Raw genomic sequence first — 71,057 nt, 5'->3', positions numbered from 1 at the left:
TCACAGCCAAATGAGCAAGAACACGGGTTTGAGCTACGAAACATTTTTTTTCTGGAGGTGGAAGAAGAGGCTGGGAGCTGGAATGAGTGGAGGGGATGCCTGTGGGCCCCACAAGCTTGCACCCTGCCACCAGGGGGGTAGGTGGCGGTGGGGGGGGGGGGCTTGTGGCCCACTGGTCAAGCCCCCTGACCAGATCTCAGGCCCAGAAATTTTCAAAAATTCTAGAAAAAATCATACTAAATTTTCAGGACCATCGGAGAACTTTTATTTTCGAGGTATTTTTCTCCGGGACGCTAGAACAGAAAACAGGAAAAACTAAACTAATTCTATCATTTTTCTTCTAAGCAACAGAAAATGAAGACTCAAAACAGAGGTATGTGACTCTGATTCATCCATTTCATGGTCATCGGAAGAAATTCGTCAATGGGGTTGATCAGGCCTTATGACGAAACCTTCTCGAATCGCAAGAGAGAATGGAGAATTTTCGAATAGCCACTAAGTCACCTCAATGGGGATATGAATCTCCCCAACAAGAAAATCATACTTCATCTTGACACGAGGAATAGGGCATTCAAAGCTCCCAATAAGAATTGATGAAGTCTTTTCAATAGCATTGATGCAATGTACTGGATATCGTTTCTTCGGAAAGTGCACTATGTGCTCGTTACCGTTGACATGGAAAGTGACATTGCCTTTGTTGCAATCTATAACAGCCCCCGCAGTATTTAAAAAGGGTCTTCCGAGGATGATAGCCATGGCATCGTCCTCGGGAATATCCAAGACAACAAAGTCTATTAAGATAGTGGTATTAGCAACCACAACAGGCACATCCTCGCAAATGCCGATAGGGAAAGCAGTTGATTTGTCGGCCATTTGCAGAGAAATTTCAGTGGGTGTCAACTTATCCAATTCAAGTCTACGATAAAGAGAAAGCGGCATAACACTAACACCGGCTCCAAGGTCACATAAGGCAGTTCTTACGTAGTTTCCTTTAATGGAGCAATGTATAGTGGGCACTCCGGGATCACCAAGTTTCTTAGGAGTTCCACCTTTGAAAGTGTAATTGGCAAGCATGGTGGAGATCTCAAGATCTGGTATCTTCCGTTTATTAGTCACGATATCTTTCATGTACTTGGCATACGGAGACATCTTGAGCATATCAGTTAACCGCATCTGCAGAAAGACGGGTCTTATCATCTCAACAAAGCGCTCAAAATCCTCATCATCCTTTTTTTGGATGGCTTAGGAGGAAAGGGCAAAGGTCTCTGAACCCATGGCTCTCTTTCTTTACCATGCTTCCTAGTAGTAAAGTCATTCTTGTCGTATCTCTTAGGTTGTGGATTATCAGGATTAACCGTAGGTTCAATCCCCACATCCTCATCATGGCTAGCTTGAGCATTATTATGAACATCACTGTCGACATTGTCACCAGGTTCATGTTCATCACCTGATTGTGTTTCTGCATCAGACGCAGAAATATCATTAGGTTCTTCAGGTGTGATAGTATTTGGTGAACTGGCGTGCAGGTCTCTATCATCCTTCTTCTTCTCCTTAGGATGACTGGGTGTATCAGCATTGATTCCTTGAGAATCTTGATCAATTCTCTTTGGATGACCTTCAGGATACAAAGGTTCCTGAGTCATTTTGCCTCCTCTAGTAATGGCTCTAACAGAGTTGTCATTTAATTCATTGAGCAGGTCATTCTAAGCTTTAAGTACTTGTTCTACCTGAGTAGTAATCATAGAGGAATGTTTACTCAGAAGCTTTAGAGCATTGACATTTCTGTCTACACAAGCACTTAAATGGCTAAGCATACGAGTATTTTGTTCCAAATGTGTGCTAACATAATCATTGAAACTCTGTTGTTTGGCAACAAAGTTGTCAAATTCATCAAAGCATAGGCTAGCAGGTTTACCAAAAGGAATATCACTCTCGTCAAACCTACGCAGAGAATTCACTTCTACTACCTGTATCGGGTTATCGAGACCGTGGATCTCTTCGATAGGTGGTAGATTTTTGACATCTTCAGATCTAATGCCTTTCTCTTGCATAGATTTCTTGGCTTCTTGCATATCTTCGGGACTGAGGAATAGAATACCTCTTTTCTTAGGAGTTGGCTTAGGAGGTGGTTCGGGAATAGTCCAAACATTATCGTTGATCAAGAGGTTATTCAGCAGGGTCTCATCTTGTTCTACAATTCGTTCCCTAAAAACACAACCGGCACAACTATCTAGGTAGTCTCTAGAGGCATCGTTAAGACCGTTATAGAGGATATCAAGTATCTCGTTCTTCTTGAGAGGGTGATCAGGCAAAGCATTCTGTAGCTGGACGAGCCTCCCCCAAGCTTGTGGAAGACTCTCTTCTTGGAGTTGAGCAAAGTTGTATATTTCCTGCAAGGCAGCTTGCTTCTTATGGACAGGGAAATATTTCTCACAGAAGTAATAGACCATCCCCTGGGGACTACGCACAGATCCAGGAGCAAGAGAGGTGAACCAGGCTTTAGCATCATCCTTTAGAGAGAAAGGAAATAGCTTAAGGATATAGTAGTGGCGGATCTTCTCCTCATTAGTGAAAAGGTTGGCTATTTCGGATAGTTTGGCAAGATGGGCTATGACCGTCTCAGACTCATAACCGTGAAAAGGATCAGATTCGACTAGAGAGATTATCTCAGGGTCGACAGAGAATTCATAATCCTTATCGGTGACAAAGATAGGCGAAGTGGCAAACTTCGGATCATTTTTCATCCTAACTTCCCGAGATTTTTCCTTCCACTTGAGAATTAATTTCTCAGCGTCATAGGCATCCTTACACACAAGAAAATCCTCAGCTATCTCTCCCTCCATAACGTAACCCTCAGGTATATCAGACAATTCATATCTAGGAGAGCTAGATCTAGCAGGAGCAAAAGCAGGTTCTATCTCAATAGCATCGGCAATTTCAGAAGCATCACGAGCATTGGCAGTAACTCTAGCAATATGAGCATCAAGGAACACTCCTAGTGGAACATCAGGCAAAGGAGCATCTCTAGCAGTATCAAGCATAGCATCATCACGCAAAATAGCATCTCTAGCATCATCAGGCAAAGCTGTATCAAGCATAGCATCTCTAGCAGTATCAGGCATAGCATCTCTAGCAGTATCAGGCATAGTATCAAGCATACCATCTCTAGCAGTAGTATCAAGCATAGCATCTCTAGCAGTAGTATCACAAGCATCATCAAGCACAAGCGACATATCAAGATTTCTAGCAGGAGGTGAAGTCGCAAACTTACTCATAACTGAAGGTGAATCAAGTGCAGAGCTAGATGGCAATTCCTTACCTCCCCTCGTAGTTGAGGGAAAGACTTTGGTCTTTGGATCCTTCATATTCTTCATAGTGATCAGCAGATATAAATCCCAAGTGACTTAGAGAATATAGCAATACCTCCCCGGCAACGGCGCCAGAAAAATGCTGACGTCAGCTGTGCTTCCCCAGCAATAGTGCCAGAAAAGTGCTAATCCTGCAATCTCTAGTGTTAGCTAGACGAATGCTTATGACAACAAACCTTCTCCTGCAACGGCACCAGAAGAATGCTGCTAGCACTCCTCGACAATGAAACTGGAAGAATGTTGTTGATGGCCCACCAGCGCGAGGGTTCGCAGCAGTTTTCGAGGGTAGAGTATTCGACCCAATTTGTTGATAAGCCCGTCAGGAGGTGAGAGTATACTCTCAAGTATTAGCAGCTGAATTTGTCAGATTCAACCACACCTGAAAGATTAGTATCTGCAAGCACAGTAGTAACAGCAAAGTAGCGAGTAACGGCAGTGTAACGAGCAATAGCAGTGGCAAGGAACAGCAGTAGTGACAGCAGTAGCAAGTAGCAACAGTAGCAAGCGACAGTAGTAGCAACAGTAGCAGCAGAGCAAAACAAGTAACAGCAGTAGCAATAGTAGTAGCAGCAGCAGCACAGCAAGACAAGTAACAGCAGTAGCAACAGTAGTAGCAGCAGCAGCAGAGCAAGACAAGTAACATCAGTAGCAACAGTAGGACAAACTCGTAGGCAATGGGTCGGTGATTTGTTTGGATGATATTCATCATGCAACAGCTATAACATGGAGAGACCCGAAATGGGGCGTGGCCAAGTGGTAAGGCAGCGGGTTTTGGTCCCGTTACTCGGAGGTTCGAATTCTTCCGTCCCAGATTGTTTCTGTTGAAACAAACGGTGAAATCATATAGTACTCCGTATGAGACAAAAGTTTATTAAAGAGAATAATGATATCTTATGTGGCTAGCTCCCGTTCGTCAATGTGATGTAGGCATGCATTCCGTGTGTCGTCATACGTGCTTAGGGAAAAGAACTTGCATGACTTCTATTGTCCATCCCTCCCGTGGCAGCGGGGTCCAAAAGGAAACTACGGGATATTAAGGTTCTCCTTTTAATAAAGAACCAGACCAATGCATTAGCACTTGGTGAACACATGAACTCCTCAAACTATGGTCATCACCGGGAGTAGTTCCGGTTATTGTCACTCCGGGGTTGCCGGATCATAACACATAGTAGGTAACTACAACTTGCAAGATCGGATCTAAAACACACATATATTGGTGACAACATAAAAAATTCAGATCTGAAATCATGGCACTCGGGCCTTAGTGACAAGTATTAAGCATGGCAAAGTAGTAGCAACATCAAATCTCAGAACATAGTGGATACTAGGGATCAATCCCCATCAAAACTAACTCGATTACATGATAGATCTCATCCTACTCATCACCGCCCAGCGAACCTACGAATAGATTACTCATGAACAACGAAGAGCTTCGTGGAATTGGAGAGGGAAGAAGGTTGATGATGACGCTGGCGACGATTTCCCCTCTCCGAAGCCCAAGACGGACTCCAGATCTGCCCTCCTGACGAAGAACAGGAGGTGGTGGCGCCTCCGTATCGAAAACGCGACGAAAACGTCTCTTTTTATTTTTCAGGGACGAAAGGCAACTTACAGAGCTGGAGTTGGGGGCGGCAGGTGCCTGTGGGCCCCACAAGCCTGCCCACCGCCACCGGGGGGGTGGTGGCGGAGCAGGGGCTTGTGGCCCAATGGCCCACCCCCTGAGGTGGAACTTGGCACAGATATTTTTGATATTTTCCAAAACTGCTCCCCGTAAATTTTCAGGACGTTTGGAGAACTTTGATTTCTGCACAAAAATAACACCAAGGCAATTCTGCTGAAAACAGCGTCAGTCGAGGTTAGTTCCATTCAAATCATGCAAATTATAGTCCAAAACAAGGGAAAAAGAGTTTGGCAAAGTAGATACGTTGGAGACGTATCATGCAGCAAGTGGCCCAATCCCTTTTGTAGCAAGGGACAAGCCTGAACAAAGTCTTATAAGAGGAAAAACGCTTCCGAGGACACACGGGAATTTCTGTCATGCTAGTTTCATCATGTTCATATGATTCGCGTTCGTTACTTTGATAGTTTGATATGTGGGTGGACCGGCGCTTAGGTACTGCCCTTACTTGGACAAGCATCCCACTTATGATTAACCCCTCTCGCAAGCATCCGCAACTATGAAAGAAGAATTAAGACAACGTCTAACCATAGCATTAAACTAGTGGATCCAAATCAGCCCCTTACGAAGCAACGCATGGACTGGGGTTTAACCTTCTGTCACTCCAGCAACCCATCATCTACTTACTACTCCCCAATGCCTTCCTCTAGGCCCAAATATGGTGAAGTGTTATGTAGTCGACGTTCACATAACACCACTAGAGGAAAAACAACATACGACAAATCAAAATACCGAACGAATATCAAATTCACATGACTATTATTAGCATGACTTATCCCATGTCCTCAGGAACAAAAGTAACTAATCACAAAGCATAATCATAATCATGATCAGAGGTGTAATGAATAGCATCAAGGATCTGAACATAAACTCTTCCACCAAGTAATCCAACTAGCATCAACTACGAAGAGTAATCAACACTACTAGCAACCTTACAAGTACCAATCGGAGTCGCGAGACGAAGATTGGTTACAAGAGATGAACTAGGGTTTGGAGAGGAAATGGTGCTGATGAATATGTTGATGGAGATGTCTCCCCTCCGACGAGATGAGTGTTGGTGATGACGACGGCGAGGATTTCCCCCTCCGGGAGGGAAGTTTCCCCAGCAGGATCGTCCTGCCGGAGCTCTAGATTGGATCTGCTCAAGTTCCGCCTCCTGGCGGCGGAGAATCCACGAAAAAGCTCCACACTGATTTTTTTTTCCGGACGAAACCCTACATATAGCAAAAGAGGGGGGGGGGCAGTGGGCCGCCAGGATGCCCACAAGCCCTGTTGCCGCGGCCAGGGGGGTAGGCCGCGGCAACCAGGCTTGTGGCCCACTGGTTGCTCCCCTCTGGCACTTCTTTCGCCCAGTATTTTTTATAAAATCCAAAAAAATCCACGTTGATTTTCAGGGCATTTGGAGTTGCGCAGAATAGAGCACTCAGACTTGCTCCTTTTCCAGTCCAGAATTCCAGCTGTCGGTATTCTCCCTCTTCAAATAAACCTTGCAAAATAAGAGAGAAAAGGCATAAGTAAGGTTCCACAAAGTATAATAACAGTCCATAAAGCGATAAATATCAACATGAAAGCATGATGCAAAATGGACGTATCAACGCTCAACGACGGTATCGTGCTGGTCCTAGGCTAGACCGTACTAGAGACGCGAGCCTAGAACACCAACGAAGTCACGATGACACGTACTAATCAAGGGAAGAGCTACTCTGATTTTTTCTCTTTTTCTTTGTGCTTTTTATTTTTTTTTTTGTGCTTTTTTTTAGAAAACCACTATAATGGCGAGTATCTCAAAACTCTTTCCAAGGACCAAAAACAGGATAGGCATGAAAAAAAATTGACAATTTTTTTTAATTTCTGGAGCAATTCGGGGCTACGACGATCAAAAATTGCGACAAAAATCACTATGATGACGAGTGTCTCAAAACTCTCTAAAAAGCCTAAAAACGATAGGGATTTTTTTTCACCCCTTGAAATTTTGGCCTAAAAAGTGCTCTGGAAAGCGTGCCAGACTCTTTCTTTTTCTTTTTTCCCGAAACCTACTCAAGTAAGGAAACACGAAACCGAAAGCAAAAGGATCTCGAAATTAGCCTAAGGCGGAAAGGATTGTGGTGGACATATGGTGGTGGTATATGGCAGCAAGGATAATGGTGGCGTGGTGGTGGTATATGGCAGCAGCAATGATGGTAGCGTGGAGGTGGTATATGGCAGTGATGAAAGATGGTGCGGTGGCAGCGTGACAACCTGTGAACAGAACTCGAAACTCTAAAGAACTAGACACTAAGACCAGCAACTCGACACGACGATGTAACCGCAATTTCAACAAAGCAAACTACTGAAAAGACTATGCAAAGAATCAGATTGGTTCGTATATGATGATCTAACCCTAACTTTTTTATGACTTTTTCATGGACTATAGGTATGAATATAGATGCGATCTAACTACGAATACTGGTAAAATCACCGAGCAACCTGGAAATCTGATAGCACTTGATAGAGGCGAAGTTGTCCCTGTCTTTCGATGAGATCGTGGGCATCGTTTTGGTGGAGTAGACTTTGATGATCCGACTACGAACGTGTGAGGACGTCGCGCCTTAGAAATCGCTAAACCAACTCCGAGAGGTTATTTATCACACCGGAGCACAATCAACCTGACCACGAAGGTCTGTTTCCTGCACGCAAACGAAGAACAAGCAAGATACCAAGATTGCAATCAAGATATTGCAAATATAAGAGGAAAGTTTTATTGATGAAGGTGGGGTTCTGTGACACATTTGTCTGGTCGTAGAACACAAACGAAGAACGCGAAGTTGCAGCTATGGCGAACTTGTAATCTAAACAAAACCCCTAGTCTAAACGGTGCCCTAAGGACCGTATATATGAGGGAACAGAGAGGCAATTTCGTGACCCTTGGAGGAGGGGTCCGAAAACAGCCCTAAACTCGGTTTCCCCACACATACGGACTCTAAAAATAGTCTATATTATGGTATTTCGAAATTACATGGGGCTGACCCAAAAATAAGGTGGCGCAACACCTATAATAGCCTATGGACAAAATTTATAAAGTGGTGTCTTGAATATTTCGTCCAAAGCCTTCATGCTCTCCTTATGGTGGCTTTAGAGTGCGAAAATCACCAGTGAAAGCTCCATTGTTCTCTCCCGCGCGTGCACCTTCTTCTCCATGCTTGATCCCGCTCCAACGGATATCCTTCTTGTTCATGCTAGGTCCTTCATTCATGAGCACAACAAAGGTATCTAACTTAGGCAGCATCATATGTTCATGAACATTAGAAGTATTCCCAACAAACGAAAGTACCTGGTAATTCAATTGGCGTGCACGAGCTCTAGTAACTGGTCCAGTATGTATAGCAGATGGGGCTGTGGGTGTAACAATGGTGTTGATGTCCTAATCAGATGGGAACTCTGAGGAAGGGGTTTCCGGCTTAGCAGGAGGTGGGGTCCCCGCGCTTAATGCGGTGTTTGCCGATTGTCGTGACCAGGCGCAGTGAGCACCCCAGGCGACTCGGGCTGGCTGCTCCATCTCGAGCAATCCGTTAGGGTAAGCGATCTGCCCCTTCATTCTTTTTCTTCTGTATTTTTTTAGTGGGGTCGCGCGAGCGCACCCACTAGGTGTAGCCCCTGAGAGTCGGACCGGGTGGGAGGTAGCCGGGTCAAGTCTTACCCGCGGCAAACTTTTCCTTTGTTCTTTGAAGGTCCACCATGATCACCGGGTGATCACCTACAACACATTGTTGGGTCGGTACCAGGAGGCTGAAAGCCAGTCAGCCGATCTACTGGGCCGGCTGACCCTAACCTGCCAGCAAAAGGATCTCCTGCAGGAGGAATGTGCCCGGATGCGCTAGGACGCGGACCTTCTTCAGACAGGGAAGAAGGACCATGAGGCGGCCCACCGCGTCGAGCTGGAGCAGCGGGATGCGTCCCATCGTGTGGAGCTAGAACCGTAGGACGCGACCCATTGCGAGGCCTTGAAGGCCAAGGATGATCAGCTGGCGAAGGCAGCCGAGACGGCGTGGGCGGTGTAGGAGATGCACACCTGCCGAATCCAAGTCTCGTCGGCAGGAGCTGCAGGAGGAGACGCACGAGGTGGACCGGTTTCTGACCGGTAAGTTTTCTTTGTCTTGATTTTTTTCTTCTTGCGCCACATTGGGCTTGGCTTTCCTTGCCTTACATTGCGTGTTCGTTCTCCTTCCTCAGAACTCTTCCCACATAGCATGAGGAGGCGGAGGCGGCCGTGGAGGCCCACCATGAGGAGTAGCAAGCGTTGGGCGTCCATGTTGGGGCGTACGCCGCCTAGACGGTGGACGAGGGTGGAATGTCCGCCAAGGTTCGCTTGAACGAGGTGGTTCAGGCCATGGGAGCGGCTCATGAAGGCCGGGCTGGCGTTGATTCGCACCCTCTAGCCGATCGCAATGGAGCCGGCTTCCGTGAGTCGGCTGTTACGGTCGTTGGAGGCCGAGAGCACGCGAGTGAGCGCCTCGCGCGCCTCGGCGGCGCGAGCCGGCGCGTACATGGCACTCCGAGTCGCCAAGTCATGGTACTCGTACCTGGATGTGGGACTTCTTGCGTCCCAGCACGCCGGCACGGAAGTGGAGTTGGATGCGGTTGCTGACGAGCTGGCCGTGCGGGCAAGCGACCTTGTGTTGTTTGCCCCAAGGGATGAGTTTGTCCGTGAGCGGGCAGCCAATGGCGTGGTGATCTCGGAGGACGAGTACATGATGGCCCTGGACGACCCGGATGGCAGCGTCGGTGAGACGGACGACGAAGGCACCGACTCCAACGATGACGCCTATGTTGACCCCGCATCAGAAGAGGACACGGGTGTGAAGGCCGATGCGGGAGGCGCTGGAGATGGAGACGGGGCGTCTACGTCGCCTCCTGCGAGGCGCGCCGGAGCCAAGGATGGGCCCTCCACCTGACTGTCGTGGGAGATGCTGGAGTCAAGGATGGAGCCCCCATCGGCAAGGAATTTTTCTTGTTCCTGCATTAGTTAGTCTGTGGTTCCAACCCTGGGGGTGTGATGTAATGAACTTGTGGCAGTGGGCCTTTATGCTTTTGTGTATAAATGCATGCTTTGAATTTGCTCAAAAATATTGTGCATGCCGAGTCGTCCTTTGCCTTTTTCTCCCCTTTGGTTTCTTTCCACCCAAGACCTCACCCTCTTCGGCTTCAGCCCCACCAGCTGGACAGCCGGGAGCCGGTCTGTGACTCGGATGGGGCATCTGCTTCTGGGGTAGTCGACCGTGGGTTTTCTGAAGCCGCGGGGGTGCTTTAGCTAGGGCGAGTACAACACAAGCCGGCTAAGAGTAGCAAAAAGTTCGGTTAGCTCGAGCCGGTCGCTCCTTCTCAAGTGGCCTTCGTGTGTGGCGAGCTTCCCGTCCCAGAGTCCTGCTAGCCGGACAGCCGGGAGCCGGTATGTAGCCTGTGTTAGGGGTGCTTGGCCTACATCACTTGATTGGTTTAGGAGAGAGAGAGATAGAGATATATATATAGAGAGAGAGAGAGCTTGGGCCGGCCGACGAGCTCCCTGGTCGAGGGAGCCGGATCGGGGCACTCGCTCAAGAAACAAAGTGTTCTTTAACGGAATCAAAAAGATATGCCCCAAGCGTTCACTTAGGACACCTGTTGCATTCATTAGGCTCAAAAGGGTGGGGGATACATACGTACATTGGTGCTTTCTATACATACGTAAAGGTTTTCGGCAACGCTATGGTCTTGACTATGAAGACACCTGCAGTCCGGTGGTCAAGCCTACCATCATCTGGCTTCTTCTCTCTCTTGCAGTTACTCGAGGTTGGTCTCTTCGTCGGCTTTATGTGCAAAATGCTTTCCTTCATGGTTCCCTGGAGGAGGAGGTTTATATGCGACAACCGCCTGGTTTTTCTGATCCTGACCGTCCTGATCCTATATGTCGTCTCACCAAAGCACTCTATGGTCTGAAGCAAGCTCCTCGTGCCTGGCATGCCCATCTTGCAACAGCCCTTCGTGCTCATGGTTTTGCGTCGTCCACTGCTGACTCATCATTATTTCTTCTACAGAAGCCCGAGGTCACTATGTACTTGTTGGTCTATGTGGATGATATTATTCTAGTCACCTCCTCTCAGTCAGCTACCGATGCTCTTGTTCGTTCTCTTGGTGCTGATTTTACTGTCAAAGACCTCGGGAAGCTTCACTATTTTCTTGGTGTGGAGGTTGCTTCTCGTGCTAATGGACTTGTTATGACGTTGAAGAAGTATTCTTTTGATTTGTTGCAGCGGGCTAGGATGCCTAAATGCAAGCCGACTGCGACACCTATGGCTACCACTGGCAAGATCACTGCTGTTGATGGTGAGCTTCTGTCTTCTGCAGATGCGATAGAGTACAAGAGTATTGTTGGTGGTCTTTAATATTTGACGATCACGAGACCAGATATTTCCTATGTTGTCAATAGAGTTTGTTAGTATCTACAAGCGCCTCGCGACACTCATTGGTGTGTTGTTAAGCGCATTTTGCGCTATGTACGACTCACCGTGTCTCATGGGCTGCATACTCGGCCGAACCCCTCCGGGATCCTCTCGGCGTAATCTGATGCAGACCGGGCTGGCAGTCCGGATGATAGGCGATCCACGGGGGCTATGTTGTGTTCTTTGGCTCTAACTTGATCGTCTAGAGTGCTCGAAAACAGGCTAGTGTATCACGTAGTAGTACTGAAGTTGAGCATAAGGATGTGGCTAATGCTATTACAGAGATTATCTGGGTACAGTCTTTGCTTCAGGAATTGGGTATATCCCGACCGCAGCCTCCTATCCTTTGGTGTGATAACATGGGTGCCACGTACCTTTGTGCAAATCCGGTATTCCATGCCCGAACGAAACACATTGAAGTTGACTATCACTTTTGTACGGGAACGTGTGTCACAGAAGCGACTACATATCAGGTTCATTTTTTCTAAAGATCAACTTGCAGACATCTTCATCAAGCCATTGCCTCTACCATAGTTCGAGGCATGTAGGCACAATCTTACCCTTCTAGATTCTTTAGGAAGTGATAAAGATTAAGGGAGGGTGTTAGACTATGTATAGCATTTGTATATGTGTATGTATATTGTACCAACTATAACATACCCATTATATATATGTGATAGGCCATCCCTAGAGGGTTGAGCCGGTTCCCACCCCAAATCATTGTCTTGCAGCCTAAGACATCACACAGTGTAGTATGACGCCTGAGTGTCGGATCGGACGTCACGTAAAAGGGTTAGCTACGTGAATATTTTTCAACCGTAATTCAGTTTGTGAAATGCTTTTATCCTTGGATAACTGTGTCCATTTCGCCACGCACATCAAGACCACTGTTTCTCTTGGGCGTTCTTTCTTGTCGTCTTCATTAGTTGCTCGAGCTTTCCGTGTCCTGTGCAGCTTGGGCCAGCGACGTACTCCATGCCCGGCCTGGCCGCTGACACCACGTCCTGCGTACCCGTAGCCAGCGGCGACATGTCCATCGTCGTCTCCGTCACCGTACGTACGTGCCCAAGCACGGCATGAGCTGGCCGCTTTCTCCAACTGCTGCAAAGTCGCCTTCGTCCTGGTGGTCATCCCGTCGTTGCCAAGCTCATTATGGACGTGCTACGCCTCAGCAGCAGTGTCATGTACGTACGTCGTGCTCGCCCTGCTCGGTCAAGGTCGTGGGCTCCGGCGTTCTTCAACTGGGCTTGCACTTTGCCAGCGTCCCGATCGACCCGGTCCCAGTTTGATTGCCATTGCGTACTCCAGTCGACCTCAGCCCATGTGACACGATAATGTGTGGGGTCGAAACAAATGTGGTTCAATGTATCCGTGCGATATTTGTTCGAAACAGACAGGGGGGCTGCGGACATGATAGCCACGAATCTGGGTCCGGCTTTAATGATCATAAGAGCTTGTTTGGACTGCTCTTCTTTTTAAAATTTAGCTTTGCTTCAGAAAAAACAAGTCAAACGGGACAGCTTCACGATATGTTGTTTCGTAAAAAAACTAGAACCTGAGATACAACTTTAAAGTTTTTATGAAGCTCCTCAAAAGGTGTTCCAAAAACTATAGAAGCTGGAGTTGAGTGAAAATTACCCACACTGCCACCAGTAATTGGATACCTCACCATTTTCTTTCTCCTCAACCAATCAATTAGATTCTTTCCACCAAATTTTTTATTCTTGAAGCTGCAGCTAGATTAAAGCCAAACATTCTCTTAATAATGCTATAGCTTCTGTATAAAACTGCTTCAAAATAAATTTGATAAAGTGAAGTTTATTTTGGTAAATTAAAATAGTCCCAAACAGGCCCATCACACATTTCTAAAGTACGTACAGTGTCCAAAGTGAATGCGCGGATGTGACGAAAATATTGCACAGAACGAACTCGTCACGAAATAATTTTATGTTTTGACTTTTTAGAAACGCCAAGCCGTGATGTTTGTGGTCAACTAAGAAACGTCAGTCAACCGTTTTTATTCCACATTCAAACGTCGGTCTAGCGGGACGTTGCAGTTCAAATAAAAACGCCAGCGGTGTTGGCTATGGACAGCACTACAGTGATTTTGTCCATCCACTGGCCACTGCGTCATCGATGACGACGACGTCGCGCTGTCGCGCTGGCACTGTTCGGGCTGGCCATTTGCAAGGCAGGGGCATGCATGCATGCAGGCAGCCAGGCGGCTTGACTGGGATTTTGTACGCGATTAGGAGAGGCTAAACACCATGTCTTTACGTGCATAAAACAAATCTCTGCGCTAACATGTGCATCAGTGCATGCAATGGGTACAGAGTACTTTGCTTATGTAAGACGAGTTGGCATGCATGCATGTGTTGCACGGGCAAGGCCAAGCTGGCACCCCGAAGGCTGCTCCTGCATTCTGAACCTGCAATCCATGCTCGTGTTTCATGCATCGGTCATGTCACTGCTCGCACATTTACTACCCCTGCGCGCGCATTCACTACACCACACCTGTGCGACAACGCGGCCTCGTCCTCGATGACGCAGTGGCCAGCCCGAACAGTGTCAACTATGTAAAGATGAGAAACGCGCGGCTGGCGGGCGCCGATCTGGCGCCGCGCCGGCGTGGGGCTCGCGGATCTGGCGCCGCGCCGGCGTGGGGCTCGCGCGGATCTAGCACGGTCGCCGGTGCACGCGGCAGAGGAGAGCTGTTGTGCTGCCGCGCACGACAAGGAGAAGAGCTGGGGCGCGGCGGCCGTGTCGAGCTGGCGCCGGAGGATGCGACGGCCGCTGGAAGCACGACGGGCTCGACACAGGCGCGGGGTTTGGCGGGCAGCTGGCGTGCGCGGGTCTGGCGCGGTGTGCAGGGGCTGTGGCGGTGGCGGGCATGGCGCTCGGGCGCGGTGGGTTGGGGCTGTGGCCGATCTGGCCCGGTTGCGGCGGCGGGCAGGCTGCTCTGGTGCGGTGAGATGGATTCCAGGCGGGTAGTTTTGGCCGGCGACCTCCTAGGCGCGGCCCGAGGGCGTGATGCGAAAAGTGCTTGTGCGTCATGGATTTGGTTTGCAGGAAGGCTGGCGGTGGGCTGCCGGTGAAAGCCGAGCTCCGGCTGTGGCCGGAGCAGTCGGTGGCGGCGCCTTCGGGCACCGTCCCTTTGTTGGAGGCATCGACGCTGCAACCCCTTCCTTCCCATGCCTGACATCCTTCGGGGAAAATCCTAGATCTGCTCATGCGGAACGGACGATGATGACACTATCGGCTTTGCTCGGCGTCATATCTCCTCTTGAGGACATCGTCTTGAAGGTAGACTCGGCTAAAGGGACCCGATGCTCATGTTGGTGGTTCGCGACGACTTGTATAGCATCACCGTGAGAACAGCAGAAGCACCCTTCACATGCAAGTTTCATCAGGCAAGTTATGGCCGCCAACCTCACGAGATTGAAGCGGCATATGTTTGCTCTATCGGACATAGCGTTCCTCTTGGATGTCAGTTGAGTTTCGCGCATATGCTTGTGGCAGCTCGGATTGATACAACGGTTTTGGGTTTGTACTTTGGTAGCGGCGAAAGCGCTCGAGTGCCCGGCCGGGTGTGTTGTGGGGTGTAGGTCTTCTGAGGTGTTGTATGTGTGGTGGTGCTTTAGGCCTGGTTGTTAGGCGCTGTTTTAGGTTTTCGCCCGGTTTTCCTTATAAACTGAGCACTCTTTTTTATTCTTCTTCTTTTGGCACTCGCCTTATGCGGTGCATTCCTCCTTTGGGGGTGTTACTTGTAATACCTTTTCTGATCAATGATTTTGGCAGCTCTTCTGCCAACATTCGAAAAAAAAGTGTTTTGTGCAAATGATCTCTTTCATTGATTGATCTGAATATTTATACAAGGATTTGGGACGCAAAGCAAAAGGCGTCTGTACAAAAAAGGTGCCTGTACGGACGGACGCGTTCCGTACGGCGTTTAGACTAATAACTGACTAATTACGTCCTAATGACGGTTCACTAATCATCGGCAGTTTAGTCGGTTCGTAACAAACTATACAAAATCACTATTGTGTTGAAACGCCATTGTTCATGGTGTTTGGTGCGTTGCTGGAACGCCAACATCACTGGCGTTTCTATGTGAAACGCAACGCGACGGTAGACTGGTGTTTGAATGTGGACCAAAAACGTCATGATAGACTGGCGTTTCTACGTGCAGAAGCAACATCACGGGCTCTGGCGTTTCTAAAATGATCAGATTGTGAAATACTTTCAAACGAAATTCATTTTGTGCAATATTTTCGTCACGTGGGTCAGAACAGTGATTTTGTTATGAGTGCACCAGATAAGCTCAGAGGGTGCTTGGATACATTTTAGTTTCATGACTAAAAGTAATGAGACTAAAACTTGCTAGGCTCACCCATGCTTGCCTGAAGAGACTAAAGAGACTAAAATCAAGTTAATGAGCATTTATTAACCTCTAAACCCTCCAATCCAGAACTTGTCTGAAGAGTTAAATGAAGAGAGAGAGGACTAATGCATATTTTAGTAGCGTACCCCTGACTAAAAGATTTTAGTCTCAAGACTAGGTTTAGCCTCTCTTTAGTTAGGGGTGTTTGAAACTTTAGACTCTTAAAAATACTAGTTTTAGTCAGACTAGTTTTAGTCCCTTGGATCCAAGCACCGTCTTAGTGACCGCCGAGAATGTAATTTATATTTTTACTCCATCGTACAACCTCCGTTTATATAATATAAAAACATTCTTGCAAGCTCACAGAAAGTGTACTTATTTTTATTTCTTTTTGTGGGAAAAAAAGAGAATACTTATTTACTTGATTACATACGTAGCTAGGGTATTCGGAGTACACGTACGGAGTTCATCGCATAGCTAGAGGTCTTGCGATAGCTGCACGTACGGCGGTCCTCCCAACCGCTTGAGTCCGTCACGCCATTGCGGCAGCACGCAGTTGCCGAACCCTGCCAACAGTTTTTTTGAATAATTAGGCACCATCAAATCCAACAAAAAGGAACAATTAAGCACCATCTCCTGACCATCGACGTAAGAATATAGTAGTAATAACAGCATCTTCAACAGCCACGCTATACTAGCGCCGCGCCGCAAAAAAGGCAAATATAACGCACGCGCAACGCGGCGGACAGCTCCAGCGGGCGCGTTAAAACCGCGCGCGTGCTAAAACGATTTGGACGCGCTGGCCATAGCCCTATCCCGCGCTGTGTATTTCGGGGGTCCACTTCCGCGCGCGGCAGACTCGAGCGCGCGCGCGAACTCTCCCTTTTCTTCCTCCTTTGCTCCCGCACGCGCTGGCGCCAGCGCCCCTACCACCATGGACGCGCACACCGGCGCCCCGCTGACCCCGCTGTACAGCCGCGACCCCTCCGCCGCCTCCGCCGCCGCCGCCGAAAACCCTAGCGCGGCGGGCGTTGGCGCTGGCGCCGCCGCCGCCGGAGCTCCGCCGAACGTCGGCCTCGCGCGCAGCCTCTTCTTGCCGCCGCAGATGACCATGCCGACGGGTGGCGTCGCGCCGGCGCCGTCCCGTGCCGCAGCCGCACCGTTGGAGCGGAAGAAGGGAAAAACATCCGCGAAGAAGAAGACGACGGACGGCTCCGGCAGCTCGAAGCCGAAGAAGAAGGTTGCAGTGCGGCGGCCGGGCGCGGCGTCTACCGAAGCGCCGGCGAGCTCACTCGTTGAGCCGGCGGCGGACGCGCACCACGTGTTCGACGAAATGCCCCCAAGGTGAAAAAAATTCACATGTTCATTGCATTTTGATGAATGTTTCAAACTATTTTTTGTCCAAATGCCATATATTTGGACGCTGCTACAGCGACGCGCGCGCTGCATTTTAGCGCGCTGCTGAAGCGGAGCGCGCGTGCTGTATTTTACAGCTACTGCTGGAGCCAGCGCTGCGCGACGCGTCAAATCAGACGACCAGCACGCGGCAAACTAGTTTTTTAGGCGCGGCGCGAAGCGCGACTGTTGGAGATGCTATAATAGAATAGCTTGCGTAGGGTGAAGGTGAACTCACTGGGCTGCTGGTGGACGACGGAGCCGCAGCCGCCGAAGCGACAGGCCTCCTCGGACCGGCCGTTCCGCTGGTAGTAGTCGTTGAAGGCGTAGGAGGCGTGCGCGACCATGGTGTTGGGGTCGAAGCACCACCCGCCGGGCTGGATGCCGCTGCAGTCCGCCCCGTGGCCGCACGCGTAGTCCAGCGCGTCCCGGAGCCGCCCGTCCCCGACCGCCGCGTTGGCCACGCACCAGCTAGGCCCCTCGGGCTCGGGGCCAGGGCGCGTGAAGTCCACGTCGTACACCTGCGTGCCGTTGGGGTAGAAGAGGCCGAAGTTGCGCTCGTCGTCGTCGCCGGGCTTGAGGTTCTCGTTGAAAAGGGAGAAGATGTAGACCGAGATGTCGGCGTCGGGGTTGTACGGCGTGCCGGCGCCTCTCAGAACCTTGCTGATGAGGTTGGAGTTGTACGCCCGGGCGTTCTCCGTCGAAGCCGAGCCCGCCAATGCTACCCCCGTTTTGCCTTTGCCGGCCGGGGCACCCGACTCTGGTACCCCCATCGTCGAGGTTACACCACCGCGCCTCCTGCCGCGAGTGCGCCCGCCGGAGTTGCCCAGCTTCTCCACGGCATGGAACACGGCGTCGACCATGGCGTCGAACAGGTTGAAGTAGGTGAGGCCGGTGCCCGGGTCGTGCTGCCCGTTGTTGGGGCGGAAGAAGGCGAAGTCGGGGTCGACATGGGAATCGTACTTGTAGGCGAAGTAGGGGTAGACGTTGAAGGTGAGGTGCGAGCCGGTCTGCTCCAGGAAATCCACCATGGGCCTCATCACCGACCACGCCAGGTCGTCCCGGAACTCCCCCACGGACGGCGGGAACGACGGCACCTTGAGCGCGTCCATGGCGATCGGCGTCACCACCTTCACGGCGTCGCCCAGGCCCGCGCCGGCCAGCGCCGCCTGGATGTTCTTCATGGCCGGGAGGAGCTGATGGGTCAGCCATGGCGCCTGGTGGAACACCTCGTTCCCGACGGACACGCTGTCGATCCACGTGCCCGGGTACGCCTGCACGTTGCTCTGCACCCACCGCACCGCGTACGACATGCTGCTCGCCGCCTCTGCTACGTTGTCGTTGGGCAGCGACACCCCAACCTTGATGCCGGTGTTGGCCAGCGCCCGGAGCCCACCGGCGTCTGCGTTGAACAGTCTCACCATCGTGATGCCGTGCTGCTTCAGCAGCTGCACCACCGCCGGCGGCTGTGGCAGGTTGTCACCCATCATCCCGTAGCACACCCCCACATCGCCGGCCTCTGCAATCCAATGTATTTAAGTGCACGCACCCAAAGATTTGTCAGCAACACCAGCTAATTGACACAGCTTCTCCTAATTAATAATATGGTTGTACTAGTATGTACGTGATTACCTGAACCGGGGAAGAAGGTGAGTGACAGTGCACCGCCCACAACGAGGAGGAGGAGCAGCAGCTTAGGGAGTGCCATGCATGCTCTCCTAACTTGGAGCTGCTATGCTACACAGCAACGAGATCGAGGGATAAGTGAAGGAGCATCCAAAGGAATTATAGACGGGACGATGGAGTCAACTGATGCCTGCATGCATTGCATCTGATTACTCCGCTTGGACGAAATTAATGCAGTGCTGACTGTTTTATTTTCCAACATATCCAGCTAGGACACTTATCTATGGTACGTACTTGTTTGACGATAAGGCAACCATCGCTGTTTTCCGTTCATTAAGAGCATCTCCAACAGCCGCACTTCGCGCCGCGTTCAAAAAACATGTTCGCCGCGCGTCTATCGCTTGGTTTGACGCGTCGCGCAGCGCTGGCTCCAGCAGCCGCGCTAAAATGCAGCGCGCGCCCCTCCAGCAGCGCGTAAAAATGCAGCACGCAATTATATAGCATTTGAACACAAAATAAGTTTGAAACATTCATCAAAATGCAATGAATATGTGGAATTTAACACAAACAAGTTGATGAATAAAAATCATGCCCACAAATTCATCCAACCAAGTTCAAAATACAAGTTCATCCAACAAAGTTCAAGACATAAACACATCAATCATCTTCCTCGTCTTCTTCCTCTTCTTCCGAAGATGATTCTTTCGCCTTCGAAGATGAATCTTCCTCCCTAACCTCATCACGCACCGCATCACGTGTAGCTCCAACGGTCTTGGCAAGATTTTCAACGGCATCTTCATGGGTATGTGTGTGAGGCACATCGAAAGACATTCCACCCATGCCCGGAGGCAAGGAGAGGCTCCGCGCGAGGCCGACGGTCGGCGGAGCTCCGGCGGTGGCGGCACCAACGCTCACCGCGCTAGGGTTTTCGGAGGTGGCGGCGACGGGGGGGGGGGGGGACTCGCGGCTGTACAACAGGGTGAGCGGGGTGCCGGTCTGCGCGTCCATGGTGGCAGGGGCGCTGGCGCCGGCGCGCGCGGTGCGAAGGAGGAAGAAAGAGAGAGAGTTCGCGCGCGCGCTCGAGTCTGCCGCGTGCGGAAGTGAACGCTTCAAATTACCAGCGCGGGATAAGGGGATGGACAACACACCCAACTTGTTTTAGCGCGCACGCGGTTTTTACGCTTCAAATTACCAGCGCGGGATAAAGCGATGGGCAACAAAAGTACAAAACCAAACAAAAGGAAACGAAAAAACCAATAAAGCTACCACTACTGGTGAACAACAATCATTTTACTTGGCGAATCACCCTGACCAAAGCTCATTGTGTTGCGCATTCGTCTCAGTCAGCATCTGTCAAATGCCGTGCGGTAGTTTGCTAGCTAGTGTGCCTACAATCAAACGATCCATCAATCCTCTCTAAGACTAACGGGGTGTTTGTTTTAAGGGACTTTTTGATGAAGGGACTAAAAAAAGTCTTAAAAAGTCCCATGTGAAGCAAGTCTCTATGGAAGGATCTTTTTGGGACTTTTTGGCACTTTTTCTAACATTGCCCCTACTTTTAACATGTCATTTAATAACTACTACTACATTATTAAGGATAACGTGGTCTTTTTACATGTCATTTAATGACCTCTAGTCTCTATTTAGTCTCTGGAAACAAACGGGTAGGGATTAGAAACTTTTAAGTTGGGACTAAAAAAAAGTCTCGGGACTTCTGAAACAAACAGAGCCTAAGCTTTCTAATTTTAAAAAATCCACATTTAATTGAAGTCTTCAATTAAAATCGGGTCATCTGATTTTGATCGAGTCAACAATTTCTTAAAACTTATTTATTCAATTTTTTATATTATATATTGTGTTTCTTAATTTTTAGGACCTCATAATTATTTGAGATCTTCAAATTAGATTTGGATCACCCGATTTGGACTGGATCGGTAATTTCTCAAGAAGCTCTTAATTCAGTTTTTTTAATTACGTATGTTCTCTATTTTTAAAGCTCATTCATTCAATTGAGGTATTCAATTTTAAATTTATTTATGATTTTGGAGTCAATGATTTTTCAAATCATTCAACATCAATCGGTCTATAGAAACATATTATTTCCGAGCACTCTTCCATCACTAAAAAAAGAAGCAACTACGTAATATTGTAGCACTAATATAGTACGCGCAGCCACATACACAAAAGTTTGCACATAATAAATATATATTGATTAGCGGATAACACATACCATACTACGAAAGTCTTGTAAAATCACCTCAATATAAACAAGAATAAACACACTCCATTATCTCTCTCACCCGCCGGACTAAATATATTTTTTGATTTTCTTAACTTTGATTCTTTTTTAACTTTGATCCTCAAGATTGTATCGTAGAGCCCACTCGTCCGAAGATAGGCTGGGGACATCAGCCCGTAACTTAAGGACCTGGATCTCAACCAGCAGGGGGACCCTAAGGTCGCGTCCCAAGTTATTACCCCAACCCTTCATGAACTGTCTAGATCTTTTGGCAAGGTAGCGCCATTCATCCGACACAGACATAATTTTGTGTGGTTCTGCATTGCCTGGCACCCAATGATCCTTGACTGCAGAAGTGAAACCCGATTGGCGTTGCCAAAAGGTTTCAAACCTGAAATGGGGAGGGGGTCGGGGACGCTCATCTTGTGACGACAGCGAGTCGATCAGGTCGTCATGGTTGTTGCGGCGGGTCAGACAGGTCTTGGTGCGACCCGAGTGCGCCAGCGAGCTAGAGCGGCTAATGATGTATGTGGACGCGTCTGCAAACATCCGCATTCGTGGTTTTTGTATTAGGCCGACTTTGAAGGCAACATTGATTAGCTTTTTTTTGACTTTGCTGACTGTCACAAATACGTAGACTTACATCCCTAAAACTCCCTCCGTTCTAAAATAAATGACTCAAAAATAATTTAACTTTACACTAATTTTAGTATAAAGTTGAATTAATTTTTAGTCATTTATTTTGAAACAGAGGAAGTATTAAAATTGAGTTGATCAACGCATAGAATAGTCTAATCAGCACATGTGCCATTCTTCCTCGAGCAGAACGGTGGCTTGGAGGGTGCAGGGAGCGTAAACGTCTCGCCGCCGAGCATTGTGACCACGGTAGACATTGTCGGCCGGTCCACCGGGTTCTCCTGCACGCAGAGAAGCCCTATCTGCACGCACCTGAGCACCTCTTTCTCCAAGAAACTTCCGTTCATGCACGGGTCTACCACCTCCAGCACTGTGCTAGTCGTCGAGTGCTCCCACACCTGCATGCACATATGTACAATTCAATTTCAAACCCCTTTAGGCCTTGTTTGGTTAAGGGGGATTGGAAAGGTTTTGAGAGGGAGGGATTTCAGGGAAATGGGTGAATCCCTTTGTTCCACTCATTCCTCTCAAATCCCGGGGTTTTGCTTCCACTAGTCCCTCGAGGAGGGTTTTGAAACACATGGATAGGAAGGGATTGAAGGGGAACGGAGGGGATTGGGCTAAGCAAACCCTTCCTACCAAATGGACGTCCGAGGATCTGTGGGGTTTCTGGACCCCCCGGGGATTTTTCTCTCAAACCCTCTCCAATCCTCCTTAACCAAACGAGGCCTTAGTTATTTAGACACACAGCCAATGCAGAGACCGGCAGCATTGCTCCATTGTTGGAAACAAAATAGAACAAGAAAAGGCATACCGTGGTGAGGAGATCTTCAGACTTCCCCGAGCTATCATCATTGTTCTTCCTTCCAGTCACGATCTCCAGTACCATAACCCCAAAGCTAAAAGCGTCCGACTTCACCGAATAGTTCCCGCGCATCATGTACTCCGGCGCCATATATCCACTGAAACATGGGCGCAACTGATTATGCAACTGACTAAATATATATAGCTGCTAGGTATACAAACACTCGGACGTTTTGCACCGACTGTGTGCCGACGACACGGTTGGTGACACCTTGCGTCTGGTCTCGCCCGAAGATCTTAGCGAGGCCAAAGTCCGAGATCTTGGGGACGCTGTTCATGTCGAGCAGGATGTTGCTGGCTTTGAGATCACGGTGAACTACTTTGAGCTGGGAGTCTTCATGAAGGTACTGCAGGCCCCGAGCGATTCCCTCTATGATCTTGTGCCTCTTCGCCCAATCAAGTTGCTCGCGCTTTGCACTGTCTTTTGCTGTTTCAACGGAATAAAAATAATCAGAAAGGAATGGAGAGATCATCAGATCAGATATATCTGGGCACATACATTGAACGAAGAATGTTGAGTACAACTACGAGTATAAGTATGTGGTACCGAAAAGGATGAGGTCGAGACTCCGGTTAGGAAGGAACTCGTAGACTAGCAGCCTCTCCTGCTGCTCCAGGCAAACACCAATGAGCGAGACAAGGTTCTTGTGCTTGAGCTTGGCAACCAAAGCCAGCTCGTTCCTCAACTCCTCCAGTCCTTGGGTTGAGCTTTTCGACATCCTCTTCACTGCTATTTGCTCGCCATCTGGGAGCGTACCCTGTCAATCCAACCAAAACCTATATAACCTCCAAATTTCACAACTATAAATGCGAATCTGGTTATTCGCCTATCAATTTGCTCAACGATACTATACATGTTTGGTCGATCGGTACCTTGTACACCGCACCGAATCCGCCTTCCCCGAGCTTGTTGCTCTCCGCAAAATCATCGGTCGCAGTTTGCAGTGTTAAAATGTCAATCATGATCGAGTCTACACTCTCAACGTCTTCGACTTCAGCGGAGTAACTGGGATCTGTGTGAATGTCAATATGTTAGTGTTAGAATAAGCGGATACCTAATTGACAGTAGGGATTACTTTTGCCAAGTTTTTCACGCTGTGAACCGGATAATTTTAATTTGCAGGACATACATGGCTGCTCTGCTTCGGTCGGTGGCCGCAGCTTCCTCCACAAAAAGAAGCAGGCGATGAGGCTTATGGCTGACAGGATGGGCAACAGAATTATAGGAACCATGATAGGGACTCTGAACTTTATTCCTGTGAATTAGTTAGCAAGTGCAGCAATGAAAACAAAATGTCAGGTCAGAACGTCAAATTAGTGCACAAGCTTAGACCGAAGAAATTAGATGATACTATTCTTTTTATTTTTATTATTTTCCATATATTATTAGTATGTCTCTTATATATTCATTAGTTGATACTGTTATCAGCGAGTCATCTTCAATTTTAATTCTTAGTGACTATACGGTAGTTCTTCCATCTCATAATATAAGAACGCCTTTGACACTAGTGTAGCGATAAAAAACACTTTTATATAATACTACTTGAATGGAGGGAGTAATATGTACTGTAGTAGGCTGTAAGTGTTGAGCTGTGAACATACGCTTCGACTCACCTTTTCCAACCGCCCCGACATTAGGCAGCGCGGCCGGCGCCGGCGCTCTGGCTGATGTTGCCGACAGCCGCACGGTGGCCGTGCCATTGAAGAAGGGCTGGGTCTCATACCTGAGGCTGCACCTGATCCCGAGAACCCTGGCCCCGATGCCGTCCGTGAAGTAGGTCGGCAACTCCCTCATGAGCCGGACGAGGCACCTCCAGCAGCGGTCCGGCGACATGTCCGGCGTGCACTGCGCCCAGCTGTACACGTGCGGCAGCTCCTTGTCAAAGTCGGCCTGCCCGGACGCGTACAGGCGCGCCGAGGAGTTGAAGGCGGCGCTGCCGGCGGTGGCGTTGACGAGCGCCGCCACGAGGCGCTGGAACCCCGCCGAATCCGCCGTGGCGTTAGCAAGGTTGCGGATGGAGTATGTCGGGCTGTACTTGGCGTCGTCGGCGGCGCGGAAGTGGATGTTGGAGTAGGTGAGCACGCACGAGTCGAAGTAGATGGTGGCGTCCTTGTAGTCGCACGAGCTGATGAGGTCCTGGAAGGCCTGGTCGATGCAGCTGAAGCAGTAGGAGGCGCTGGCGTCGCCGCGGCAGAGCGCGAGAGCCCACACCTTCTCCGGGGCGGCGCCGGCCTGCGCGGTGGCGAAGAGGCCCGGGGACATGGATGTGTTCTTGGGCATGGTGGCGGCGAGGAGGCTGAGGCTCGCCTTGTAATTGCTGTCCGCCGGGAAGCCGCCGGCTTGGCCGCAAAGCGGCCACGGGTATCCCGCGGCGCCGGGCGGCGTGAGAAGCGTCGCCGCGGCGATGGCCACGGATAGGAGGAGACGGCGAGCCATGCCGTGGATGCGGAAAGGCTGGTGAGACGGCTTTAATTTGTTGTAGCTTTTGCTATGCATGCTTCCTCCACGTAGATATGACTACGATCGCCATTGAAATCGAAAATGTAATAAGTTGTCGCTGGTCGTCTGGAATTGTGGATTGTGTAGAAAAAGCTTGTGACGCCTATACATGTTTGTAATCCTTGCAGAGATAGAGTTAGGAGTGCGGATTTTTAGAGTCTATTTTGAAGAAAAAAAATCAAAAAAATATATCTAAAAGTTAAAACAATCTAAAAAAAACCATGGGAACATATACGTATTCCCCAAGAACATTTTAAATTTCGTTTAAAAATACACTTTTGCTAAGTCTCGAAATGAAAATGTAATAAGTTGTCGGTGGTCGTATATGTTCATTTTAGAGGTAATAGCACTAGGGATCCTACAACTTGCACACAATGTGATGGTTTGATTCTAGAACTTGCAAAATGACCATATTTGATCCTACAACTTGCTTCTCTTGTGCGGTTTTAGTCCACAACGAATCACATCACGCCAAGTGGACATAGTGGGGGCAGGGTTGGTGGTTTTGTAAAGTGACCCTTCCATTTGTCACTTATTAATCAACACCCAGGCCATTGTTGATTTCGTTAGTGAAGTTCTGCACTCGCCTACCTTTTTCTCATTGCTTCATGCCACTAGTAAATTTTGCGCCTTGTAGTTAGCTCTTCATAGCTGCAGAATCGGAGAGAGTTCCGTCCAAAAGTTTGCAAATTTTATATTGTGTCATGGTTATATTTTGCCTCTGTTCTATGTTCTCTTTTCTGCTTGTCATCTTGTTTACAGATTCTTTGCAAGTGCTTCCTTGTGTTGGCGTTCTTGTGCTTTGGTTGTCAGACTGCCGATGTTTATGATTTGGTAACAACTTTCCTTGTCGTTGCCCCTCGTATTTTCTGTTGTTTCCATACAGGTTAATCGGGAGTGCATATACAAAGAAGAGTACTGTTTTCACTGTAAGACAAATTTAAAGACCAATTGCAGGTCTTAGCAAAAGCAGAGCCTAAGCGATCAGACCAATGACTGATGTAGATATTTTTTTAGAAATATGATAGACATATTGTCCTGAGGGTTTATGATATCAGTTGTTGCTATATCTTTATAGGCTACTTTCAAACTGAAATCGAGATTGTTACCTGCTTGCTAGTAAGCTGCACATACTAATTGCCATTTGTAACCCAGTTTGAGAAGTAGAGATCATTTCACGTGCAGATACCGATCCCAACTTATTTTGAACATTTGATTAGTTGAGTTGGGAGGTAGCCATGTGCCAGTTATGTCTGATTAACCGTGCGTTCGACTTATGTAATCATCTCTGATCCCTGCTTTCGATCTCTGAATCCCTGTGTTCCACCGCAGTTGTGACGATGACCGTCAGGAGTCAATGGCCAATGAAGTTCTGCGCATTATCAATGGTGCTCTGTTCTGGCGATGCGTGTCTTGGCAGGAAATTTCCTTGCAGCTCTTTGATACTGTTTGCTCTATGCATTCTTGTTCTTTTGGTTTATGCTTCCCTGTTGTCGAAGCTGCAATATGTAGACTTGAAAGCTTTGCAACAAAAATTTCCATATATTTGAATGTTGTCAGTTTAATATTCGATGATGAACGTGATGCTGCTACTGTTGTTGTGAATTTGGATTACTACATGGCCAAGGCATCTGTTTCGGCTCTCTTAGTCAAGTCAAATTTAATGAGCAATTGCAGGTCTTAGCAAAAGCAGAGCCTAAGCGATCAGACCAAAGGAGGAAGGAGGACTTGGAAGGTAGGAAATCATAGCAACCAGCAAGAAAAAATATGTCTTGGTTTTTCATGGCCTGCCTAACTATCTTGAAATTGTCATATGTCACTGGCAAATTAAACCATGCACATTATCAATGGTGCTCTGTTCTAATAGGTGAGGAGACGATAAAGTATACACGCACGCACGCATCAAACGAGACGAAATATTTCAAGACTGCTGTCTGCTTTAAGATGCACTGATCGGTGTTGTTCATGGAGTCCGAGGGTTCGCAGAGGGGCGAGGTGTGGAAGATCAAGCCTTACCCGCGGAAAGGCGACGAGTTCTGCCTCAGCCACATCACTGAGCTGATGGTGAAGTCGACCAAGGTGGCCGTCGAGTGCACCAGGTACCACGACGTGCCCGTGGTGATCTTCTCGCTCACCGGCTACACGGGGAACCTCTTCCACGACTTCACCGACGTGATCGTGCCGCTCTTCACCACGGCCAGCCAGTTCAACGGCGAGGTCCAGTTCCTCATCACAGACATGGCGATCTGGTGGACCATCAAGTACCACACCTGCTCTAGAAGCTGTCCAAGTACCCCTTGATCGACTTCAGCAAGGACGACCAGGTGCACTGCTTCAAGCACGCCATCTTCGGCACGCACGCCTACATGGAGTTCACCATCGATGCCTCCAAGTCGCCGCATGGCGTCACCATGGTCGATTTCAACCGGTTCATGTGCGCCGCCTACTCGTTGCCCAAGGAAACTGCGGTGGCGCTCGGGGAGAGCCCCAAGGTCAAGCCCACACTGCTCATCATCAAGAGGCACCGCACGAGGATGTTCCTCAACCTGGAGGAGATCATCGCCATGGCCGAGGAGCTTTAATTAATTTAGGTGCTATTTGAAACGGCATGGATGTTGATTAATAAGTGATAAATGGAGGGGCCACTTTGCAAAACCACCAACCCTGCCTCACTCTGTCCACTTGGCGCGCTGTGATTCGCTGTGGACTAAAACTGCACAAGAGAAGCAAGTTGTAGGATTAAATAGGGTCATTTTGTAAGTTCTGAAATCAAAACAAGTTGTAAGATCACTGATGCTATTACCTCTTCATTCTGGAAGATAAGATCGATAACGCTCTAGAGTAGACTAGCTAGTCAGCCATGTGACACTTTCTTTCCATACGTGCATGATTGCGGTGTCCTAGTCGTAGGCGGCTCAGATGATGAGCACCGCAGCGGCAGGTCCCTCTCACTGCTACGACTCGTAATACTTTTGTCTAATCATTCATCTTCTCATATGTTAGTAAACGCTAGCCCACTGGATTGTGGAAATCAAATTGACGAACGACTCTTGTTTCCATTGAAAAATTAATCTGATACGTACATTTGCCAACTGCAGTGCCAGAGGGCTGAAGCGCAGACACGCGGACGGCATGGCTCGGCATGCCGTCCTGCTCGTGGTCACCGTCGCCGTGCTCCTCGCGCGCCGAGCCGCCGCCGAGTACCCGTGGCCAGTCTGCGGCAGCACCGGCAGCTTCGCCGCCAACGACAGCACGTACCTGGCGAGCATCGGCGCCATCGCCGCCACCCTCCCGAGCAACGCCTCGGCGTCCCCGGGCGGCCTCTACGCCACGGCGCGGGCCGGCCAGGTCCGCGCCCTCGGGCTCTGCCGCGGCGACGCCAACGCCACCGCCTGCTCCGGCTGCCTCGCCCAGGGATTCCAGGACCTGCCCAGCGCCTGCGCCTACAGCAAGGAGGCCACCATGTACTACGACCCCTGCTTCCTCCACTACTCCAGCCTCGACTCGCGCGCCTCCGACGACACCGCGTCGGGCTCGGCCTTCAGCACCGCCTACAGCGACAACGCCACGGCGGAGCCGGCCCGGTTCGACCGCGTCGTGGCGGCGCTCCTCAACGCCACCGCGGACTACGCCGCGCACAACTCCTCGGCGACGCGGCTGTATGCGTCCGGTGTGGTCGCCTTCGACCGGGAGATCCCCGAGGTGTACAGCTGGGCGCAGTGCACGCCGGACCTCACGCCGGCGCGGTGCCGGGATTGCCTCGCCAACATGATCCAGCAGTTGGGGACGCCGTTGTACAGCGTCGGGGCGAGGGTTCTTGGGATCAGGTGCAGCGTCCGGTACGAGAACAGGCCCTTCCTTGATGGCCCGGTAATGCTGCGCCTACCAGCAACTGGAGATCCCGCGCCGTCGCCTACCACAGCACCGGCGCCGGCGCCGGATGTGGTGCCCAATGTTGTGACGCCGGTGGCGGCGGTCGGAAGAGGTGAGTCAGTTTAGGCGTCTGTTAGTACTACTCGCTCCGTTCCTAAATATAATTCTTTTAAGAGATTTCATTAGATGACTACATACAAACCAAAATGAATGAATCTATACTCTCAGGTATGTCTATATACATCCGTATGTAGTCTTCTAGTAGAATGCCTAGAAACACTTATATTTAAAAACGAAGGAAGTACTTCCTCCGTTCCTAAATATAAGACCTTTTAGAGATTTCACTATGAACTACATACGGATGTATGTAGTCATATTTTAGGATGTAGATTTACTCATTTTGCTCCGTATCTAGTCTATAGTAAAATCTCTAAAAGGTCTTATATTAAGGAACGGAGGGAGTAGTATTTACTAGTACTAATTGTATTGTATCCGTCTGAGCTGACATTTGTTTTGTTACATGCATTTACAGGGAGAAAGTACAGTGTTCCTGGTATGGTCCTTATGGTTGTGCTGCCAAGTCTAGCAGCCGCAAACTTTATCGCCGGCTTATTTATCTGGAGGAGGAGGCGGCGGTCACCAGCACAAGCAAATCAACCATGTATATATATCCTACAAAATTCTCCAATTTACACTATAAACTTGCGCTCAAACATGCAAACTGACAATGCACTTGTTTTTATTTCATAGATCCCAGTTACTCCACGGAAGGTAAGGACACTGAGAGTGTAGACTCGATGCTGATGGACATTTCAACTCTGCGAGCTGCCACTGGGGACTTCGCGGAAAGCAACAAGCTTGGCCAAGGAGGCTTTGGTGCGGTGTACAAGGTGTCGATCTTGACAACACTGCTAGATTTCTTTTGCAGCTGAGCAGAACTTATCTTTCGCCCATTTTTGACGCACAGGGTACTCTACCAGATGGCGAAGAGATAGCGGTGAAGAGATTATCCAAGAGCTCGACGCAGGGGGTGGAGGAGCTCAAGAACGAGCTCGCCCTCGTCGCAAAGCTCAAGCACAAGAATCTCGTCAGGCTTGTCGGTGTGTGCCTGGAGCAGCAGGAGCGACTGCTCGTCTACGAGTTCGTCCCCAACCGGAGCCTCGACCAGATCCTATTCGGTAACGTTTTGGCTTGCTACCTATGATCAGAAACTCTTAATTCCAACTCAGGTACTTTCTGAACTTGCAAGTGTTTAGCAGACACTGAGAAAGGGGAGCAGCTTGACTGGGGAATGAGGCACAGGATCATACGCGGGATCGCTCGAGGCCTGCAGTACCTCCACGAAGACTCCCAGCTCAAGGTCGTCCATCGTGATCTCAAAGCCAGCAACGTCCTTCTTGACGCGGACATGAACCCGAAGATCTCGGACTTTGGCCTCGCGAGGCTCTTCGGGAGAGGCCAGACGCAGGGCGTCACCAACCGTGTCATTGGCACATAGTAAGTACTAGTACGAGTACCAATCTAGTCCATGATTCTCTTTTCTACTAGCTAAATTGTTTGTGGCGCTTATGAGTCACATCGGAACATGTTGTGTTGTAATCATGTTGCATTCTATGTTGTGCTATTTCAGCGGATACATGGCGCCGGAGTACTTGATGCGCGGGAACTACTCCGTGAAATCGGATGTGTTCAGCTTCGGGGTAATGGTTCTGGAGATCGTTACAGGAAGGAAGAACAGTGACACTTTGCAATCTCAAGATCTCTTGACCATGGTATGCATCATGCATGTTGTGATACATCGGTACTACTCCCTTCGTTTCTAAATATAAATATTTTTAGAGACTTCACTAGGGGACTTACATACGGAGTAAAATGAGTGAATCTATACTCTAAAATACGTTTATATACATCTGTATGTAGTTTTGTAGTGAAACCTTTAAAAAAACTTATATTTATGAACGAAGTGAGTATATATATAGACATTTGCCACACATGTCTAAACTGTTGCAAAATAAATAAATTGTGCGTCCAGGTCTGGGAGCATTGGTCGGACCGAACGGTGTTGGAGATGATGGACCCGTGTATGAACAATGGCTTCTTAGAGAGCGACGCGAGGAGGTGCGTCCAGATAGGGCTGTTGTGCGTCCAGGAGAACCCGGTGGATAGGCCGATGATGTCTGCGGTGGGCATGATGCTTGGAAGCGACACGGTGTCTCTCGGTGCCCCGTCAAAGCCAACGTCTACATTTTACACTAGGAACGCTAGTGCCGACTCTGGAAATGGGTTCAATGTCTCGACTATTTCAGTGAATGATGGCCCCAAGGATCATTCTACTACGACTTAACTATAGTATTGTCCATCTTTCTTTAGGAGTTTCATCTTTTGGATTAGTTAGTTGGTTGTACATCTAAAATTCAACATATACTATCTTTTGATTGCGAAACACAAACACAAGGTACCTCGAGTTCACCGGCTAAGGGTGTCTCTAATCCATAGACAGAGCCTCAATCCGGAAAAGCTAGCAAAAATCTTAAATCCCAAAGAATTCGTTCTATTGAGAGGTTGTTTCTAATCAACGGCCAATACTTGAACCAAAGAACACATATTTGAGTTGTGTCCCGCTTTGTGCATGGACATGAATATCCACTTCATCTTCAACATATACTACATTTATTAAACTTTGTTTTGGCACTAAATAGAACTACCATGTTTCATAATTTGAGCTACGGGTCAAACACAGGCCAGACAAAAGAAACTCCATACCATAAACATTACTAATTAACATTAGTTAATCAAAAATATTAAGTATAACTATGAACAAACCCTTAGTTTTTCTATGTCACCTAGGCCTCCTCCTCGTCATCGGATGAGATGACGATGACATATTTGATTGCTGCTATAGGGCAACTACTCCCGTGTTGTCGAAGACTTCTCACCAAATTGACAATCAGCTTATTTGCTCTTTGAATATTTTCTAGCACGCCTCTCATTTTTCTACTGTATAAACCACAATACACATTCTCAGTTGTGAAATCAGTTTTCAAAATATTTGAAATAAGTTTTTTTGCCCTGAATGAAATCAATTTTCTAAATGAGTGAAATCAGTTTTTCGCACTGATTGAAATCAATTTCGAATTGAAATATGAAACTGAGTGAAATTTGTTTTCACAACTTAGTGAAAATATTTTTCTGAAATGAGTGACATCCATTTTTTTGGATGAGTGAAAATATTTTTTTTAACATAGTGAAATGAGTGAAATCCGTTTTACGAATTAAAAACAAATGGAATATGTTTATGTGTGAAACTGGTTATTTAAAATATATAAAATACATGAACTCAATGAAATCTGCGTTAAAAAAATAAGTGAAATCAGATTATCTAAAATACGTGAACTAGGTATTTTTGTAATGAGTGCATGTAGAGAGACAGTGCATGTGGCGTGCCAGTCGTCTTCCCAGCATATAGAATTGGGGTGGGGGTGCATTTTACGAGTTATACGCGGAAAGACACCACGGATCTTAACGACAAGAGCGAACGATGTATCAAGCACCGATACATTTAGGCTCTGGTAAAAAAAAAATCACTCAGGTACGACCATATGCAATCGCTATGATCTTACGACGAGTTACAACTATGTGTACAAAAGAGGGTTTTTAACCATGTGTATGCTAGCTAACTCGATTTGCACTAGTAAAATAGAAATTTCATTTGACTATGAATTGAACGGCATATTTTTTGTCAGTCCTCCTAAATCTAGTCGGCTGAGGCTTGCTTATGTATTAGTCGATGCTATTTCATGGATGCTATATTTATAAGATCTTACATTAAAATGACGATTGAAGGTGACACACAAGCCTTACAAACTGAATGTTAGGTCGTACTCCTTAGGTCTTAAAATAGATGATTTAATTTTATACTAACTTTAATATATAAGGAATATCAATTTTCAAAACATTCTTACGTACATGGTAAAATGGTTGGTCTCGCTTGCCTCCCTTTTGCCGGACGGTCACCCAAATGTTGATACTGCAAGACAGTGACGAGGCCCACCAACAGTAAAGCATATTTGCAACCCTGAACAGAAGCAGGTTGCGCACGAAAGCACCGACGACTGGATATTGCTGCCTGATAACGACGCCGTGACGTCCTCTCAAGCCACCCTACCGCCACAGGTACTTCCACAGTGTGCTCAACGGCACCCGAGGGCTCACCAAATACGAGACCACGCCTAACATGAGGAAGAGGGAATAGTTTACGACGTAGAAGCTGATGTCGACTGCCCTCGTGCTCGTGACGGCTTCTAGAGCCGCGTAGAATGCCATGACCATGCTGATCAGGGACAACCACAGGCAGTGCAGCGCTGCCGTGAAGGTTTTCCACGACCCGGCGGAGCGCGACGCCTTGCCGTAGACGAGCAGCACGACGGCGAGCACGGAGGTTACCAGGGCGAAGCTGTCCAGGACAAGGAAGCATTTGAAGACGGGCTTCTTCTCAAGGACCGCCATCTCTTTTGTGTTCCCCTCTGCCTGCTCGTACGAACCGGGTATGTTGTTGGCGGCGGTGAAGGCGACGCCAGCGACGAGGACGGCTGTTAGACTGTATAGTTATCTGTATATATACGTGTATATTGTAACGTACCCTTGGTACATCATCTATAAATATATGTGATAGGCCATCCCTAGAGGGTTGAGTCAGTTCCCCCAAACCCTACGTTTAACATGGCATCAACTAGGTTAGGGTTTTAGGTCGCCACCGCCTCTCTCCTGGCCGCCGCCGCCGTCGCTCCGCCTCGGGCCGCCGCTGCGATGACGACCACCGCCACCGCTTCCACCTCCGCCGGCTTCCTCCCGGCCTCCCTCGCTGCGCTCCTCTCTCGCCCTACCGACGCCGCTGCTGTCGCTGCTCCGATCATCACCCGCAGCGTCCGCTCCATCTTCTCGGCGGTGTCGTTCTCGCCACCACCACCGGCTGCCGCACCTCCGGTGCATGTGCTGCCGTTGGTTCCCTCCTCGGAAACCCCCTCGGCGCCCGCTCCGGTCGCCGCCCTCTCGGCGCCGCTGGTAGCCGCCTCCACGCCGCCCGCCACGACGCCCGCCATGGAGCCCTACTTCGACGCCAACGCTGCCCAGCCGCCGCCGCCGATCGGTGCCTACGTGGCTCCGGCGCCTGTGACAGCGGCTACTGCGGCGTATACGCCGCCTGCTGTCTTCACGTCGGGGAGTCTACCTGCGCCGTTCCAGTTCGGCCACCTCATCACCACCAAGCTATCTTCGGATAACTACGTGTTCTGGCGTGCGCAGGTTCTTCCACTCCTTGGGAGTCATTACCTCCTCGGCTACGTCGACGGCTCCTATCCGTGCCCTCCTGCGGTCGTGGACAGCGTTAATGGACCCGTCTATAACCCGACGCATCGCGTCTGGACAGGGCAGGGCTAGGCGAACCTCTCGGCTATCCAGGGGTCGCTTACCCCGGAGGTTGCCGGGATGCTCGTCTTCGCCAAGACCTCTCACGAGGCCTGGACTATCCTCGAGCGCTCCTTCGCGTCGCAGTCGCAGGCGCGTTCCAGTGCTCTCCGTCGCCAACTTGGCGAGTGCGAGAAGCTCGATGGCACGGCCACCGCCTTCTATCACAAGGTCAAGTCCATCGTCGACACTCTGGCCTCCATTGGCCAGCCTCTCACCGACACCGAGTTCAACTCCTACATCGTCAACGGTCTTGACGAGGAGTATGATGGACTTGTGGAGATAATCAAAGAGCGTGGCCACACGTCTCCGATGCCGGCGCACGAGCTCTACTCGCGTCTTCTTCTCACCGAGCAGCGCGTGGAGGTGCGCCGCACTCGTGGCCGAGGTCTTCCCTCGGCAAACGCCGCCTACAAGGCGGGTCGCGGCGGTTCGGGCCCTGGTGCCCACTCGGCCCCCTCGGGCAAGGGTCCCACCGCGCCTCTACTCTCGCCCCCTCCTCCTGCATCGTCCTCTGGGGGGGGGGGGGTCGTCCTACCCGGGAGTGCCAGCTCTGTGGACGTGCGGGTCACTATGCCTCTAAGTGCCACCGCCGCTTCCAGAAGAGTTTCCTTGGCCTCTACAACGACGGCAAGGACTCGCGCAACAACGAGCGTCAGGCGCAGTTGGCTGATAAGCCAGCACCTCGGGAGCAGCAGGGACATACAGAGTCCTATCCCGTCGACCCCCACTGGTACATGGACAGTGGGGCAACGGATCACCTCACCAGCGAGCTCGGCAAGCTCCACTCTCGTGAGGCCTTCCACGGCACCGACAAGGTTCACACCGCCAATGGAGTAGGTATGCACATCTCTCATATTGGTCAAGCATCTCTTCTCACTAGCCATACAAATAGGAGTCTTCAACTTCGTAATGTCCTTCGGGTTCCTGCTGTGACGCGTAATCTCCTTTCAGTTCCTAAGCTTAATGGTGATAACAATGTTTTTTGTGAATTTACCCATTTTATCTTTTTATTAAGGATCGGGCCACGAGGGACGTTCTTCTTAGCGGACGGCTATGCCAGGGTCTCTATCGTCTGGAGCATCCTGGCGTCTCTCGGGTTTTTAGTGGAGTTCGTGTTTCGCTGTCACAGTGGCATGCTCGTCTTGGTCATCCTGCCACTCCTATCGTCCGTCATATTTTGCGTCGTCATGAGCTTCCTAGCATGTCTAGTAATAAAGATGTAGCAGTGTGTGATGCTTGTCAGCAAGAGAAGAGTCATCAACTTCCTTTTTCAGCATCTAGTTGTGAGGTCAAACATCCTCTTGAACTTGTCTTTTCAGATGTATGGGGTCCTGCCCAGACTTCTACCAGTGGTCATAATTATTTTGTCAGTTTCATTGATGCTTACAGTCGCTTTACTTGGCTTTATCTTCTTAAGCGTAAATCTGATGTGTTCCATATAGTTGTTCAATTTCAAAAACATGTTGAACGCCTTCTCAAGCATAAGATTGTTCATGTGCAGTCAGATTGGGGTGGCGAATATCGCAACCTTGATTCCTTTTTCAGCTCGCTTGGGATCGCGCATCGTTTAGCATGTCCACATACACATCAGCAGAATGGTTCTGTCGAACGTAAGCATCGTCATATTGTTGAGACTGGTCTTACTCTTTTGGCCCATGCTTCTGTTCCTTTTTGGTTTTGGAGTGATGCTTTTACCACCGCATGTTTCTGTTGGGGAACGTCGCATGGGAAACAAAAAATTTCCTACGCGCACGAAGACCTATCATGGTGATGTCCATCTACGAGAGGGGATGAGTGATCTACGTACCCTTATAGACCGTACAGCAGAAGCGTTAGTGAACGTGGTTGATGTAGTGGAACGTCCTCATGTCCCTCGATCCGCCCCGCGAACAATCCCGCGATCAGTCCCACGATCTAGTACCGAACGGACGGCACCTCCGCGTTCAGCACACGTATAGCTCGACGATGATCTCCGCCTTCTTGATCCAGCAAGAGAGACGGAGAGGTAGAAGAGTTCTCCGGCAGCGTGACGGCGCTCCGAAGGTTGGTGATGATCTCGTCTCAGCAGGGCTCCGCCCGAGCTCCGCAGAAACGCGATCTAGAGGAAAAACCGTGGAGGTATGTGGTCGGGCTGCCGTGGAAAAGTCGTCTCAAATCAGCCCTAAAACCTCCGTACATATAGGTGGGAGAGGGGGGGCCTTGCCTTGGGGCTCAAGGAGCCCCAAGGGGTTCGGCCGAGCCAAGGGGGGAAGGTCTCCCCCCCAAACCGAGTTGGACTTGGTTTGGTGGGTGGGAGTCCTTCCTTCCCTTCCCACTTCCTCTTTTTTTTCTCTTTGATTTTTCTTCCAATGCGCATAGGGCCCTTTTGGGCTGTCCCACCAGCCCACTAAGGGCTGGTGCGCCACCCTCAAGGCCTATGGGCTTCCCCGGGGTGGGTTGCCCCCCCGGTGAACTCCCGGAACCCATTCGTCATTCCCGGTACATTCCCGGTAACTCCGAAAACCTTCCGGTAATCAAATGAGGTCATCCTATATATCAATCTTCGTTTCCGGACCATTCCGGAAACCCTCGTGACGTCCGGGATCTCATCCAGGACTCCGAACAGCATTCAGTAACCAACCATATAACTCAAATACGCATAAAACAACGTCAAATCTTAAGTGTGCAGACCCTGCGGGTTCGAGAACTATGTAGACATGACCCGAGAGACTCCTCGGTCAATATCCAATAGCGGGACCTGGAAGCCCATATTGGATCCTACATATTCTACGAAGATCTTATCGTTTGAACCTCAGTGCCAAGGATTCATATAATCCTGTATGTCATTCCCTTTGTCCTTCGGTATGTTACTTGCCCGAGATTCGATCGTCAGTATCCCCATACCTATTTCAATCTCGTTTACCGGCAAGTCTCTTTACTCGTTCCGTAATACAAGATCCCGCAACTTACACTAAGTTACATTGCTTGCAAGTCTTGTGTGTGATGTTGTATTACCGAGTGGGCCCCGAGATACCTCTCCGTCACACGGAGTGACAAATCCCAGTCTTGATCCATACTAACTCAACGAACACCTTCAGAGATACCTGTAGAGCATCTTTATAGTCACCCAGTTAAGTTGCGACGTTTGATACACACAAAGTATTCCTCCGGTGTTAGTGAGTTATATGATCTCATGGTCATAGGAACAAATACTTGACACGCAGAAAACAGTAGCAACAAAATGACACGATCAACATGCTACGTCTATTAGTTTGGGTCTAGTCCATCACGTGATTCTCCTAATGACGTGATCCAGTTATCAAGCAACAACACCTTGTTCATAATCAGAAGACACCGACTATCTTTGATCAACTAGCTAGCCAATTAGAGGCTTGCTAGGGACAGTGTTTTGTCTATGTATCCACACATGTAAATGAGTCTTCATTCAATACAACTATAGCATGGATAATAAACGATTATCTTGATACAGGAATTATAATAATAACTATATTTATTATTGCCTCTAGGGCATAATTCCAACAGTCTCCCACTTGGAATAGAGTCAATAATCTAGCCCTCACATCATCATGCGAATTACATTGTAATAAATCTAACACCCATACAGTTCTGATGTTGATCATGCTTTGGCCGTGGAAGAGGTTTAGTCAGCGGGACTGCTACATTCAGATCCGTGTGCACTTTGCATATATTTACGTCCTCTCCTTCGACGTAGTCGCGGATGAGGTTGAAGCGTCGTTTGATGTGTCTGGACTTCTTGTGAAACCGTGGTTCCTTTGCTAAGGCAATGGCACCCGTGTTGTCATAGAACAAGGTTATTGGATTCAGTGCGCTTGGCACCACTCCAAGATCCGTCATGAACTGCTTCATCCAGACACCCTCCTTAGCCGCCTCCGAGGCAGCCATGTACTCCGCTTCACATGTAGAATCTGCTACGACGCTTTGCTTGGAACTGCACCAGCTTACCGCACCCCCATTAAGAATAAATACGTATCCGGTTTGCGACTTAGAGTCGTCCGGACCTGTGTCAAAGCTTGCATCGACGTAACCTTTTACAGCGAGCTCTTCGTCACCTCCATACACGAGAAACATCTCCTTAGTCCTTTTGAGGTACTTCAGGATATTCTTGACCGCTGTCCAGTGATCCACTCCGGGATTACTCTGGAACCTACCTGCCATACTTATGGCCAGGATAACGTCCGGTCTAGTGCACAACATTGCATACATGATAGAACCTATGGCTGAAGCATAGGGGACGGAACGCATATGCTCTCTATCTTCATCAGTTGCTGGGCACTGAGTCTTACTCAATCTCATACCTTGTAAAACTGGCAAGAACCCCTTCTTGGATTGTTCCATTTTGAATCTCTTCAAAACTTTATCAAGGTATGTGCTTTGTGAAAGTCCTATCAGGCGTTTTGATCTATCCCTATAGATCTTAATGCCTAGAATGTAAGTAGCTTCTCCTAGGTCCTTCATAGAGAAACTTTTATTCAAGTAATCCTTTATGCTCTCCAAAAACTCCACGTTGTTTCCAATCAGCAATATGTCATCCACATATAATATTAGAAACGCCACAGAGCTCCCACTCACTTTCTTGTAAATACAAGATTCTCCAACCACTTGTATAAACCCAAATGCTTTGATCACCTCATCAAAGCGTTCGTTCCAACTCCGAGATGCTTGCACCAGTCCATAAATGGATCGCTGGAGCTTGCACACCTTGTTAGCATTCTTAGGATCGACAAAACCTTTGGGTTGTATCATATACAATTCTTCCTTAAGGAAACCGTTAAGGAACGCCGTTTTGACATCCATCTGCCAGATTTCATAATCGAAAAAATGCAGCTATTGCTAACATGATTCTGACGGACTTAAGCATCACTACGGGTGAGAATGTCTCATCGTAGTCAACTCCTTGAACTTGTGAAAAAACCCTTTGCCACAAGTCGAGCTTTATAAACGGTCACATTGCTGTCAGCGTCCGTCTTCCTCTTAAAGATCCATTTTTTCTGAATAGCCTTGCGGCCCTCAGGCAGTACCTCCAAAGTCCACACTTTGTTCTCATACATGGATCCTATCTCGGACTTCATGGCTTCTAGCCATTTGTTGGAATCTGGGCCCACCATTGCTTCTTCATAATTTGCAGGTTCATTGTTGTCCAACAACATGATTGATAAGGCGGGATTACCGTACCACTCTGGAGCAGTACGTGGTCTCGTCGACCTGCGTGGTTCAACAGAAACTTGAACCGGAGTTTCATGATCATCATCATTAACTTCCTCCTCAACCGGCATCGCAACGACAGAGGTTTCCCCTTGCCCTGCGCCACCATCCAGAGGGATGAGAGGTTCGACAACCTCGTCAAGTTCTATCTTCCTCCCACTCAATTCTCTCGAGAGAAACTCCTTCTCGAGAAAAGCTCCGTTTTTAGCAACAAACACTTTGCCCTCGGATTTGAGATAGAAGGTGTACCCAACTGTCTCTTTTGGGTAACCTATGAAGACACACTTTTCCGCTTTGGGTTCCAGCTTTTCAGGCTGAAGCTTTTTGGCATAAGCATCACATCCCCAAACTTTAAGAAACGACAACTTTGGCCTTTTGCCATACCACAGTTCGTATGGTGTCGTCTCAACGGATTTTGATGGTGCCCTATTTAAAGTGAATGCAGCTGTTTCTAATGCATAACCCCAAAACGATAACGGCAAATCGGTAAGAGACATCATAGATCGCACCATCTCTAATAAAGTATGATTACGACGTTCGGACACACCATTACGCTGTGGTGTTCCAGGCGGTGTCAACTGTGAAACAATTCCACATTGTCTTAAGTGAGCACCAAACTCGAAACTCAGATATTCACCCCCACGATCAGACCGTAGGAACTTGATCTTCTTGTCACGATGATTTTCCACTTCACTCTGAAATTGCTTGAACTTTTCAAATGTTTCAGACTTGTGCTTCATCAAGTAGACATAACCATATCTACTTAAATCGCCAGTGAAGGTGAGAAAATAACGATATCCGCCGCGTGCCTCCACGCTCATCGGACCACACACATCGGTATGTATGATTTCCAACAAGTCACTTGCACGCTCCATTGTTCCGGAGAACGGAGTCTTCGTCATCTTGCCCATGAGGCATGGTTCGCACGTGTCAAGTGAATCAAAGTCAAGTGACTCCAAAAGTCCATCAGCATGGAGTTTCTTCATGCGCTTTACACCAATATGACCTAAGCGGCAGTGCTACAAAAATATGGCGCTATCATTGTTAACTCTAACTCTTTTGGTCTCAATGTTATGTATGTGTGTATCACTATCAAGATTCAATATGAACAATCCTCTCACATTGGGTGCATGACCGTAAAAGATGTTACTCATAGAAATAGAACAACCATTATTCTCTGACTTAAAAGAGTAACCGTCTTGCAATAAACAAGATCCAGATATAATGTTCATGCTCAATGCAAGCACTAAATAACAATGATTTAAGTTCATAACTAATCCTGATGGTAACTGAAGTGAAACTGTGCCGACGGCGATTGCATCAACCTTGGAACCATTTCCTACGCGCATCGTCACTTCATCTTTCGCCAGCCTTCGTCTATTCCGCAGTTCCTGTTTCGAGTTGCAAATATGAGCAAAAGAACCGGTATCGAATACCCAGGCACTACTACGAGAGCCGGTTAAGTACACATCAATAACTTGTATATCAAATATACCTGATTTTTCTTTGGCCGTCTTCTTATCTGCCAGATACTTGGGGCAATTGCGCTTCCAGTGACCCACACCCTTGCAATAGTAACACTCCGTTTCAGGCTTAGGTCCAGCTTTGGGTTTCTTCGTCGGATTGGCAACAGGCTTGCCGCTCTTCTTTGAATTACCCTTCTTGCCTTTGCCGTTTCTCTTGAAACTAGTGGTCTTATTCACCATCAACACTTGATGCTCTTTACGGAGTTTAGACTCTGCGACTTTCAGCATCGCAAACAACTCGCCGGGAGACTTGTTCATCCCTTGCATGTTGTAGTTCAACACAAAGCCTTTATAGCTTGGCGGCAGTGATTGAAGGATTCTGTCAGTGATAGCCTCTTGCGGGAGTTCAATCCCCAGCTCAGCTAGACGGTTTGAGTACCCAGACATTTTGAGCACATGTTCACTGACAGACGAGTTCTCCTCCATCTTGCAAGCATAGAATTTATCGGAGGTCTCATACCTCTCGATCCGGGCGTTCTTCTGAAGGATAAACTTCAACTCCTGGAACATCTCAAATGCTCCATGACGCTCAAAGCGACGTTGAAGTCCCGGTTCTAAGCCATACAAGACTGCACATTGAACTACTGAGTAGTCCTCCTTACGTGCTAACCAAGCGTTCTTAACATCCTGATCAGCCGTAGCGGGTGGTTCATCTCCTAGCGCAGCATTAAGGACATAATCCTTCTTCCCAGCTTGTAAGATTAGCTTAAGATTATGAGCCCAGTCTACAAAGTTGCTTCCATCATCTTTCAACTTAGCTTTCTCTAGGAACGTATTAAAATTCAGGGTGACTGTCGCGTGAGCCATGATCTACAACACAAATATATTCAAAGTGGACTTAGACTATGTTCAAGATAATTAGAGTTTAACTTAATCAAATTATTCGCTAAACTCCCACTCAAAAAGTACATCTCTCTAGTCATTTGAGTGGTTCATGATCCACTTACACTAGCTCAAGTCCGATCATCACGTGAGTTGAGTATAGTTTCAGTGGTAAGCATCCCTATGCTAATCATATCATCTATATGATTCATGATCGACCTTTCGGTCTCATGTGTTCCGAGGCCATGTCTGCACATGCTAGGCTCGTCAAGCTTAACCCGAGTGTTCCGCGTGCGCAACTGTTTTGCACCCGTTGTATGTGAACGTTGAGTCTATCACACCCGATCATCACGTGGTGTCTCGAAACGACGAACTGTAGCAACGGTGCACAGTCGGGGAGAACACAATTTCGTCTTGAAATTTTAGTGAGAGATCACCTCATAATGCTACCGTCGTTCTAAGCAAAATAAGGTGCATAAAAGGATTAACATCACATGCAATTCATAAGTGACATGATATGGCCATCATCACGTGCTTCTTGATCTCCATCACCAAAGCACCGGCACGATCTTCTTGTCACCGGCGCCACACCATGATCTCCATCAACGTGTCGCCATCGGGGTTGTCGTGCTACTCATGCTATTACTACTAAAGCTACATCCTAGCAAAATAGTAAACGCATCTGCAAGCACAAACGTTAGTATAAAGACAACCCTATGGCTCCTGCCGGTTGCCGTACCATCGACGTGCAAGTCCATATTATCTATTACAACATGATCATCTCATACATCCAATATATCACATCACATCGTTGGCCATATCACATCACAAGCATACCCTGCAAAAACAAGTTAGACGTCCTCTAATTTTGTTGTTGCATGTTTTACGTGGTGACCACGGGTATCTAGTAGGATCGCATATTACTTACGCAAACACCACAACGGAGATATATGAGTTGCTATTTAACCTCATCCAAGGACCTCCTCGGTCAAATCCGATTCAACTAAAGTTGGAGAAACCGACACTTGCCAGTCATCTTTGAGCAACGGGGTTACTCGTAGCGATGAAACCAGTCTCTTGTAAGCGTACGAGTAATGTCGGTCCAAGCCGCTTCAATCCAACAATACCATGGAATCAAGAAAAGACTAAGGAGGGCAGCAAAACGCACATCACCGCCCACAAAAACTTTTGTGTTCTACTCGAGAAGACATCTACGCATGAACCTAGCTCTGATACCACTGTTGGGGAACGTCGCATGGGAAACAAAAAATTTCCTACGTGCACGAAGACCTATCATGGTGATGTCCATCTACGAGAGGGAATGAGTGATCTACGTACCCTTGTAGACCGTACAGCAGAAGCGTTAGTGAACGCGGTTGATGTAGTGGAACGTCCTCACGTCCCTCGATCCGCCCCGCGAACAATCCCGTGATCAGTCCCACGATCTAGTACCGAACGGACGGCACCTCCGCGTTCAGCACACGTACAGCTCGACGATGATCTCGGCCTTCTTGATCCAGCAAGAGAGACAGAGAGGTAGAAGAGTTCTCCGGCAGCGTGACGGCGCTCCGGAGGTTGGTGATGATCTCGTCTCAGCAGGGCTCCGCCCGAGCTCCGCAGAAACGCGATCTAGAGGAAAAACCGTGGAGGTATGTGGTCGGGCTACCGTGGAAAAGTCGTCTCAAATCAGCCATAAAACCTCCGTATATATAGGTGGGAGAGGGGGGGCCTTTCCTTGGGGCTCAAGAAGCCCCAAGTGGTTCGGCCGAGCCTAGGGGGGAAGGTCTCCCCCCCCAAACCGAGTTGGACTTGGTTTGGTGGGTGGGAGTCCTTCCTTCCCTTCCCACTTCCTCTTTTTTTTTCTCTTTGATTTTTCTTCCAATGCGCATAGGGCCCTTTTGGGCTGTCCCACCAGCCCACTAAGGGCTGGTGCGCCACCCTCAAGGCCTATGGGCTTCCCCGAGGTGGGTTGCCCCCCCCGGTGAACTCCCGGAACCCATTCGTCATTCACGGTACATTCCCGGTAACTCCGAAAACCTTCCGGTAATCAAATGAGGTCATCCTATATATCAATCTTCGTTTCCGGACCATTCCGGAAACCCTCGTGACGTCCGTGATCTCATCCGGGACTCCGAACAACATTCGGTAACCAACCATATAACTCAAATACGCATAAAACAACGTCAAACCTTAAGTGTGCAGACCCTGCGGGTTTGAGAACTATGTAGACATGACCCGAGAGACTCCTCGGTCAATATCCAATAGCGGGACCTGGATGCCTATATTGGATCCTACATATTCAACGAAGATCTTATCGTTTGAACCTCAGTGCCAAGGATTCATATAATCCTGTATGTCATTCCCTTTGTCCTTCGGTATGTTACTTGCCCGAGATTCGATCGTCAGTATCCCCATACCTATTTCAATCTCGTTTACCGGCAAGTCTCTTTACTCGTTCCGTAATACAAGATCCCGCAACTTACACTAAGTTACATTGCTTGCAAGGCTTGTGTGTGATGTTGTATTACCGAGTGGGCCCCGAGATACCTCTCCGTCACACGGAGTGACAAATCCCAGTCTTGATCCATACTAACTCAACGAACACCTTCGGAGATACCTGTAGAGCATCTTTATAGTCACCCAGTTACGTTGCGACGTTTGATACACACAAAGTATTCCTCCGGTGTTAGTGAGTTATATGATCTGATGGTCATAGGAACAAATACTTGACACGCAGAAAACAGTAGCAACAAAATGACACGATCAACATGCTACGTCTATTAGTTTGGGTCTAGTCCATCACGTGATTCTCCTAATGACGTGATCCAGTTATCAAGCAACAACACCTTGTTCATAATCAGAAGACACTGACTATCTTTGATCAACTGGCTAGCCAATTAGAGGCTTGCTAGGGACAGTGTTTTGTCTATGTATCCACACATGTAAATGAGTCTTCATTCAATACAATTATAGCATGGATAATAAACGATTATCTTGATACAGGAATTATAATAATAACTATATTTATTATTGCCTCTAGGGCATAATTCCAACAGTTTCCTCATCAACCGTACTCCTACTCGTGTTTTAGACATGAAGACTCCTATCGAACTCCTTCTTAATGAACAACCTGATTATACCTTTTTTAAGGTGTTTGGGTGTGCTTGCTGGCCACATCTACGTCCCTACAATAAACGTAAACTGGAGTTTTGTTCTAAGAAGTGTGTTTTCCTTGGCTATAGTTCCCTTCATAAAGGATACACATGTCTTCATGTTCCCACAAATCGTGTCTATATATCTCGGGATGTTGTGTTTGATGAACATGTGTTTCCCTTTGCCAACTTACGTGTGTCCACCCATGAGTCGCCACCTATGCATTCATCCTCTCTTGCCTCTGACCAATTTGATGATGTTGCATATGCTCCTATTTTGTTACCTAATCATGGTGCAGGTGTTGGTAGAGGTGCTCGTCTTGAGCTTCTGGACGAGCCTGCAGCTGCACCGGCTACTGCCGGTCGCGACGACCGCGGTTCCCTGGAGACGCCGGTTCGGTCGGCCCTCCTGCCGCCGGTACAACCGTCGGACTCGCGTGCGCCCGGGCTGCTGCCGCTGCCTTCTCGGCCCACACCACCCCCGGCGAGCACTCGCCCCGCCTCGCCCGTCCGTCCATCCTCGCGTGCGTCACCGCCGCTTCGCTCATCGGCGCCGTCTAGCCCCTCGCCGGCTGGGCACCCGACACCGCCGCCCAGCCCCTCGCCTGCTGGGCTGTCTTCACCCCCGCCCAGCCTCTCGCCGGCTGGGCTGCCCTCTTCGCCGATGCCCAACTCTTCGCTGGCCGGGCCCTCTTCGCCGACGCCCAGCCCCTCGTCGGTTGGGCTCCCATCACCGTCGCCCAGCTCCCCGCCGGCTGGCCCCTTGCCGGCTCCTGTGGTCTCTCGCCCACACACGCGCAGCCGCAGTGGTGTTGTCTGCCCTTTTAAGCGCACCGACGGCAGTGTTGCGTGGTATGCCTCTTGCATGGCTGCTTCTATTGCGGATCCGTCCTCGGAACCGCGTACGTATCAGGCTGCGATGACTATTCCTCATTGGAGAGAGGCTATGGAGCAGGAGTATCACGCTCTCCTTCGCAATGAGACGTGGACTCTGGTTCCTCCACCCCCTAGGGTCAACGTCATTGATTCTAAATGGGTCTTCAAGGTAAAAAAGAATTCTGATGGGTCTATTGAGCGCTACAAAGCGCGTCTTGTTGCTAGGGGATTTCGGCAGTGCTATGGTCTTGATTATGAGGACACTTTCAGCCCTGTGGTCAAACCTACTACTATCAGGCTTCTTCTGTCACTTGCAGTTACTCGAGGTTGGTCTCTCCGTCAGCTTGATGTGCAGAATGCTTTCCTTCATGGCTTATTGGAGGAGGAGGTTCATATGCGACAACGTCCTGGTTTTTCTGATCCTGATCGTCCTGATTATCTATGTCGTCTTACCAAAGCACTCTATGGTCTGAAGCAAGCACCCCGTGCCTGGCATGCCCGTCTTGCAACAGCTCTTTGTGCTCATGGTTTTGCACCATCTACTGCTGATTCATCGTTATTTCTTCTACAGAAACCTGAGGTCACTATGTACTTGTTGGTTTATGTAGATGATATCATTCTGCTCAGTTCTTCACAGTTTGCTGCTGACGCTCTTGTTCATGCTCTTGGTACTGATTTTGCTGTCAAAGATCTTGGGAGACTTCACTACTTTCTCGGTGTGGAAGTGGCTCCTCGGGATGCTGGTCTTGTTATGACACAAAAGAAGTATTCATTAGACTTGTTGCAGCGAGCTGGGATGCTTAAGTGTAAGACGTCCACTACGCCTATGTCTACCACTGACAAGATCACTGCTGTTGATGGTGAGCTTCTGTCCTCTGCTGATGCTACTATGTACAGGAGTATTGTTGGTGGTCTTCAGTATCTGACGATCACGAGACCGGATATCTCTTTTGCGGTCAACGGAGTTTGTCAGTATGTTCATGCACCCCGTGACACTCATTGGTCTGTTGTTAAGCGCATCTTGCGCTATGTACGACTTACAGTGTCTCACGGGCTTCACCTTCGGCCGAACCCTACTGGGGTGCTCTCAGCGTATTCTGATGCGGATTGGGCTGGCAGTCCGGATGACAGACGATCCACGGGGGGCTATGCTGTGTTCTTTGGCTCCAACTTGATCGCCTAGAGTGCTCGGAAACAGGCTATTGTGTCACGTAGCAGTACTGAAGCTGAATATAAGGCTGTGACCAATGCCACTGCAGAGCTCATATGGGTACAGTCTTTGCTTCGGGAATTGGGGATTTCACAACCGCAGCCTCCTATACTTTGGTGTGATAACATTGGTGCTACATACCTCTCGGCGAATCCGGTATTCCATGCTCGAGCCAAACACATCGAAGTTGACTATCACTTTGTGACGGAACGTGTTTCTCAGAAGCTATTACAGATCAAGCTCATCTCTTCAAAGGATCAACTTGCAGACATCTTCACCAAGTCATTGCCTCTACCACAGTTTGAGGCCTGTAGGCGCAATCTTACTCTCCTAGATTCTTTAGGGAGTAGTTAAGATTGAGGGAGGGTGTTAGACTGTATAGTTATCTGTATATATACTAGCAAAATGGCCCGTGCGTTGCTACGGAAAAAAATATAATCTTCAATGATAGTGACCACATTATGTTCATATATCATCGCTTGATTTTGAAATTTTATGCACAAATGCAAGAAAATGTTTCTTCTTTTAAATTTATTCACAAGTTGAAGCAATCTTTACATTTTCAAAAAATATATATCATGGTTGTCAAAAATCTTGGTAACTCAAAGATTTATTCTGAATTTCAATAATTTTTTTTAGAAAACATACAATAATAATTCGATCCATCCGACAGTTAATTCTTCAAAATTCACACAGTTATATTGTCACAAAGATTTAGAAGCATTAATGTTTAACTACATACATTAGATCTTTCGTGAATAATTTTACAAATATGGGAACAATTTTAAAATCGTGAATATTTTTTACAATTTACAAACATTTACTAAAAATCGTGAATATTTTTTATTTTTCGAACGGGTTTAAATATTTTTTTTTGAATTGGCGACCAATTCAAGAAAAGGCGAACATAATTTTTTATGTTGGAGGATTTTATTTTAAATTCACAAATATTTTTTGAAACGCGTGAAGTTTTTCTAAATAAACAAACATTTTTATAAATCAGTAATATATTTATTAAATTCATCGACATTGTTATAAATCAGTAATATATTTATTAAATTCATGGACATTATGTTTTCATCAGCAGTTTATTTGAAAATTCCTATTTTTTAATATGCAAAAGTTTATGTAATTCTAAATTATTTAAATTAGAAATAAACGAAAATGGAATGGAAAATTTTAAATAAAAAAAGAAACTATCAAAACAGGCATTAGCTATTTTCAAAATTTTAGGACATTTCTTAAATGCATTAACATATTTTCAATTAGAAATAATTTTGTTAAATGCCTTTAATAATTTTGAATACATGGAATTGTATTTGAAATCATGGACTTTTCTTATTGTATAAATATTTTTCTAAAATTGCAACATTTTTATTGTATATGCGAGCATTTTATACAAAACTCCGGGCAGTTTTTGAAGTCACAAACATTTTATATTTTAAATATGTTGATTTATAATTTTCAGTTTATTAAAAATTTAAAGATTATTTGAAGTTCTAAATTATTTAAAATAAAAAAATAAAACGAAACAGAAAATAAATAAATAAACGGAACTAAAAGCAGGCGCCTGTGCATGGGCCGGCCCATACGGTGTGCTGGATATTCTCCCAGTGTGCAGAGCGTAATATAGAAGGTTTTTACATGGGCCGGCCCAGTCTAAGATTTTTTTGTTTTGTGAAACGTTTTCTATTATTTACCTGTGGCATGGTGGGTAATTTATGCAAACTTTAAGGGTAATTTCTATGACGGACGACCAGAAACCCTATTTGCTTTATTATTAGGGAGAGACGTGTATATTGTAACGTACTGTTGGTACACCATCTATAAATACTAGTTAGGTGCCCGTGCGTTGTCACGGGATAACAAACTGTGACATAGAGAACAAACTTTAACATCGAGATATTGATCAAAACATCAAATAATTTGCTGACATAGAGATATTGAACAAAACATCATGTAAGTCACAATGTGTACGCCACGCACAGGACTCATGAGTATTGTGATAAATATCATCTTATATACCTAAATATTAAACAAAATAGAGACGACCCATACTCAAATTTCAGGGTAACATTATTATCAGGGACGCCCAAGAAAACCTTTAATAGAAGGCCCCTACCTCATCACCTCCCTTAGCCCCCGCGGGCGACTTGGGAGGCGACGCGAGATCCTGTCGCGGGCGGCCTACCCTTCCTGCCTCCTGCCTTCGTCGCATGTCGGATCTGCCAGGGCAAAGCCCCTCACGGTAGCTGGCGGTGAGGGCTCTCCTCTCCCCGTCTTGGTAGTGGTGAGTGCAGGGCTGCCACCCTAGGCGGTGGCATCAGACATGCACGAGGGCCGACGGCATGGCAGCGCTTTCTCCGGTCGGCGGCGTGCGGCGATGCGACGGTGTTGAGAAGGGTACTTGGCCACGCGACGACTGTGCCCTATGGTGGCAGTTCGGGTCTGGCTTAGGGCCTCCGGCGACTGCGGGTGGCTTCTTTCCTTCCTCATCGCGGGCGCGCGGTGGTGCTCCTCGACCAACACAGTTCCGAAGAGGGTGCAACTCCATATGGTGTGGAGGCGGTGGCGCGGCCACTTGGCTGGGGGTTGGTGCCCTCCCGTCCTAGACCTGCCTAAAAGAGCCCAATCTGGGTTTGGGCGGGACTTGCTGAAATTCGTCTGCGACGGCTTTGGCGGACGAAAGTGCGGCTCGTGCGAGGGATTGCGAAGACGACAGCGTGCCCACGAGATCTTCACGAGCCCCTTTCGGGCTTGACTGGTCCTTGGGGACCGGTGTGCTCCTTTTGTTGCGTCCGGTCGCCACCGTCGATAGAGGTGGAGGCTGTCTCCTCCCGTGTGGCTGCTGACTATGTTGCTCCTCATTCCCGGCTATTCCCGCTTGGACCCGTCAGTCCCGCTTCATTTACTATGGTGAGATGGTGGTGGTGATTCCAAGACCATGGTGGCGCATGTTGGTGGGCTACGAGTTTGGTGGCGCGCGACGTATCGGCTGGGGTTGTGGGTGGTTGGCGGACAGGAGAAATCCCTTTCGGCGTGACCGGCACCGACGCGGTGATGCCCGTGGGCGCCATTGTTCATTCTCCACGCCCCTCTGCGTACCGGGGAAAACCCTTGGATCAGCCCAAGTAACAGCGTCGTCATCGTCATGTTCCTTCCTGGTGGGAATTCTCCGAGGGCGCATTGGTTGTGGGTCATCATCGTTTTTGTCGATACGACTCTGTTCTCATTAATTAGTTTATCTTTGTTTCTCTTTTATTCGCCCCACGCTCCGCCGCCTAGTACAGGTAGACAACTATCTGCTACACATGATGTTTCATGTTTACACTCCCCGAATGTTGTAAAAGACCAACAAAACACACACCAGAAGTTTAATTAAGTAACAAAAAACATAGTTAAACAATTCAATCACTTCTTGCAAAAGAATAGAGTACTGCTGATCGGAGAAACAACTAATGCAATAATACATTGTTACAACAAAAAACACTTGACAAGCATGCCATGCAATAATTCTTATATATCAAAAAAATACAAGGGAAAATGAGTAAAAATAGTTTAAAAGGCAAGCAAATGGGTTGAGTAATTGTACAAGTAACTTTTATACACATTACACATAAAAGGGCATTAACACAAGATGCAACCTTTATCTTATATATAACTTGCTTGAATTATTACATGACATCCACTTATTGATCAAGACTTTTGAGAGACCATAGTTAACTGTTCATTATTCAACCGCAAGCATGAAATACATCCGGCTTTCCCTTCCATTAGCGATGTCCAATTGTAGAATTATAGATGGACATCGATCATGGTAGCATGCATTGCAGTTAATTATCTATCTGTCTTCCATCAGTAAACCACGAAAGTGGTCACTAAAAAAATACCAATATCGTCAAGAAATGCAGAACCACAATGTTATATCATACTTAAGAACTTCTTTGAGCAACCTGAACCGAACAACATTTCTTGTATTAGATTTGATGAAACTACTATTTCATAATTTAAACCATGTACACAACATAGCTGCTTTCCATTACTTATGCATATTATCACTTTCTGTGGGGAACCATACTCCAAACCGAGACATAGCAACAAAGAGCACAAACTTTCGGAGAAAAAATGGAAACATCTAAGAAAATTCCTCCCATTTGCAGCTGGTCAAATCTGCAAGAGGAAAACAAATATGAAGAAAAGACACAACTTTGAGAGAAGAGTACAATACCAAACAAATGGATTGATAGCTAATGTCATCTATCTTTTATGCATGTGTCCATGTCTAGGTTCGCGATACCGGGCACAATTCCCAACACAAATTGTAACAATCCTCACTAATGGTGACACACCAAATAGTTTAGATATCCATGTATATGATATACTGTGATTCAAAGGACAGAGCAAAGGGTAAAGTTGATAGATGAATTAAACACGGTTCTGAACATGCCTCCCTGCACACTTTGTTGACCTCTCTTTACAAAGGCTATGCCATCTGATTCTTTCTAGCTAGGTGCAGCCAAAACGTGATGTGGCAGTGGCACATGATACAGCCAGAAATGACTTGGACCTAACTCCTTCAGTTAACTGCATTTTATCAGTCTGATTGACGGTTAAGTGCATGTTGTCTTTAGCCCGGCTCATGTCCGTGACAAACACCTGTAGTTTCAAATAGACCAAGCAGAATTAAATACCAAGACCAAAAATTAGGGATCAACAAGCACATGTGAGGCTCCAGTAATATCTGAAGAAGTAGCAGACTGAGGCTGCTGCTTACCGCTCCGCATTGAAATGGTAGTCCATGGACATCTCTTGCGTCCTCGTCAGCGTACACACACTCATTTGCGTTTACTACATACACTTATAGCAGTAGCTTATACAGTTAGAAACCCCCCTTCGAGCGATGCATATATGCGAAGCTGAACGTACTGAACTCACAGCATGCCTGCACGAGCGTGAGGCCTTGGTTGCGGAGGAGGAGCGGCACCGTGTCGGCGAGGAACTCCGGCGCAGGCTATGTGAAAGATGGCGACGAACTCGCCGCGACGGGCGTGACATGAGGTTAATTGCGCCATCCTAAATTCTTAACTACTACCACCTTTTCAAACTTTAGCTAGCTCAATCTCTCTGACTATCTCGACACTTGAGGTCGTCCGATCAATCGTATGTAGCCTAAACACTCTATGTTAACAAAGCGAGCCATGTGTGCGTACATACCTAGACAGCTAGAAGAGCACCATGGAGAAGCAGGTCGCGGTAGAATGGCCGGTCGCTGCCGCCTTGTCTCATCTTCATTGCGGCGCTAACCGTCCCGAGGAAGACCATCTGGGCGAGTACCATAACTGACATGGCCGTGCATAGTATCACTGTGCCTCTGTCTGAGCAGCGGCACGGAGGGGGCACTCCACGCCCGGAGCAGGAGCTGCAGGGCAACCGCCACCGGCGGCTAGAAGGAAATAGTCAGATCGTCAACCGTCGTAAAGGAGGAGAAGTAAACGGAGGCGGGGACACAAGGGATGGAGCTGAAGAGGGGGCGGCCATGAGGAGAGTTGTGAGAAGATGGGATGAGGGAAATGGGAAGAGAAGGGACGGGCGATGGCTGATGGGGTGGAAGACGAAACTGCTTCATGCGATCGGGTGGTTTGGGAGCAGAGAGGGGAGATCGTGGGTGGGCATGATGATGGTGTGGGGATCAGGGAGTGACGGGCTGGGAGGAGAAGGGGCGGGGGTCACGGCTAATATTTTTTTTCTCTGAGAAATCGTGCGAGGGAGCCACAAGGTCGTAGGAGGGGAGACGGGTCCCTCGCCGCGGCCGAAGCCGGGGGAGGAGCGAGCAGACGCATTCCCCTTCCCGGGCGCCGAGGGGGAGGAGAGGAAGCAGACATTGGCGTCACCGTCGCAGTAGGAGGCGAACGCTGCCATCCAGTCGATGGCGATGCCGACCTTCTTCGCCGTGGCCGCCGCCCTCGTCATCCGCGGCACCGGCGGAGGAAGATGGGATCGGGCCGTCCGCCTCCTCACCGATCCCCCCCTTCCGCCTGGCCGCCGCCGCCGGGCGAGGGGATACGGGTCCCTCGCCGCGGCTGAAGCCGGGGACCATCACGACGACGGCAGATCCTCTTTAATAGTAGAGATATGCGACGACGGCAGATCCTACTTTAATAGTAGAGATATGTGATAGGCCACCCCTAGAGCGTTGAGCCAGTTCCCCAAACCCTACGTTAAACGGCGATCACCGCGAGGCTGTCGGACGTCTTCTCTATCGCCTTTGTCATGTCGTGGTGGTTCCATTCCTGGACATGGTCCCGTCTCTCAGGACGGGGCTGCGCGCCGAATGCAGCCAGCGTCGCCACCAGACTTACCATGGAGAAGAAGCTGGTCGATTTCGCGGCGAGATCCAACGGCGTCTGCCCGTCCTTGTTCATGGCATCTGCTCGTGCTTTCCCCTTGGACATCAGGGCCTCGGCGACGGCCGGCGCGCGTGCGGCCACCGCCAGGTGGAGAGGTGTGTTGCCATCCCCATCTTGCGTGTTCAGGATGCCGAGCAGCGTCTGTTTCTTGATGGCTAGCCGCACCACCTCGAAGTGGCCTCCCCTGGCCGCGGCGTGCACGAAGGTTCCGCCGCGGTCGTCCCTCAGCTCGGCGGCGTCGGGGCAGGCTTTCATCAGCGCCTCGGCGACGCGGACGTGGCCCATCCCTGCCGCGACGTGGAGGGCAGAGAGGCCGCCATCAGAGTCCCGGACGTGCACGGAGGACGGCGGCACCGCGCTCAGGATGGCACTTACGATGGAGAGGTCACCGTCGGACGAAGCGAAATGCAGCGGAGTACTGCCGGTGCCGTCGGCTTGGCTGGCCAGGGATGGGCCACAAGGCTTCCAGTCCAGTAGCAGCCTGACCATTTCTGAAAATGTTCACATCGATGGGAATTATGCATGCATGCACTTTAAAAATCCACACGGATGCATGAAGGAGGTGCTAGCTACGAAGCTGACCTGAGCCGTGGAAGACGGCGGCGTGAAGAGCGTTCTGCGAGCTCGGGCCGGCAGCCGACACGTCGCCGCACCGGGTCGATCGTTATCGCTCTGACGGCTCGAACCGACCTGCTCATCACCGCCAAGTACAGCGGCGACACGCCCGCGTCGTTAACCTCAGAGGCAAGGTCGGGCGCCGCGGAGACCATAGCCTCAACTGCGGCGCCATGGCCGAGCCTCGCCGCCAGATGAAGGGCCGTGTCCCCAGACTCGTTCTTGCAGCACAAGATGCCCTCATCTCCGCAATCCCGCGCGAGCTGGACGAGGAGGGATACGGCCTTGTCATGCCCCGCCCTCGCCGCGCAGTGCAGAGGCGTGTCGAGAGCCGAGTTCCGGGCAGACAGCAGGCTCTTGTCCCCGAAGCTGGCGAGTTCTTGGATTAGCTCGTCGTGGCCATGCTCGGCGGTTAAAGAGCAATGCTACACCTACAAAGGCTTACTTAAAGATTTTACGTACAAACTGATGTATAAGATTGTGATTGATAATCGAGGGATGATGGGCCCCACCCCACTGAAAATCAGGGGGAGAGAAGAGTTAGTTTGGAAGGTTAAGTAAACCTTTGTAAGTTTTTGTATGTCTAGCATTATTGGCGGTTAAATGAAGAAGGTTGTTCTTCTCCACACTGATTTGGTGTACGCCTGAAACAGTTCAAATATGTGGGTTTCTCGCCCCGAGAAAAGAAAAACGTGTTCCCACTGTGAATGGAATTTCGCATGGAATCCGGAAATCTCAGTTAGTTGGTTCACTATGTTTTTATTTTCTGAGACAAAATTAGTTCGCTATGCACTCCCGTTAAAAAACGTTTTTACAGTTTAAATTGAGCGTCTTATATTTAGGTTTTTTTTAGTTGTTGATTGTTTTTGTGCAAACTATCCAGATATAGTTGAGGCAAAGGTAGGCCCAACCCGCCCAACCCGACAACAAAACAATGAAATTGGGTCTACGAATTGCTTGTAGCAACCCAAATTTACCAGTGACACATTCTTTTTCTGCAAACTACCCGTGATCACTCGTGAATTCGAGCTAATCTTAGGCAGAACTTGAATTCGGAGTATCATTTTTCTCAAACTTGCGGTAAATTTCAGCCAAATTCAAGCAGAAGTTTAAGTTATTCAGTTGAACTGAACGAATCAATGAACTTTCATTAGATTTGATAGACAGATGACTATGTGTATGTACAGGCACGGCTAAGGCCCTGTTTGAAACCATTCAGATTAAATAATTCAGTTTTTATAATCTATTTTATCTTCAAACATGACAGATTATGGTGTAGATTATAAAACTAGATGGACAGATTATTAAAAACTCATAATCTACTCTACCCAGCTAAAATTAGATTATAGATTGCTAATGGCCCATTACCCTTATAAAGTTGGAGATAATTACATTCCTACCACCACCATCCTTCTTTAAAAAAAAACAAAGGACAGACAGGTCATAATGCAATGTAAAACCTGAATTACAGTTTATATAATCTGGTCTCCAGACATGTCCATCTAGATTATTTTTATAAACCAAATTATATAATCCATCTTAATAATCGAAATTATTATAATTTATTGTGGTTCCAAACAGGACCTAAGCTAGGTAAAGTGTTAAACATTACCGCTTTGGTGTTGGCGAAGCAGCGCCATTGTTTCCGTCTTCTTCCCCCCGCACACGGCGAGGTACAGCTCGGAGCTCATGGTGCCACCATCGCCCGGCTGCGTCGCGGCAGCCGCCGAGCCATGACTCGCACTAAGTTGGATGGCGTGGTGCCGGACGTCCATGGTCTGTTCTGATCGGATCACACGCGTCCCCTGAAGCAGTGATGGTGTGAAGCCCGTACGACGCGGATATATAGCACCTGTTCAGAGATATTGGCCGTGTTGTTTTCTCACCATAGGTTCAGACCACACACAGTCACACACACACGCGCGCGGTTCTACTATGCATTTGTTTGCACCATACATTTGGCCGACCACAATAAATGTGGGGCTAGTTCAGACCGGACACGTTGAAATTTGACTATTAAATGAGCGACTGTTTATATCAGAGTGCTCAGGTATGTCGTCATGTCCCTGCAAAAAAAAAAAGAGGTATGTCGTCATGTCTCATGCAAAAAAAAGGTACTGTACAACGTAATGTCGATGAATTGACTACCTAGCTAAAGACTCTGGATCACCTATCCTAGAAATCCGAAAGTATCTTCCATCTCATTTTTCTAATCCCTGTAAAACAGCCTAAAACAGCCCGTGCGCTGTAATGGATGATTTTTTTCTCATAATCTTTAATGGATACGATCATATTTTGTTGCAGCATCGAGATACATCATCACTCTCATTTCTGTGAAAGCATGAACAATTTTGGCAAATCATGAAAAAATTAACTCATGAATATATTTGAAATCATGATTTTTTTTTCAAACGCACAAACATTTTTTACAGATTTTCGATTCTTTTCTGAAATGATGAACATTTTATACTAATTGCAAACAGTTTTTTTAATTGTGAACATTTCTTAAACCATTTTTCTTGAATCGGCGAACAATTTTTGAAATTCATGAGTACTTTTTGAAATGCGTGATAATTTTTAGAATCAGTGAAGTACTTTTTGAAATACTTTTTGTAAGTCACGAACAGTTTTTGAATTTTTAGTATTTTTTTAATTCATTAATATTTTTTGAATTGGCAAAATATTGTTCTATTTCGTTAACATTATTTAATACACGAACTTTTACAAAAATCATGAACGGTTTTTAGCTCCTTGACTATTTGTTTTCAAAATTGCGAACATTTTTAAAGTTTGAAAACATCTTTTTAAAATAGAGAACTTTTTCTGAACCCACAAACATCTACGAGTTGTTTGATATTTGATTTCAAAATTCTCTTTCATTTTTTATTTTTCCAGAACGTTTTTGAATTCTCAAATTATTTAAAGTAAAAAAAATGAAAAATAAAGGCCGTCCGAACATGAGCCAGCCCGAACAGGAGCACTATGTCTTCTCCCAGCGTGCAGACCGCAGTATAGGGTATCTACTGCATGGGCCGGCCGAGGCGGTATTATCCGGCGTGAACAATATTTTTTCCACTTACCGGTGGCATGGTGGGTAATTATAGACAACAATGGGGGTAATTTCAATTGGATGACCAGAAGCATTCCGTACTTTATTATTAGGTAAAGATTTTGTAAGGATTAATTATTTTCTTAATTTAGCAGATCCCTGAAAATGTACTAGTGTACCTCTGTTTCAAAATAATTGAAGTTCTATATTTGGTAAAAGTCTAGCTTGTTCAAGCTCGATCAAGTCTATAGAAAAATATATTAACATCTAGAGCATCAAATTAGTCCTCTTGGAATTTTATGAAATATATTTTCATAGTAGGTGTATTTGGTGTTGTAAATTCTCAAACTTAGCCAAGCTGGATTGAGGACAAACCTAGAACTTAATTAATTTGGAATGGGGGCGTAATCCCCTAAAGTTTATATTTGGTTCGCTCAATTTGGTGAGCACCTGCTGTGCTGACAAGGATGACCATGTCGGTGAAACTACACAATAACATTTCTCGGAGAATAAAGGCAACTTTCAACCATCTCGCAAGATTGCGCGATAAAGACGTCGGCACCGCCTCCTGGCCTTCGCGGATTTCAACTCTTCACCGTCGGTGTCGTCGAGATCAAATCAAAAAACAAATATGGTGTGCATAGGCCGGGAAAAAAGAGAGCAACAACCTCTAATAGAACGAGAGCGGGACATCTTGTTTATTTTATCCTAAGAGGTGTCCCTCTTGAAGTAAAAACGGTGTTACAGAAATTATAATAGCTGGCAAAGTTTGAAAGGATAGAAGTTATAATTTTAAGGAGTTATAGGTTTAGGGTATATACTAGCTAATGGTCAACCTAAATGATTTCTTCTTCACAAACATAACTTTAAGGGATTTGCTACAATGGGGAAAGCGGATAAGAGTTCTGGTAGTTTATTGACTTATTATACTTAGGAAGTTGATCTTCAGTCCAAAACTCATGTTTGCTATATTGTGAAACTTATATAATATGTGGAATTTAAGAGGAAGTATCAAACCACTTGAATTAACTAGGGTGGGCCGGGGGGGGGGGGGGGAGGGAATTACTTCGGAACTAAAAGGGTTTGCAGAGTATAGGGCTAGGTATATTGCATCTAATTTGGGTCTTGCAAGAATGGCTATCATGATGGCTTTAATCTTTGAAAGGATATAGTAGCTCCTAAGTACATTTCGATGATAATTCTAAGTGATTAATGAACTAATGATATTCATGAACATATGAGCAAATGTCAATCTAAGAAAATGAAGTAGTGGTTGCGGACCTCCAAGAAAACATGATAATAGAATATGATGTCTTCTAACATGCCTTGTAGATTTTTCCTATCTTTGTGTTGTATGGAAGTTGTACTATTGGATGGGTTTGAGGAAGGATAAAGAGTGGGGATTTACAGCGTATACAAATCATATTCACTCATAAGATCCTCAAGACATGGCCTCAAAGGTACCCCTAAGAACGTGCAATGCTACATCTACAGGCTGCATCATACGAAATTAAAAGTAGGGGCCGAGGTGGGATTTTTTGGTTGGATGAAATCAGGGGAAGGGCCCACCCCAAAGGGGTGGAGAGATTGGTAAAGACTATTTTTTCGTGATTTTTAGACAATCTGTAGGTGTTTCATATTCCTAAGAACTTTCAAAGTTGCAAGTAAACACAAGTTCAAAAATGTAGACCCGCTCTTGGGTGTTCCGAGTTTGGAGTGAACACACCCTTAAAAAGATTCATCGTGAGAAAAATATTTTCATCTTCCTTTGATTATCCTCACTATTTTTTTGGAAACTCTTTAAAATGGCAACAACCCAACTCCAAGTGGTGCCTAACCAATGGACACATTCAACAAATTTTGGGTGAGAAGGCTAACTCCCCGCTAATTTGCGTTGGTTTCCTTCCAAGCTTAAAGGGTAATGTGGCACAGCTACGTAAATATTTCCCTTAGTTATGAAACCAAGGAATCAATCTAGTATCATACACAAGATTATATAAGCGGCACCTGCACATAAATAACAAATCCTTGCAATCAACGCATGTACGGGTTCTCAATCCCTCATGGGTAAAGTAAAAGGATAAATTGATAGATGCAAATAAAGTGTTGGCAAATAAAACGCAGCAAGGTATTTTTGATAATATAAACTTGAAAATAAAAGAGCAAGTAAAATCGAAATGCGAATAGCAAAATAGAAATTGCAAATAGATGATGTGGAGTTGACCCGGAGGCCGTAAGTTTCACTAGTGGTTTCTCTCGAGAAAATAGCAAACGGTGGATAGAAAACTTATTGTTGGGTAATTGATAGAAGAGCGAATAATTATGACAATATCCAAGACAATGATCATGTATATAGGCATCACGTCCAAGACAAGTAGAACGACTTCTGCCTGCATCTAATTCTATTACTCCACACATCGACCGTTATCCAGCATGCATCTACTGATTTGAGTTCATGGAGAAACAGAGTAATGCTTTAAGGACGATGGCATGATGTAGACAAGATCTATTCATGTAGAAATATGCCCCATCAATTTAACCTTAATAGCAACGATACATACGTGTCATGTCTTCTTGTGTCACTGAGATCGAGCACCTCAAGATTGAACCCATCACAAAGCACCTCTCCCCATTGCAAGGTAAAAGATGAAGTTGGCAAAACAAAAACCAAATATTGGAGAAGAAATATGAGGCTATAATAATCAAGAATGGATATAATTTCATACATCTGATCATAAACTCACAGTTCATCGGATCCCAACAAACACACCACAAAAGATAGAGTTACATCAAATGGATCTCCAAGAGACCATTGTATTGAGAAGCAAAACGAGAGAGAAAGATATCTAGCTACTACCTACAGACCCGTAGGTCTGATATGAACTGCTCATGCATCATCGAAGGAACACCAATGAGGATGATGAACCCCTCCGTGATCGTGTTCCTCTCCGTAACGGGCTCTAGATTGTATTCTGTGGCTTCTGTAACTTGTGGTTGATGAAACGATTTTTCATCGACTCTTCTAGGGTTCCTGGAATATTGGAGTATTTATAGAGTTCAAAGATAGTGGAGGAGGTGCGCGAGGCCCCCACTACCCAACAGGGCGCGCTACGGGCCCACGACGTGCCCTCGTGCCTAGTTGGCCGACTGGGCCTCCCCTCGTCAGAATACTTGGTCCTCAATTTTCATTCTAGTTGGAAAACAAAACTCCAAAAAATTTCATGACATTTGGACTTCATCTGATATTGATTTTCCGCGGAGGAAAAAACGAGAAACAAAACAGCAAATGGCACTGGGCAATATGTCAATAGGTGAATCCCAAAAAATGATATAAAGTTGCTTTAAAATGATTATAAAACATTCAAGAATGATAACATAACAACATGGAACAATAAAAAATTATAGATAAGTTGGAGATGTATTAGCATCCCGAGCTTAATTCCTGCTAGTCCTTGAGTAGGTGAATTGTAAATAATATGTCGTGGGTATAAGCCTGACAGTAGATGTGTAGGGTACGAAAGGGATGTTGGAATTATGCCCTAGAGGCAATAATAAATATAGTTATTATTATAATTCCTGTATCAAGGTAATCGTTTATTATCCATGCTATAATTATATTGAATGAAGACTCATTTACATGTGTGGATACATAGACAAAACACTGTCCCTAGCAAGCCTCTAGTTGGCTAGCCAGTTGATCAAAGATAGTCAGTGTCTTCTGATTATGAACAAGGTGTTGTTGCTTGATAACTGGATCACGTCATTAGGAGAATCACGTGATGGACTAGACCCAAACTAATAGACGTAGCATGTTGATCGTGTCATTTTGTTGCTACTGTTTTCTGCGTGTCAAGTATTTGTTCCTATGACCATGAGGTCATATAACTCACTAACACCGGAGGAATACTTTGTGTGTATCAAACGTCGCAACGTAACTGGGTGACTATAAAGATGCTCTACAGGTATCGCCGAAGGTGTTCGTTGAGTTAGTATGGATCAAGACTGGGATTTGTCACTCCGTGTGACGCAGAGGTATCTCGGGGCCCACTCGGTAATACAACATCACACACAAGCCTTGCAAGCAATGTAACTTAGTGTAAGTTGCATGATCTTGTATTACGGAACGAGTAAAGAGACTTGCCGGTAAACGAGATTGAAATAGGTATGCGGATACTGACGATCGAATCTCGGGCAAGTAACATACCGAAGGACAAAGGGAATGACATACGGGATTATATGAATCCTTGGCACTGAGGTTCAAACGATAAGATCTTCGTAGAATATGTAGGATCCAATATGGGCATCCAGGTCCCACTATTGGATATTGACCGAGGAGCCTCTCGGGTCATGTCTACATAGTTCTCGAACCCGCAGGGTCTGCACACTTAAGGTTCGACGTTGTTTTATGCGTATTTGAGTTATATGGTTGGTTACCGGATGTTGTTCGGAGTCCCGGATGAGATCACGGACGTCACGAGGGTTTCCGGAATGGTCCGGAAACGAAGATTGATATATAGGATGACCTCATTTGATTACCGGAAGGTTTTCGGAGTTACCGGGAATGTACCGGGAATGACGAATGGGTTCCGGGAGTTCACCGGGGGGGGGGGGGCAACCCACCCCGGGGAAGCCCATAGGCCTTGGGGGTGGTACACCAGCCCTTAGTGGGCTGGTGGGACAACCCAAGAAGGCCCTATGCGCCATAGGAAGAAAATCAAAGAGAAAAAAAGGAGGAGGTGGGAAAGGAAAGAAGGACTCCACCCACCAAACCAAGTAGGACTCGGTTTGGGGGGGGGGTGGAGACCTTCCCCCTTGGCTCGGTCGACCCCATTGGGGCTCCTTGAGCCCCAAGTCAAGGCTCCCCCTCTCCCACCTATATATACGGAGGTTTTAGGGCTGATTTGAGACGACTTTTCCACGGCAGCCCGACCACATACCTCCACGGTTTTTCCTCTAGATCGCGTTTCTGCGGAGCTCGGGCGGAGCCCTGCTGAGACAAGATCATCACCAACATCCGGAGCGCCGTCACGCTGCCGGAGAACTCTTCTACCTCTCCATCTCTCTTGCTGGATCAAGAAGGCCGAGATCATCGTCGAGCTGTACGTGTGCTGAACGCGGAGGTGCCGTCCGTTCGGCACTAGATCGTGGGACTGATCGTGGGACGGTTCGCGGGGCGGATCGAGGGACGTGAGGACGTTCCACTACATCAACCGCGTTCACTAACGCTTCTGCTGTACAGTCTACAAGGGTACGTAGATCACACATCCCCTCTCGTAGATGGACATCACCATGATAGGTCTTCGTGCGCGTAGGAATTTTTTTGTTTCCCATGCGACGTTCCCCAAAAGTGGCATCATGAGCTAGGTTCATGCGTAGATGTCTTCTCGAGTAGAACACAAAAGTTTTGTGGGCGGTGATGTGCGTTTTGCTGCCCTCCTTAGTCTTTTCTTGATTCCGCGGTATTGTTGGATTGAAGCGGCTTGGACCGACATTACTCGTACACTTACGAGAGACTGGTTTCATCGCCACGAGTAACCCCGTTGCTCAAAGATGACTGGCAAGTGTCAGTTTCTCCAACTTTAGTTGAATCGGATTTGACCGAGGAGGTCCTTGGATGAGGTTAAATAGCAACTCATATATCTCCGTTGTGGTGTTTGCGTAAGTAAGATGCGATCCTACTAGATACCCATGGTCACCACGTAAAACATGCAACAACAAAATTAGAGGACGTCTAACTTGTTTTTGCAGGGTATGCTTGTGATGTGATATGGCCAACGATGTGATGTGATATATTGGATGTATGAGATGATCATGTTGTAATAGATAATATCGACTTGCACGTCGATGGTACGGCAACCGGCAGGAGCCATAGGGTTGTCTTTATACTAACGTTTGTGCTTGCAGATGCGTTTACTATTTTGCTAGGATGTTGCTTTAGTAGTAATAGCATGAGTAGCACGACAACCCCGATGGCGACACGTTGATGGAGATCATGGTGTAGCGCCGGTGACAAGAAGATCGTGCCGGTGCTTTGGTGATGGAGATCAAGGAGCACGTGATGATGGCCATATCATGTCACTCATGAATTGCATGTGATGTTAATCCTTTTATGCACCTTATTTTGCTTAGAACGACGGTAGCATTATGAGGTGATCTCTCACTAAAATTTCAAGACGAAATTGTGTTCTCCCCGACTGTGCACCGTTGCTACAGTTCGTCGTTTCGAGACACCATGTGATGATCGGGTGTGATAGACTCAACGTTCACATACAACGGGTGCAAAACAGTTGCGCACGCGGAACACTCAGGTTAAGCTTGACGAGCCTAGCATGTGCAGACATGGCCTCGGAACACATGATACCGAAAGGTCGATCATGAATCAATATAGATGATATGATTAGCATAGGGATGCTTACCACTGAAACTATGCTCAAGTCACGTGATGATCGGACTTGAGCTAGTGTAAGTGGATCATGAACCACTCAAATGACTAGAGAGATGTACTTTTTGAGTGGGAGTTTAGCGAATAATTTGATTAAGTTAAACTCTAATTATCTTGAACATAGTCTAAGTCCACTTTGAATATATTTGTGTTGTAGATCACGGCTCACGCGATAGTTACCCTGAATTTTAATACGTTCCTAGAGAAAGCTAAGTTGAAAGATGATGGAAGCAACTTTGTAGACTGGGCTCGTAATCTTAAGCTAATCTTACAAGCTGGGAAGAAGGATTATGTCCTTAATGCTGCGCTAGGAGATGAACCACCCGCTATGGCTGATCAGGATGTTAAGAACGCTTGGTTAGCACGTAAGGAGGACTACTCAGTAGTTCAATGTGCAGTCTTGTATGGCTTAGAACCGGGACTTCAACGTCGCTTTGAGCGTCATGGAGCATTTGAGATGTTCCAGGAGTTGAAGTTTATCTTTCAGAAGAACGCCCGGATCGAGAGGTATGAGACCTCCGATAAATTCTATGCTTGCAAGATGGAGGAGAACTCGTCTGTCAGTGAACATGTGCTCAAAATGTCTGGGTACTCAAACCGTCTAGCTGAGCTGGGGATTGAACTCCCGCAAGAGGCTATCACTGACAGAATCCTTCAATCACTGCCGCCAAGCTATAAAGGCTTTGTGTTGAACTACAACATGCAAGGGATGAACAAGTCTCCCGGCGAGTTGTTTGCGATGCTGAAAGTCGCAGAGTCTGAACTCCGTAAAGAGCATCAAGTGTTGATGGTGAATAAGACCACTAGTTTCAAGAGAAACGGCAAAGGCAAGAAGGGTAATTCAAAGAAGAGCGGCAAGCCTGTTGCCAATCCGACGAAGAAACCCAAAGCTGGACCTAAGCCTGAAACAGAGTGTTACTATTGCAAGGGTATGGGTCACTGGAAGCGCAATTGCCCCAAGTATCTGGCAGATAAGAAGGCGGCCAAAGAAAAATCAGGTATATTTGATATACATGTTATTGATGTGTACTTAACCGGCTCTCGTAGTAGTGCCTGGGTATTCGATACCGGTTCTGTTGCTCATATTTGCAACTCGAAACAGGAACTGTAGAATAGACGAAGGCTGGCGAAAGATGAAGTGACGATGCGCGTAGGAAATGGTTCCAAGGTTGATGCAATCGCCGTCGGCACAGTTTCACTTCAGTTACCATCAGGATTAGTTATGAACTTTAATCATTGTTATTTAGTGCCTGCGTTGAGCATGAACATTATATCTGGATCTTGTTTATTGCGAGACGGTTACTCTTTTAAGTCAGAGAATAATGGTTGTTCTATTTCTATGAGTAACATCTTTTATGGTCATGCACCCAATGTGAGAGGATTGTTCATATTGAATCTTGATAGCGATACACACATACATAACATTGAGACCAAAAGAGTTAGAGTTAACAATGATAGCGCCATATTTTTGTGGCACTGCCGCTTAGGTCATAATGGTGCAAAGCGCATGAAGAAACTCCATGCCGATAGACTTTTGGAGTCACTTGACTTTGATTCACTTGACACGTGCAAACCATGCCTCATGGGCAAGATGACTAAAACTCCGTTCTCCGGAACAATGGAGCGTGCAAGTGACTTGTTGGAAATCATACATACCGATGTGTGTGGTCCGATGAGCGTAGAGGCACGCGGCGGATATCATTATTTTTTCACCTTCACTGACGATTTGAGTAGATATGGTTATGTCTACTTAATGAAGCACAAGTCTGAAACATTTGAAAAGTTCAAGCAATTTCAGAGTGAAGTTGAAAATCATCGTAACAAGAAGATCAAGTTCCTACGATCTGATCATGGGGGTGAATATCTGAGTTTCGAGTTTGGTGCTCACTTAAGACAATGTGGAATTGTTTCATAGTTGACACCGCCTGGAACACCACAACGTAATGGTGTGTCCGAACGTCGTAATCGTACTTTATTAGAGATGGTGCGATCTATGATGTCTCTTACCGATTTGTCGTTATCGTTTTGGGGTTATGCATTAGAAACAGCTGCATTCACTTTAAATAGGGCACCATCAAAATCCGTTGAGACGACACCATACGAACTGTGGTATGGCAAAAGGCCAAAGTTATCGTTTCTTAAAGTTTGTGGATGTGATGCTTATGTCAAAAAGCTTCAGCCTGAAAAGCTGGAACCCAAAGCGGAAAAGTGCGTCTTCATAGGTTACCCAAAAGAGACAGTTGGGTACACCTTCTATCTCAAATCCGAGGGCAAAGTGTTTGTTGCTAAAAATGGAGCTTTTCTCGAGAAGGAGTTTCTCTCGAGAGAATTGAGTGGGAGGAAGATAGAACTAGACGAGGTTGTCGAACCTCTCATCCCTCTAGATGGTGGCGCAGGGAAAGGGGAAACCTTTGTCGTTGCGACGCCGGTTGAGGAGGAAGTTAATGATAATGATCATGAAACTCCGGTTCAAGTTTGTGTCGGACCACGCAGGTCGATGAGACCACGTGCTGCTCCAGAGTGGTATGGTAATCCCGTCTTATCAATCATGTTGTTGGACAACAATGAACCTGCAAATTATGAAGAAGCAATGGTGGGCCCAGATTCCAACAAATGGCTAGAAGCCATGAAGTCCGAGATAGGATCCATGTATGAGAACAAAGTGTGGACTTTGGAGGTACTGCCTGAGGGCCGCAAGGCTATTCAGAACAAAGGGATCTTTAAGAGGAAGACGGACGCTGACGGCAATGTGACCGTTTATAAAGCTCGACTTGTGGCAAAGGGTTTTTCACAAGTTCAAGGAGTTGACTACGATGAGATATTCTCACCCGTAGCGATGCTTAAGTCCGTCAGAATCATGTTAGCAATAGCTGCATTTTTCGATTATGAAATCTGGCAGATGGATGTCAAAACGGTGTTCCTTAACGGTTTCCTTAAGGAAGAATTGTATATGATGCAACTCGAAGGTTTTGTCGATCCTAAGAATGCTAACAAGGTGTGCAAGCTCTAGCAATCCATTTATGGACTGGTGCAAGCATCTCGGAGTTGGAACAAACGCTTTGATGAGGTGATCAAAGCATTTGGGTTATACAAGTGGTTGGAGAATCTTGTATTTACAAGAAAGTGAGTGGGAGCTCTGTGGCGTTTCTAATATTATATGTGGATGACATATTGTTGATTGGAAACAACGTAGAGTTTGAGAGCGTAAAGGATTACTTGAATAAAAGTTTCTCTATGAAGGACCTAGGAGAAGCTGCTTACATTCTAGGCATTAAGATCTATAGGGATAGATCAAAACACCTGATAGGACTTTCACAAAGCACATACCTTGATAAAGTTTTGAAGAGGTTCAAAATGGAACAGTCCAAGAAGGGGTTCTTGCCAGTTTTACAAGGTACGAGATTGAGTAAGACTCAGTGCCCAGCAACTGATGAGGATAGAGAGCATATGCGCTCCGTCCCCTATGCTTCAGCCATAGGCTCTATCATGTATGCAATGCTGTGCACCAGACCGGATGTTAGCCTGGCCATAAGTATGGCAGGTAGGTTCCAGAGTAATCCAGGAGTGGATCACTGGACAGCGGTCAAGAATATCCTGAAGTACCTGAAAAGGACTAAGGAGATGTTTCTGTTGGGACATATTTCCAACAGTTTCTCGTGTATGGAGGTGACGAAGAGCTCGCCGTAAAAGGTTACGTCGATGCAAGCTTTGACACAGATCCGGACGACTCTAAGTCGCAAACCGGATACGTATTTATTCTTAATGGGGGTGCGGTAAGCTGGTGCAGTTCCAAGCAAAGCGTCGTAGCAGATTCTACATGTGAAGCGGAGTACATGGCTGCCTCGGAGGCGGCTAAGGAGGGTGTCTGGATGAAGCAATTCATGACGGATCTTGGAGTGGTGCCAAGCGCACTGAATCCAATAACCTTGTTCTGTGACAACACGGGTGCCATTGCCTTAGCAAAGGAACCAAGGTTTCACAAGAAGTCCAGACACATCAAACAACGCTTCAACCTCATCCGCGACTACGTCGAAGGGGAGGACGTAAATATATGCAAAGTGCACACGGATCTGAATGTAGCAGACCTGCTGACTAAACCTCTTCCACGGGCAAAGCATGATCAACACCAGAACTGTATGGGTGTTAGATTTATTACAATGTAATTCGCATGATGATGTGAGGGCTAGATTATTCACTCTAGTTCAAGTGGGAGACTGTTGGAATTATGCCCTAGAGGCAATAATAAATATAGTTATCATTATAATTCCTGTATCAAGGTAATCGTTTATTATCCATGCTATAATTGTATTGAATGAAGACTCATTTACATGTGTGGATACATAGACAAAACACTGTCCCTAGCAAGCCTCTAGTTGGCTAGCCAGTTGATCAAAGATAGTCAGTGTCTTCTGATTATGAACAAGGTGTTGTTGCTTGATAACTGAATCACGTCATTAGGAGAATCACGTGATGGACTAGACCCAAACAAATAGACGTAGCATGTTGATCGTGTCATTTTGTTGCTACTGTTTTCTGCGTGTCAAGTATTTGTTCCTATGACCATGAGATCATATAACTCACTAACACCGGAGGAATAATTTGTGTGTATCAAACGTCGCAACGTAACTGGGTGACTATAAAGATGCTCTACAGGTATCTCCGAAGGTGTTCGTTGAGTTAGTATGGATCAAGACTGGGATTTGTCACTCCGTGTGACGGAGAGGTATCTCGGGGCCCACTCGGTAATACAACATCACACACAAGCCTTGCAAGCAATGTAACTTAGTGTAAGTTGCGGGATCTTGTATTACGGAACGAGTAAAGAGACTTGCCGGTAAACGAGATTGAAATAGGTATGCGGATACTGACGATCGAATCTCGGGCAAGTAACATACCGAAGGACAAAGGGAATGACATACGGGATTATATGAATCCTTGGCACTGAGGTTCAAACGATAAGATCTTCGTAGAATATGTAGGATCCAATATGGGCATCCAGGTCCCGCTATTGGATATTGATCGAGGAGCCTCTCGGGTCATGTCTACATAGTTCTCGAACCCGCAGGGTCTGCACACTTAAGGTTCGACGTTGTTTTATGCGTATTTGAGTTATATGGTTGGTTACCGAATGTTGTTCGGAGTCCCGGATGAGATCACGGACGTCACGAGGGTTTCCGGAATGGTCCGGAAACGAAGATTGATATATAGGATGACCTCATTTGATTACCGGAAGGTTTTCGGAGTTACCGGGAATGTACCGGGAATGACGAATGGGTTCCGGGAGTTCACCGGGGGGGGGGAACCCACCCCGGGGAAGCCCATAGGCCTTGGGGGTGGCACACCAGCCCTTAGTGGGCTGGTGGGACAGCCCAAGAAGGCCCTATGCGACATAGGAAGAAAATCAAAGAGAAAAAAAAGGAGGAGGTGGGAAAGGAAAGAAGGACTCCACCCACCAAACCAAGTAGGACTCGGTTTGGGGGGGGGGAGACCTTCCCCCTTGGCTCGGCCGACCCCCTTGGGGCTCCTTGAGCCCCAAGGCAAGGCTCCCCCTCTCCGACCTATATATACGGAGGTTTTAGGGCTGATTTGAGACGACTTTTCCACGGCAGCCCGACCACATACCTCCACGGTTTTTCCTCTAGATCGCGTTTCTGCGGAGCTCGGGCGGAGCCCTGCTGAGACAAGATCATCACCAACCTCCGGAGCACCGTCACGCTGCCGGAGAACTCTTCTATCAATCCGTCTCTCTTGCTGGATCAAGAAGGCCGAGATCATCGTCGAGCTGTACGTGTGCTGAACGCGGAGGTGCCGTCCGTTCGGCACTAGATCGTGGGACTGATCGCGGGACGGTTTGCGGGGCGGATCGAGGGACGTGAGGACGTTCCACTACATCAACCGCGTTCATTAACGCTTCTGCTGTACGGTCTACAAGGGTACGTAGATCACACATCCCCTCTCTTAGATGGACATCACCATGATAGGTCTTTGTGCGCGTAGGAATTTTTTTGTTTCCCATGCGACGTTCCCCAACAAGGGATGGGCAGAGCCTTAGCTACGGCGAGGTTGTATGAGTTCAGGCCCTTCTACGGTGGAGGTAATAGCCCTACGTCTCAGTGCTCAGGGAGCTTGTTGTCGAGTGGAATATTGAATACAGTGAATTGCTAACCCCTGCACCAGTGGGGGAGGGTGGCTTATATAGAGTGCGCTGCCCTCCACAACGGTTCGGTGCACATGGGTGGAGTAGTGGCGAATAAATGTCTACGTTACAGGTAACGTACGTCTTAAATGCTAATTAAGGCACATGGAAACGTATGACCGTTTCCCTCCAGGGGGGTGACGATGCACAGAGTGGAATCCAGTCGGTTAGTTTGATAAACGCCGAATGCTAATCTCCGACTGGACGGTCGAGGATCTGTTACCGACTGGATGAAGGGAACTCCTTAGTTCAGTCGGAACTGACTAAGGGCCTTGTCCCTTGTGAGGGGTAGTCCTTGGGTTGGACCTTTAGGGCAGGCCTATGACCCTACCCTAGGACTATAACCCCATCATTAGTCCCCGAATGGATTGGGGTTGGAACGACGAAGCGATGCTCGAAGTTTGGATCCGACTGGAACGGATGTGACTTTGGCATTGCTTGCCTCGATCCATTTTATCTTCTCTGATCAACAATCCGAGTGGAAGTAGTTGCGAAACAAACTGTCGGAAACCGAGTGCTTCCGCGACATCTTCTGATGTGACCAGTCAACTGACAGCGGCGGATTTTCCGGGATCCTCAAATTTCGGTTACCGCGCGCTCAGCGGGGATGACGCCATCGCGCTCGAGTAGCGCCTGACGCCTCGATTCTCGCGCCTTCATCTTCTCCACTGATATCGCCGCGGTTGGTCGGGGGATAAGGTTTCGGGGCCACCTGCCAGTGACACAGTCGGAACCTTACTTAAACCCCAGCGGCGAGGGTTTTCTCGTTACGCTCGCCGGGTCTCCTGCCTTTGCTTGCTCCGCTCCTCTCGTCTTCCCCTGCGCACCCAAGCTTCCTCCTTTTCCTTCTCCTTCGCCGACCCGCAGCTTCCGCCATGACCAAGGGACAGACCAGCAAGCTGGAGGCGAAGAAGAAGAAGGGGAAGGCGGCGGCTCCTGCTCAGCGGCGGCAGCGAGCATTGCCGGCGGGGTGGATCCAGGGGGACTTCCTGCCCTCCACGGTGACGGAGGGGGATCTGCTGCAGCTGGTGGAGCACGGGATGATCGTGCACAAGTCG

General features: G+C 47.5%; 4 protein-coding genes and 2 pseudogenes across 4 annotated transcripts; 3 read left to right on the top strand and 3 right to left on the bottom strand.

Moving 5' to 3' along the window:
- The first annotated feature begins 13,720 nt into the window (after positions 1–13,720).
- On the top strand, positions 13,721–15,235 carry LOC123400221. Its single transcript, XM_045094646.1, has one exon. It carries the CDS (start codon positions 13,952–13,954, stop codon positions 14,594–14,596), a length of 645 nt encoding a protein of 214 aa, XP_044950581.1. The 5' UTR covers positions 13,721–13,951; the 3' UTR covers positions 14,597–15,235.
- Positions 15,236–16,242: 1,007 nt separating this feature from the next.
- On the bottom strand, positions 16,243–19,168 carry LOC123400220 (glucan endo-1,3-beta-glucosidase GV-like). Its single transcript, XM_045094645.1, has 3 exons — positions 18,910–19,168; positions 17,516–18,796; positions 16,243–16,448 (listed from the first exon to the last, which is right to left on the bottom strand). The coding sequence occupies exons 1-3, from the start codon at positions 18,983–18,985 to the stop codon at positions 16,360–16,362; spliced, it is 1,446 nt and encodes a 481-aa protein (XP_044950580.1). The 5' UTR covers positions 18,986–19,168; the 3' UTR covers positions 16,243–16,359.
- Positions 19,169–21,721: 2,553 nt separating this feature from the next.
- Positions 21,722–25,251, bottom strand: LOC123400218 (cysteine-rich receptor-like protein kinase 6). Its single transcript, XM_045094644.1, has 7 exons — positions 24,257–25,251; positions 23,773–23,898; positions 23,516–23,655; positions 23,190–23,400; positions 22,826–23,069; positions 22,593–22,740; positions 21,722–22,176 (listed from the first exon to the last, which is right to left on the bottom strand). Exons 1-7 carry the CDS (start codon positions 25,137–25,139, stop codon positions 21,934–21,936), a joined length of 1,995 nt encoding a protein of 664 aa, XP_044950579.1. The 5' UTR covers positions 25,140–25,251; the 3' UTR covers positions 21,722–21,933.
- Positions 25,252–27,095: 1,844 nt separating this feature from the next.
- Positions 27,096–27,849, top strand: LOC123400219 (annotated as a pseudogene).
- Positions 27,850–27,990: 141 nt separating this feature from the next.
- LOC123400217 (cysteine-rich receptor-like protein kinase 6) lies at positions 27,991–31,464 on the top strand. Its single transcript, XM_045094643.1, has 8 exons — positions 27,991–28,105; positions 28,241–29,127; positions 29,548–29,676; positions 29,766–29,905; positions 29,983–30,193; positions 30,275–30,512; positions 30,646–30,787; positions 31,048–31,464. The coding sequence occupies exons 1-8, from the start codon at positions 28,062–28,064 to the stop codon at positions 31,357–31,359; spliced, it is 2,103 nt and encodes a 700-aa protein (XP_044950578.1). The 5' UTR covers positions 27,991–28,061; the 3' UTR covers positions 31,360–31,464.
- Positions 31,465–31,858: 394 nt separating this feature from the next.
- On the bottom strand, positions 31,859–56,087 carry LOC123397058 (annotated as a pseudogene).
- Positions 56,088–71,057: the final 14,970 nt, after the last annotated feature.

The sequence above is a fragment of the Hordeum vulgare genome, chromosome 5H, assembly GCF_904849725.1.
Source record: "Hordeum vulgare subsp. vulgare chromosome 5H, MorexV3_pseudomolecules_assembly, whole genome shotgun sequence".
NCBI classification, from domain to species: Eukaryota; Viridiplantae; Streptophyta; class Magnoliopsida; order Poales; family Poaceae; genus Hordeum; species Hordeum vulgare.
Note: the sequence above shows the minus strand (reverse complement) of the source record. Positions and strands in the feature narration are given on the sequence as shown.

What these genes read in the sequence shown, in the direction of transcription:
- LOC123400221 (XM_045094646.1), top strand. Translation starts at nt 13,952, where the DNA reads ATGCATCGGTCATGTCACTGCTCGCACATTTACTACCCCTGCGCGCGC.
- LOC123400220 (XM_045094645.1), bottom strand. Translation starts at nt 18,985, where the DNA reads ATGGCACTCCCTAAGCTGCTGCTCCTCCTCCTCGTTGTGGGCGGTGCA. An exon ending in CACCTTCTTCCCCGGTTCAG is followed by an intron (nt 18,797 to 18,909) that starts GTAATCACGTAC and finishes ATTGGATTGCAG; the next exon opens with AGGCCGGCGATGTGGGGGTG. An exon ending in CGTCGTCCACCAGCAGCCCA is followed by an intron (nt 16,449 to 17,515) that starts GTGAGTTCACCT and finishes AACTGTTGGCAG; the next exon opens with GGTTCGGCAACTGCGTGCTG.
- LOC123400218 (XM_045094644.1), bottom strand. Translation starts at nt 25,139, where the DNA reads ATGCATAGCAAAAGCTACAACAAATTAAAGCCGTCTCACCAGCCTTTC. An exon ending in AACCGTGTCGTCGGCACACA is followed by an intron (nt 22,741 to 22,825) that starts GTCGGTGCAAAA and finishes CCCATGTTTCAG; the next exon opens with TGGATATATGGCGCCGGAGT. An exon ending in CTGAAGATCTCCTCACCACG is followed by an intron (nt 22,177 to 22,592) that starts GTATGCCTTTTC and finishes ATGTGCATGCAG; the next exon opens with GTGTGGGAGCACTCGACGAC.
- LOC123400217 (XM_045094643.1), top strand. Translation starts at nt 28,062, where the DNA reads ATGATGAGCACCGCAGCGGCAGGTCCCTCTCACTGCTACGACTC. An exon ending in CCCTCTCACTGCTACGACTC is followed by an intron (nt 28,106 to 28,240) that starts GTAATACTTTTG and finishes TGCCAACTGCAG; the next exon opens with TGCCAGAGGGCTGAAGCGCA. An exon ending in GCTTTGGTGCGGTGTACAAG is followed by an intron (nt 29,906 to 29,982) that starts GTGTCGATCTTG and finishes TTTGACGCACAG; the next exon opens with GGTACTCTACCAGATGGCGA.